Source organism: Lolium perenne, chromosome 4, assembly GCF_019359855.2.
Source record: "Lolium perenne isolate Kyuss_39 chromosome 4, Kyuss_2.0, whole genome shotgun sequence".
Classification (NCBI taxonomy): domain Eukaryota; kingdom Viridiplantae; phylum Streptophyta; class Magnoliopsida; order Poales; family Poaceae; genus Lolium; species Lolium perenne.
In genome coordinates, this window is record NC_067247.2 from 396,667,364 (window position 1) to 396,739,452 (window position 72,089).

Genomic DNA, 72,089 nt, shown 5'->3' on the forward strand with positions numbered 1-72,089 from the left:
GGAGATCACCTAAATGCTCCACTTTCGACCTCTCTCTTTCCCTCATTTCTCCACCAAATTTGTATCTGTAAAATTCCTTGTAATCCTGGTTGTATCCTTAACAGCTGGGAAGAAAAATAAACTCTTTCAGAGCAACCTATCGGGCTGGAGAAAAAAGAGAAATCGAAGGAATCTAGTGCAATAGTCAGGTCGACCCTGTCGCGTTCTTCTTCTTCCCTCCCTGGTCGATCCATGCACTGTGTGTGTGCTTAGCACGTTTGAGAAAAATGAGAGAGAGGAGAAGAGGCCGGTTGAGCCATGCATGCAAATGGTGCCCTTGCCGCATCCCTCCTCAACACCCCAAGCCAAAATAGTGGCAGCCGTTGCTCCTGCACACCACCCTCGCCCTAGCCTGCATGTTGCTGGCCCCGTCTTTCCGCTGGCGATCTGTCGAGCACCTGGCAGACGACAAGACGCGTCGTCAACCTTCCTCGCTTCCCACAGCACACGACCACTCCTCCGCTGTCTCTTGGTCGTCGCAGACCAGAAGACACCACGCCACCGCCTCCCTCTCCCTATCACTTCCTGCCACTCTCTCACCCACGCACGGACAGCCGCAGCCCTGCGCGACCGCACCTTGCCGCTGTCATATCATCGAGCGGCATGCAGGCGGACGCGACCTCTCCCTGCCTGCCGATTCCCTTGCATCCCCGACGCTAGCATCGCTCCAAGACGATCTCCACGACTCAGACACGCAGCGAAGCCTCGCCTCTAGCTATTGTCGTTTCACTCCTGTCCCTGGGTGCCGCCCATTCTGGCCAGTACCCGTCGAGCGGCAGCAGGGCACCGTGCCCGCACCATCTCCCCGGCCTCCCGAGCCCTTTTAGTCGCACGCCCCTTCCTCTCCAGTCCACACCCTCTCTCACCTCTTCACTGCAACCGTCCGAGGAGCAGAATACCGCGCCCAGCCGTCTCTTCCTCACCGGAGAAGAAAACGAGCCGAACCGGCCGCCGTGTGCATGTCGCCGAGCACGTCACTGCCAGCACTTCTCCGCCTTCCCTCTCTGTCCCTTCGTCCATGTCCTGGACCTAACCCATCCCCTATCCTTGCGCAGGGAAACGCTGGGAGGCCCCGCGTGACGAGCTCCGCGGCTGGCCGTTCTCGACTTCGTCCGCACCTACGCCGCGCACGCCACGGACCATGTCGACGCCTGGAGAACGTCCCTGCATGCACGCGTCGCCTTCCATGACGCCTGAGGCTCCGCCGCTCCGTGCCGTCCCTCTGGAGTCGCCCAAGCCCGACCGAAGCGCCCAGGCAGGCCTCCGCTCGACCACGCCGTTGCCGCCACGTCTCCGCCCTCCCCCTTGCACTCCCTCTCAGTCCTCTCCGTCTCGGCACCTTCTCGTACCCTAACACGGCCCTTACCTTCTCTTCCAGGGAACCCACGGGAAGTCCGCCGCCATCACGGTTCCGTCGGTCCCGACGACATGGTGCTCGCCATGGCCCCCGTGGACTTCCGCGAGCTCGCATGCAGACCACGCCGTCGGAGGAGACCGCGGCGAAGCTCCTCTGCTCCTTTGCGCCGTCGCCCTAGCCTCCCTGCCTGACCCTCGGTGAGCCCCTGCTGCGCTGCCGTTGTTTGTGCCGCGATCGCGCCGCACGTCTCTGGTCGCCATTGATGCTCGCTTCGCAAGCCGTTGGATTTTGATCCGGCGCTCGCATGCGGCCCATGGCCACGCATGGCCAGGATCTGGCGGACCCCGCCGGGCCCCGCTGGGCCGTTTGAACGGCGCCATCTCCCTCGCATTCCCAGCACCGTTGGGCTGACCCGCGTTGAATCCATCGCCAGTTAGGGTTTCAGCCCAATACTCTTTTCTGTTTAAATCTGAAATTGCCTCCAATAAATGGATCAGTAGGTTTTCTAATTCCATTTATTCCTAGATGAACCAAATTGGGTGATTCAAATTTATAGAAGCTCGTGAACTAAATCTGAACCACAAACAATTGCATGCATGTGCTGTTTGGTTGTATATCTGTGTAGAAAAATCATGTTCTAGAATGTTGCAGTATAAGTATTTAATTTGGTGTGAGACTAGTAATGATCCTATCTGCATGAGGTCAATTTTGATGTGTTGTAGATGTAATTTCCCATCTTTTGGAACTGGTCCCACTTGCAGAAGTTTTGTGGACTTTGTCTGGTTAACAAATTAAATTTGGTCCAGAGAGCTCTTCAGTGATTTTTAAATTGCAAACTACAATGGATTTTGTAACAAATCCAAGTGCTTCTGGTAGCTACCATGTTAGAGTGCATTTGAGTCCAGGGAAATATTTTTTGAGTTATAATTAATATCTGGGAATTTTATAACCAAAACAGGGTACCTTTTAGTATAAAAATTGTGTAAATTATTTTATAAGTCAGAAAAATACCAAACCAACTTTGGTAGATCACATTTTTCAGTACCTATCTAGTGATATGTTTGTTACTGGTTGGATATGCTCTGATGACTGTATGCCTTGAAAATGGTTGGCTCTAGTTTCTGCATTATAAAGTCAAGCTTTACTCTCTGTGATTTTACCAAATTTTGGTGTGCATTTTTATCGAGTGGTTTGTTAATATGGTGTTGTTGCTTATTTTACCCATAGGAAAATTGTGTTGTTTTTGTTTAAAATGTTTTATACTAAATTTTGGCACCAGACCCTACTGGTGGTTTCCACAAGTTATTGGCCTCCTGAGCTTGTGTAGATTATGTTTTGATGAGAGATAAAACCCTTTTGAGCAAATAGATGTTTGCTAAGATCTTTTCTAGTGAAAATAGAAATAGTCCTTTTATAAATAAATTGACCATTCTTGCTCTGGGTGTTGTTTGTTTGAAATGTTAATAGTCCATGATTGAGTGGTTTGCTACTATTTGTGTGTGAGTGGTTGATTCCATGGTTGGGTATTGATTGCCTTCTCTTTTATTTTGCGACGTTAGAATGCGAGTACTATCGGAAAGGAAGGAGAGGATCATGGTGAGGACTTCGAAGAGGAAGGAAGAGCAGATGGTTCGTGAAGATGAAGTCCAGGGACAAATAGCCAACCAAGGCAAGTCACCTCTTGATGCACCTCTGATCCTATATATCTTATTCTTGCATTATTACAGGTTTTATAAAAGTGCATGTCTTCTATTTATTTGCCGGTGGTTAGTGCCACCCGGAGTTTTATTATTCCACCCTTAGGGTGCAGCCCTCGTCGGTACCTACTGAACACATATCTATTTGCGATATGGTGCTTATCACCATGTCATCCTTGTCGCCATTTTTCGAAGAAGAACTGGACTATAGGTTGGGAGACCTGGAAAAATGATTATGAAAAATGTTTTTTCTAAAATGAAGTTTTCGAAAACCTTGGAATGGGGTAGCCCTGCCCAAGTGTGGGTTTTTAAAAGGAAGAAATTTTATGGAAGGAAGATTTGCTGGAGGCAAGTGGAGAAAAGAAAATGTTTTCGAAAACTTTAGCGCCTAAGTACTCACCCGGACTGAAAAACAGTGCAACCACATTACCCCAAAGTGGGCACGGGGCGTAGCGTAGTAGTTTGTCTCGCCTTAGTTTGGGTCCTGCAAGTGTAGTGGCAGTCCGACCATGGACGCTTCGACCGGGGTTCTTCCCATGAGAAGGGACGCAACCCATTTGCCTTTTCAGGTACGCGGGGTACAACTTATGAGCTCCCATTGAAAGATGCCTAACTGGTTGAGTGGCATTCCGGAGGGTCGGGTGTCGGGGACTTTGCAACTCCTGGGTAAACGGCATCCCGGACTCTGGTGTTGGGAGGTACAACTCATTCGGCATGTCTTAGGCTAAGGCGAGCAGGCGAAAAACTATGATCGAGTATTTGTCGTGGCATAGCTTATTATGCAGGGATGATGCCCACACGATGAATATCCGGATCTTGTGGGGAAAGTGTACAACCTCTGCAGAGTGAAAACTATTCGAATAGCCGTGTCCGCGGTTATGGACGGTTGGAAAGGCTGCTGCTTAGCACTAAAGAGTTTTGGTTTACAAAAATGTTTTCTCAAATATTGTTTTGGGAAAGTGATGCCAGTGGGACTGGTGGAAAATGTACCTGGGAGGTACGGTGGAAAGTTGGAAAAGTTTTGATGGCCATATGAGATGGCCGGAAAAGAAATTGGGTCACCCTTACCTATTAGTCTGCAAATAAACTTGTTTTTAAAAAAAGGTTTTCAACAAAGATATAGATGTCATATTCTCGAGAGAAACCATCTCTCACTCCCTGTCGCCCTAGAATAGTTCCTGCTCCTTGCTACTGCCAAATTGCATATCCTTTACTTCTCTCTAAGGTGGTTTGCGAGTACAATTCATAATGTACTCATGGCTTTGTCCCTGGCTATTTACTTGGCCAGACTTGGTGGAATTCGACAGATGAAGAAGGAGTTGACGACGTCTATGCGAGCTAGGAACGTCTTCCCAGTCAGTTGCCTGTAGGGTTATGGCATGACTTGGCCCATGCGAAGACTTTCGTCTGAAGTATTTCCGCTGTGTGATTGTTGATCTCCTGCCATTGCGGCTCTTATGTAAGTATTGGTCATGTGACCTGTTGTAATCTTTTTATTCGGTACTGTTGTTGATCGCCAAAACCCACCGGCGGGCAGCGGCCTATCAACACGGTAGAGCCGGGAAGAGCCTAGAGCTGCGGCTGGCTGAGACCCCTCCGAGCGACGGCCCGCAATGCTCTTCTGGTCACACGCGGCGATGCGAAGTGCAAGGGCGTGCCACCTGACCTATACCTGGTCAGGAAGGTGATGGGGATGCCTCGCTTAGTTCCTGCATGGCATACACGTAAACATTAAATCAGAGCCTCGATCGGCTCTCAGGCTATCCTGTGAATCGGCTCAAAGAGCCGATCCACCCATGATCCGTACGGGGTGCACGAATACCTGGTGATCCTGCTTGATCAAGATAAAGCTAATGAGATCTACGACGATTTAGGGTTTTCACCGCATAATCGGATCATCCTACTCCAGGTTGGGCCTCGCGGCCACGCACGGTGCTCGTAAGCCGATCCTAAACAAGGCCACACAACCAACGTGACGTTGATCATCGGAACATCCTGTTTAGGACTTGCGAACGCCACCCTACGTGCCGCTGGATCCTCCCCCCCTTCGTAAGGCCTAACTATTGCAGATATTAAACTAATCCTTGCGGAGCAAGGAGCAATCGTAACGGATCAGATCTACTAGATGATGAACAAGCAGGTGCCGCCCCACGCTGAGATAGGCGTGAGGGCGGCTAGACATGCGAGGGTTGCACTACGTAAGCATGTTTATACGAAGAGCTATGCTAACCCTAACACATCTATGATAACTACGTTGCCCGCCATCAAAGACGCTTCAGTACGGGCAACGCATGAACAACGTGGGGCTGGTGCTGCCTAGATCGCAAGATGCGATCTAGGCAGCATGTCGCTTATCTGATTGAAACCCTCGAGACGAAGGAGTTGGCGATGCGCCGAGATTGGTTTGTTTTTGGGGTGAACGTTGTGTTGTTGTTTATTCCATAAACCCTAGATACATATTTATAGTCCAGCGGACTTTCTAACGTGGGAATATCCCACCGTGCGCGATACAAATTCTAAACCTTGATCTAAGATATGACCTACTATAATTAAAGATACACGGGCAAACTAGCCCAAATTCTCCGTGCAAGGCCGCTTCAGAGATCTTCCACGTGTAGTCCTCTAAGCCCATCTCTCTTATGGCCCACCTCTGGATTTGTCCAAAATCTGGTGATAACACATGCCCCCCTGGTTTTGGAAATAATTTTTCCAAAATCATTGTATTTTCCTCTCGAAGGGTCATGTCGTGGCAGGACAGAGCCATTTGCAGCTTCCGTCATCATTATGCCCTGTCCTTTCAGCTTCTGCAAAATTTGACAGCTCTGACATTACCCCTTCGGAAACTGTGATGGCAGTAATTCCCACCAGGTTTCTCATTATTTAACCGTGCCGACTAAATAGTCATCTTTATCCTCTTCCTCTGTTCCAGCCATCGGCACTCCAAAAACAACCCTTCTGCGCACCATGTCCTCTTCTTCCTCTGCCTCGTCGGGACTTTCCTTCGAGTCTTCTTCTCCCGAGCCGATACCAGCACCGAGCCCACAAGAAGTTTATGCGGCCAACATCCATCGCGCCATTGAGGCCGGGGAGGAGTCAGACCATGACTTCTCCATCTGGTCCGAGGACGACCAATCCTCGACGGACGGGGAGAGCGACCTCCGCTTCCTCGCCAACGGGGAATCGGAAGAGAAGAGCGACGACGATCGCTTCTCTGGGATGACTTCACCTCCCCGAGGTGAAGGAGGAGGGAGAGGAAGAGGAGGACGACGACGACAGCCTCTCTCTGACGCGCCGCCAGCCAAGCGCCATTGCCCCTGGTCAGGGAATCTCAGTGATTATGATAGCGACGACGATGACGACGACGTGGAGGACGAGGACAACGAAGGTCCTGCCGGCGGCTGCTACAGCAGCGACGACGAGCTCGCCGGGAGCGGCTGACAGCCGCCGACGATGGTGACGACGAGGGCGATGACGGCCCGTAGAATAGGACCTCTAGAATAGGATCAGCAACAGTAGATGGGGCAATGTATCCCCTTAGTACTCCCTTTTGAGAGCAATCAGCTCTTCTATGTAAGAAATCTGGTTTGTCGTTGAAGAACTCCTCCCCAATCTTAATTCTGCCGATTTCTTCTGAGTTTGATTGAGCCGATTCTCTCTTCTGCCGACCCCACCGATCGTCACTTAGCCAATGGCCAACAGGCCGATGACAACACACCGGTAACTTAATGCCCCATCCCTTTGAGTTCTGGCGGACAACTAGGCAAATCGATGTTCTCACGAGGGAACCAGAATTACTGCCGAAAACGACTTGATCCCGAAGTCGATACCATTGTGTTTTCAGCCTGATGAAATCTCAATCGGCTTCTTAAGAACGGCAAATTCTGCGCCATCAGTTGCCCCCCGAGCCTTTATCAAAGCGAGCATATCAGTGGACTAACCAAATGTGTCGTCATCGGTTTCCAAGTCATGACGCGGAACCAGCCGATCTCAGCAAAATCGGCTCTCCAGAGCAGAGAACCTTCAGGGTGAGCTGCCCCCCGAGCTTCTTCGATCCACTTTCGCGCTTTGCAAGTCAGATCGGCTCCTCCCCTGTGGTGAATCTGATGCAACCCATCCTTAACCTGATCTGCACATTGCTCGCAAAGAGGAAACCAAAGGTTCTTGAATCGAAGTTATCAAGTCACTCAGTTGAGGAGCTCTTCCATTAGAGTCGATGGCCACGTATCTGCATCGGCTAAACTTTGGTGTTGTTTTTTTTTTTTTTTGTTTGGCCGATTTTTCTTAATCGGCCCCAATGTTCCACCACACGCATGTCCGCACATGTTTATCCGCACATGTTCATCTGACTATATGCCCCCGAGCCGAATACGCCAAATGATTGCAGATATCGGCTTTACAGGTAAGCCAGGCACTTGCACTTGTACGTCGTCTTCGCAAAGATTCATGCTGACTTCCATCTGCCGACGCGGCCGCTGCCCAGTAGATCGTTGCTGACCATAAACAGAATATGTGCAGAAGATAATTTTGGCCGATTGCGGGAATCGGCCTCCACATTGCTCGCTCGATGAAGGTTTTGTAATGTTCCTCCATAAAATTTTTGGGGCCGATCACAAGGATCAGCCTCGCACGGTTTGCTCATTGGTTTAATCTTGCTACTTGGTTAGGCTGGATAAAACCAACCCAACCTCTGACTTGATGCGCCTGCTGTCATCCACCTTGAGAGCATCGTATAATCGTGGAGCATTAAGCTCTGTCGGCAAGACGAGCACCATGTTTGTGCCAGCCGATGTTTCATCACCGGCTTTCTTTTGCTTGGGACGCCACTCCATCCTCCGTGGACGACCCTCTTCATTCAGGGCTCGCTGAACTTTTGCAGCCAGATCAGGCCGTGCCTTCCTCAGCGTATGCAAGTATAACCTTTCGGCTTCCTCCAGGCCGCGCAACCGCTGAACCCTGCGTTTACGTGAACGGCTGAGTCCGTCGAGGCACCACCTTGGACGGTGGTACTGTCTTCTTCTTCTTCTAGTCCCTCGTCTTCCGAATCCTCAAGATCTGCCCAACGAGGTGACTCAGCGCGTTTGCTTGGTGGTGGGAGAGGCCCTAAGCGCTCAAACACGGACACGTTGGCTGCCTCCTTCTTCTTCTTGTTGCATTACGGGCAATTGCCGATTGTGGGCAATCGGCTCATTCCTGAATCCCAGCAGTTGTCCGAAGAAAGGGCAATCCCAGTGTCTGGCGTTGTCTTCTTGCTCCCTTGGCCTGTCCGTGGCACGGCGCTCGTGCTCCTCCTCATCGCGATCCTGCCGACGATGTCTTCTGGCTTCTCTAGCCAGACGATCTCCTTCATCATCATAGTTGGACCGTCGGCGTTGGTCATACTGACTCACATATTTGTTGAGGAGGTGATCAGAGAGAGGTCGCTGATATCTTATGTTCTTCACTTCTCCCTCTGTGACGTAGCGCTTGCCATCATGATGTAGCCGATAGCGATGAGCTGCCTCTTCGGTGTCCTTGCTATGAGAGCAGCTGCCCTCATCTCCATCTTTGCCAGAGTGGTTCCCAGGCCCTACCATGTTGACGCTGAACGTGGGACCTGGCTGGCAGCCCTCGGGGTAGATGACTTCTACCATATTAACGGCGGGGAAGGGCTGGGTGTCTACCTTCATGGCGTATTGGTTGAAAATTAAACGCCCCTTCTCTATCGCCGCTTGGATGTGCTGACGCCACACCCTGCAGTCGTTGGTGGCATGGGAAAGCGAGTTGTGGAATTTGCGGTACGGCTTTCCGTTTAGCTCTTGCGCCGTAGGGAACTTGAGACCTTCAGGAATCGTCAATTGTTTCTCCTTAAGCGGAGGTCGAAGATTTGTTCAGTCTTGGTCACGTCAAAATCAAATCCCCTGGGCGGCCCTGGTGGTTTTACCCATTTGCAGGATACGGGAGTTCCTCCCCGAGTCCACTCAGCCACCGCTATTTCTTGGTCTCCCGCAGGCACTTCACCTTCCTCTGTATCGACCATGACTACTGCACGCTTGAACTTGTCTTGGTACAGGTCTGGGTGGCGCTGTTCATATGCTGATAGTTTCTGAACCATGTGCGCCAGCGAGGGATAATCTGCTTGGGAGGCCATGTCCTTGAGCTGTGTTGCAAGGCCAGCTACCGCCAGTTCGACTGCTTCCTTTTCAGTTATACGAACCGAATAACATCGGTTCCTAAGATTCCTGAAGCGCTGGATGTACTCTGTCACCGTTTCTCCGCGCTTCTGACGTAGTTGTGCTAGATCGGCAATGCTAGACTCGGAAGCTTCTGAATGGTATTGCGTATGGAACTGTTCTTCCAATTGCTTCCAAGACTGGATGGAGTTTGCCGGCAAAGAGGTATACCATCCAAAAGCCGATCTGTGAGGGACCGTGAAAAGAGCCTCACGCGTAGCTGATCCGACACTGAAGCCGGTCCTAGTTGCGCCAAATATCGGCCGATGTGCTCGATGGAGCTGGAGCCATCCGATCCACTGAATTTGGAGAAGTCAGGGAGCCGATATTTAGGTGGCAGCGGGATCATCTCGTACTCGTCGGGGTACGGCTTGGAATAGCCGATTGCCCTCCTTTTCGGCATAATGCCGAACTGGTCTCTCAGTATGGTACTGATCTGATCCACCGTATCGGCTGCAGGAGATGTATTCGAAGATTCGCCGGGGTGGCGTACTTAGCCAGCCATGTTTGCTTTTCCAGCTACGAGCCAAGCTGCAGGAGCTGGGCTCGGGAGTTTCGTCGGGGTGGCGTACTTAGTTAGCCACGTACGCTTCTCAAGCTCATTGCCGACGTTCCTCCTGTTTGCGCCGGAGTCCCCGACGTTGTGGCCTGGTTTGAGAGTGGCCGATTGCCACAATCTGGCACATACGTGCATGCATATCCTTGAGGGATCTCCTTGGGCGCCTCGGCCAAGAACTGGTAGTCACTAGGGTCACCACCGATCTTGTAAACGACGAATGCCGGTGTAGCCGCACTTCGGCTGGTGCTGCCAACGCGTATGGCAGCGGTGGACGGGACCGGAGTGGCAACTCTCCTTGGTGCGTCCCGAGAGCTGGTCTGACGGCGAGTACCGGTGGCTCATGATCTCTGGATCACGCGCAGAGCGAGACGCTCCAACACGTTGACCAAGTTTTCGAGTGGCGGTGTAGCGAGTGAGCCACCAAGTAGTTGATCTCCTGCCGAAGGGCCCCTGGTGCGTTCCTCCGACGGGCGGAGAGATCTATCCCATCGAGTGCACCTTGTGGTGAGAACCCCTTCCATACTGATGCCATGGGTACGGGTTCTACGAAAAGAGCCGATGAGGTCGGCTTCGAGGGTGGCCTTGATCTCGTCATGTTTCTTCTTGAGCTCAGGCAGCTCCTCGTAGGTGACCGGCGTGCAGCGTCCGCCGCCATCTCGGATGTAGATGGCGATGTGGTTGATGTAGATGATTGTCCCACCGGGCGTGCCGAAATGTGTTGATCGCCAAAACCCACCGGCGGGCAGCGGCCTATCAACACGGTAGAGCCGGGAAGAGCCTAGAGCTGCGGCTGGCCGAGACCCCTCGAGCGACGGCCCGCAATGCTCTTCTGGTCACACGCGGCGATGCGAAGTGCAAGGGCGTGCCACCCGACCTATACCTGGTCGGGAAGGTGATGGGGATGCCTCGCTTAGTTCCTGCATGGCATACACGTAAACATTAAATCGAGCCTCGATCGGCTCTCGGGCTATCTCGTGAATCGGCTCAAAGAGCCGATCCACCCATGATCCGTACGGGGTGCACGAATACTGGTGATCCAGCATGATCAAGATAAAGCTAATGAGATCTACGACGATTTAGGGTTTTCACCGCATAATCGGATCATCCTACTCCAGGTTGGGCCTCGCGGCCACGCACGGTGCTCGTAAGCCGATCCTAAACAAGGCCACACAACCAACGTGACGTTGATCATCGGAACATCCTGTTTAGGACTTGCGAACGCCACCCTACGTGCCGCTGGATCCTCCCCCCCTTCGTAAGGCCTAACTATTGCAGATATTAAACTAATCCTTGCGGAGCACGGAGCAATCGTAACGGATCAGATCTACTAGATGATGAACAAGCAGGTGCCGCCCCCACGCCCGAGATAGGCGTGAGGGCGGCTAGACATGCGAGGGTTGCACTACGTAAGCATGTTTATACGAAGAGCTATGCTAACCCTAACACATCTATGATAACTACGTTGCCCGCCATCAAAGACGCTTCAGTACGGGCAACGCATGAACAACGTGGGGCTGGTGCTGCCTAGATCGCAAGATGCGATCTAGGCGACATGTCGCTTATCTGATTGAAACCCTCGAGACGAAGGAGTTGGCGATGCGCCGAGATTGGTTTGTTTTTGGGGTGAACGTTGTGTTGTTGTTTATTCCATAAACCCTAGATACATATTTATAGTCCAGCGGACTTTCTAACGTGGGAATATCCCACCGTGCGCGATACAAATTCTAAACCTTGATCTAAGATATGACCTACTATAATTAAAGATACACGGGCAAACTAGCCCAAATTCTCCGTGCAAGGCCGCTTCAGAGATCTTCCACGTGTAGTCCTCTAAGCCCATCTCTCTTATGGCCCACCTCTGGATTTGTCCAAAATCTGGTGATAACAACTGTAATGGATGATGTATTTGTTACCAGTTCGGTTATGCTTTCACGACACACTGATCATGGGATCGTGAATGTGTATGCATAACGGGTGTTTCGGACAGCTAGTCCGGGGCCCCACAGAGCTGGTATCAGAGCCAGGTTGACTGTAGGAGACCTTAGTTAGCATGGACGTCAGTTAGGAAAATACTACTTTGGTAAAACTATTTACGAAACTTATTTTCCTAAGTAATCAGAAGCTTAGCTTCTATCTTTCTTACCTCTTCAAAAACTTCTCATTCTTACCTCGCTCTCTGATTTCTAAAGACTTTGGAAAATTCTTACTCTACTAGCTCATCCTCTTCCAAAAATAGATGTTGGACGATGCCCCCACTCAGACTCGGAGATTCAAATTCGAAGATGGATCAATCCTTCAGGAAGTCTCAAGTATCTCTGGCTGCAGCTATTGAAGATGGACGTCGACTTAGCAGTACGCATATAGGGATAATAAGAGCATGTCTTTGGTTGTCACCAAAGTCTGTCAAGAAGTTGACCTTGTTCCTCCTTGGACTTTCACTTTTGCAGTCGTCAAGGATCAAGTCCTCAGCTTCTTGACTAGTAATTTTTAGGTTCTTCATGAGAAACTATCATCCATGGAGCTCCTCAGCAATTACCCTTCCGAACTGAGACCAGAAGATCCTATGCATCACTCGCCCCCAACTCAACACCGACGGCTCGACATCAGGTCTACTTTCACCACCAACTGCTACAAGAATCATTGTTGAAGTCAATATCAGCAAAATGAAGACGTCGGCATCTCTGACCAACCCAAGCCTATAGGATGGATAGGACAAATTCAATTGTTTCAATTGAGCTACCCTACGTATTAGGTATCCTTGGGTACTTGAAATACCTCGTGTGGTTTTCATGATTGCTTGTGGTTTTCTAAATTTGCTGCATGAGTGCTTGTGATTGCTTGTTGTGTGTGTGTGTGCTTGTTTTAGCCTTTGGGACTGGAAAAAAACCTTTTTGTCTAGTAACCCTTTCTAGGAAACCCACCTCAGATGTTTTCCTCGCATCAGCTCAAAATTATGGTAGAAATTCTAAACAGTATGTTTGCAAAGTTAACGGGAAACTCTAACACTAACTTGAGTAACGGCTAGAGGCCACCATGTTTTCCCGAAATGCCCATCTTCAGTGCGGCATTCAACTCAAGACACCCTGCGATGCCAACAAAGAAGAAGCCAGTACCTTCAAGATCGACCGCAACTCCACGAGAATATGAAGCCGTACTAATTTTGACTAACCCTAGAGGATAATCGCGCTAACCTTGAGTTTATCTTCTTAAAACCCACCCTCTCACGCACCTTCTAACCAGCTAAGTGAGCTATAGCATCGAAGCCAAGTTACTCTACAAGGTCCATCTGGTCCTCATCAAGTAGAGCCTTTACCGACAACTCAAGACTCAAGATTTGGTGTACTTTAATGAACACCAACCCTAATGTTGAAGACTGTTTTCGACGACTGTTGTTGCTGCTTTATGTGAAGACCCACCAGGAGTTCAGCTGACTTACTAACTTAAGGAGCGCCTTACAAAGTAGTAAACACCGTGTGTGCCTCTTGAAGCTATGGACTGCACTTCGCCTTGAGATTCTTCAACTCAAGATGGGAGATCGATGACTTCTTCAAAAGCGCCCGACGGGACCCCATGGTAGTCTTCCACTAAAATTTGAAGCTAACCCTAAAACTTTTGACCCTTCGAAAGCACCGATAAGATACTCTAACTCTCCAAGGAGTGTGGACCCCTTGAAGATTGTTAGGAAGCTACAGATCTAACACCGCCATAGAGAAGTCAACCTCTTCACGAAGCTCGCCCTCGGCGGAAATCTGTCGTGTCTCTCAGAAGCTGAAGCTGTGACCTTTTCGACAACGACACGTCTACCTGAAGATGGAGACTAACTTAATTTAACTTCTAACAACTTCTCTAGTACTACGCTTAGTAATCTCGGAACGAGATTATTTTAAGGGTGGAAGGTCTGTAACACCCTAACTTTTGCAAACTTGTTTCTTTGTCCAGAGTGCAAAAATTAGGGGGAACAAAAACTTTTTGTCTAAACCTCCTACAACAATGTGTATTGCTTATTTGTGATGTTTTGTGTGTTATGCATGTTTTTCCTAAGTTGATTGCCGAACAATTTTGAGAACAAACATAATTCATGTTCCTTGGTGATCATGTCATTCAAAATATTACTATCTACTTGACAAAAGCTTTATCTTGGCTATTTCTCTTATTTCCGGTAATTTTACATTTTTTTCAAAATAATGAGCCAAGATTTAATTAGACGCAAAGGTTTTCCAAACTAAGTATTTATAAAACCTATAGGGATCTACAAGTTTGTATGATCTCACTATCTTGAAAAACTTTGTTTTATAAACTTTTACACATGGATTTCGATTTAAAAAAAAGGCTATAGAAATTAGAAGATGTTTGTGCCTCCACTAATTTTCTTTTGTTTCTTTTTGCTAGAAAATCTTGCCCCAAAGCTTTATTCCCCTATTAAGGAACTTTCTCAAACCTTACCATGACATGGTCATTATTGAGCCCTTGTTCAACAATTTCTTCTTGATTTGTTTGATAGATGTTCTATTGTCATTGTTGATAGTATGTGTTGGTTTAACCTATGTGTGGCTCTCCTTGATCTTGATGGAGTCATTTGTGGTATCTTGCTTTTTTGCCGTGCTTGTTTGATCTTGCTTGTTTGTGTAGCTGCCTAGCAATATAACTCTAACACATTTATACCCAGTGTCATGAAAACAATGTGATGCCATGATCATCTTTCCCTTACACCTTAAACTCAATTCCTTTCTTAGCTTTGATAAACATTGCTTTATTATTATTATATTATTATTTTTAAAAAATCATACTCTTCTCTAGGTTTTCTAAAACTAGTTCCAAAATAGTTTCCCAATATTATTTTCAAAAGAAAATATGGATGATCGTGAATATCATCACAAACAATAAAATAAAATGAAGTGCTGACCTAGGGTCAAGACAAGTAGCATTGTGCAGCTACTACAAAACCGTAACCATAGCACCACTCTGAAAAATCTTCTGAAATCTGAAGCTGTTGAAAACTACTGCAGGCAGCGATCTCTGGAGATCACCTAAATGCTCCACTTTCGACCTCTCTCTTTCCCTCATTTCTCCACCAAATTTGTATCTGTAAAATTCCTTGTAATCCTGGTTGTATCCTTAACAGCTGGGAAGAAAAATAAACTCTTTCAGAGCAACCTATCGGGCTGGAGAAAAAAGAGAAATCGAAGGAATCTAGTGCAATAGTCAGGTCGACCCTGTCGCGTTCTTCTTCTTCCCTCCCTGGTCGATCCATGCACTGTGTGTGTGCTTAGCACGTTTGAGAAAAATGAGAGAGAGGAGAAGAGGCCGGTTGAGCCATGCATGCAAATGGTGCCCTTGCCGCATCCCTCCTCAACACCCCAAGCCAAAATAGTGGCAGCCGTTGCTCCTGCACACCACCCTCGCCCTAGCCTGCATGTTGCTGGCCCCGTCTTTCCGCTGGCGATCTGTCGAGCACCTGGCAGACGACAAGACGCGTCGTCAACCTTCCTCGCTTCCCACAGCACACGACCACTCCTCCGCTGTCTCTTGGTCGTCGCAGACCAGAAGACACCACGCCACCGCCTCCCTCTCCCTATCACTTCCTGCCACTCTCTCACCCACGCACGGACAGCCGCAGCCCTGCGCGACCGCACCTTGCCGCTGTCATATCATCGAGCGGCATGCAGGCGGACGCGACCTCTCCCTGCCTGCCGATTCCCTTGCATCCCCGACGCTAGCATCGCTCCAAGACGATCTCCACGACTCAGACACGCAGCGAAGCCTCGCCTCTAGCTATTGTCGTTTCACTCCTGTCCCTGGGTGCCGCCCATTCTGGCCAGTACCCGTCGAGCGGCAGCAGGGCACCGTGCCCGCACCATCTCCCCGGCCTCCCGAGCCCTTTTAGTCGCACGCCCCTTCCTCTCCAGTCCACACCCTCTCTCACCTCTTCACTGCAACCGTCCGAGGAGCAGAATACCGCGCCCAGCCGTCTCTTCCTCACCGGAGAAGAAAACGAGCCGAACCGGCCGCCGTGTGCATGTCGCCGAGCACGTCACTGCCAGCACTTCTCCGCCTTCCCTCTCTGTCCCTTCGTCCATGTCCTGGACCTAACCCATCCCCTATCCTTGCGCAGGGAAACGCTGGGAGGCCCCGCGTGACGAGCTCCGCGGCCGGCCGTTCTCGACTTCGTCCGCACCTACGCCGCGCACGCCACGGACCATGTCGACGCCTGGAGAACGTCCCTGCATGCACGCGTCGCCTTCCATGACGCCTGAGGCTCCGCCGCTCCGTGCCGTCCCTCTGGAGTCGCCCAAGCCCGACCGAAGCGCCCAGGCAGGCCTCCGCTCGACCACGCCGTTGCCGCCACGTCTCCGCCCTCCCCCTTGCACTCCCTCTCAGTCCTCTCCGTCTCGGCACCTTCTCAGTACCCTAACACGGCCCTTACCTTCTCTTCCAGGAACCCACGGGAAGTCCGCCGCCATCACGGTTCCGTCGGTCCCGACGACATGGTGCTCGCCATGGCCCCCGTGGACTTCCGCGAGCTCGCATGCAGACCACGCCGTCGGAGGAGACCGCGGCGAAGCTCCTCTGCTCCTTTGCGCCGTCGCCCTAGCCTCCCTGCCTGACCCTCGGTGAGCCCCTGCTGCGCTGCCGTTGTTTGTGCCGCGATCGCGCCGCACGTCTCTGGTCGCCATTGATGCTCGCTTCGCAAGCCGTTGGATTTTGATCCGGCGCTCGCATGCGGCCCATGGCCACGCATGGCCAGGATCTGGCGGACCCCGCCGGGCCCCGCCCCAGGCCGTTTGAACGGCGCCATCTCCCTCGCATTCCCAGCACCGTTGGGCTGACCCGCGTTGAATCCATCGCCAGTTAGGGTTTCAGCCCAATACTCTTTTCTGTTTAAATCTGAAATTGCCTCCAATAAATGGATCAGTAGGTTTTCTAATTCCATTTATTCCTAGATGAACCAAATTGGGTGATTCAAATTTATAGAAGCTCGTGAACTAAATCTGAACCACAAACAATTGCATGCATGTGCTGTTTGGTTGTATATCTGTGTAGAAAAATCATGTTCTAGAATGTTGCAGTATAAGTATTTAATTTGGTGTGAGACTAGTAATGATCCTATCTGCATGAGGTCAATTTTGATGTGTTGTAGATGTAATTTCCCATCTTTTGGAACTGGTCCCACTTGCAGAAGTTTTGTGGACTTTGTCTGGTTAACAAATTAAATTTGGTCCAGAGAGCTCTTCAGTGATTTTTAAATTGCAAACTACAATGGATTTTGTAACAAATCCAAGTGCTTCTGGTAGCTACCATGTTAGAGTGCATTTGAGTCCAGGGAAATATTTTTTTTGAGTTATAATTAATATCTGGGAATTTTATAACCAAAACAGGGTACCTTTTAGTATAAAAATTGTGTAAATTATTTTATAAGTCAGAAAAATACCAAACCAACTTTGGTAGATCACATTTTTCAGTACCTATCTAGTGATATGTTTGTTACTGGTTGGATATGCTCTGATGACTGTATGCCTTGAAAATGGTTGGCTCTAGTTTCTGCATTATAAAGTCAAGCTTTACTCTCTGTGATTTTACCAAATTTTGGTGTGCATTTTTATCGAGTGGTTTGTTAATATGGTGTTGTTGCTTATTTTACCCATAGGAAAATTGTGTTGTTTTTGTTTAAAATGTTTTATACTAAATTTTGGCACCAGACCCTACTGGTGGTTTCCACAAGTTATTGGCCTCCTGAGCTTGTGTAGATTATGTTTTGATGAGAGATAAAACCCTTTTGAGCAAATAGATGTTTGCTAAGATCTTTTCTAGTGAAAATAGAAATAGTCCTTTTATAAATAAATTGACCATTCTTGCTCTGGGTGTTGTTTGTTTGAAATGTTAATAGTCCATGATTGAGTGGTTTGCTACTATTTGTGTGTGAGTGGTTGATTCCATGGTTGGGTATTGATTGCCTTCTCTTTTATTTTGCGACGTTAGAATGCGAGTACTATCGGAAAGGAAGGAGAGGATCATGGTGAGGACTTCGAAGAGGAAGGAAGAGCAGATGGTTCGTGAAGATGAAGTCCAGGGACAAATAGCCAACCAAGGCAAGTCACCTCTTGATGCACCTCTGATCCTATATATCTTATTCTTGCATTATTACAGGTTTTATAAAAGTGCATGTCTTCTATTTATTTGCCGGTGGTTAGTGCCACCCGGAGTTTTATTATTCCACCCTTAGGGTGCAGCCCTCGTCCGGTACCCTACTGAACACATATCTATTTGCGATATGGTGCTTATCACCATGTCATCCTTGTCGCCATTTTTCGAAGAAGAACTGGACTATAGGTTGGGAGACCTGGAAAAATGATTATGAAAAATGTTTTTTCTAAAATGAAGTTTTCGAAAACCTTGGAATGGGGTAGCCCTGCCCAAGTGTGGGTTTTTAAAAGGAAGAAATTTTATGGAAGGAAGATTTGCTGGAGGCAAGTGGAGAAAAGAAAATGTTTTCGAAAACTTTAGCGCCTAAGTACTCACCCGGACTGAAAAACAGTGCAACCACATTACCCCAAAGTGGGCACGGGGCGTAGCGTAGTAGTTTGTCTCGCCTTAGTTTGGGTCCTGCAAGTGTAGTGGCAGTCCGACCATGGACGCTTCGACCGGGGTTCTTCCCATGAGAAGGGACGCAACCCATTTGCCTTTTCAGGTACGCGGGGTACAACTTATGAGCTCCCATTGAAAGATGCCTAACTGGTTGAGTGGCATTCCGGAGGGTCGGGTGTCGGGGACTTTGCAACTCCTGGGTAAACGGCATCCCGGACTCTGGTGTTGGGAGGTACAACTCATTCGGCATGTCTTAGGCTAAGGCGAGCAGGCGAAAAACTATGATCGAGTATTTGTCGTGGCATAGCTTATTATGCAGGGATGATGCCCACACGATGAATATCCGGATCTTGTGGGGAAAGTGTACAACCTCTGCAGAGTGAAAACTATTCGAATAGCCGTGTCCGCGGTTATGGACGGTTGGAAAGGCTGCTGCTTAGCACTAAAGAGTTTTGGTTTACAAAAATGTTTTCTCAAATATTGTTTTGGGAAAGTGATGCCAGTGGGACTGGTGGAAAATGTACCTGGGAGGTACGGTGGAAAGTTGGAAAAGTTTTGATGGCCATATGAGATGGCCGGAAAAGAAATTGGGTCACCCTTACCTATTAGTCTGCAAATAAACTTGTTTTTAAAAAAAGGTTTTCAACAAAGATATAGATGTCATATTCTCGAGAGAAACCATCTCTCACTCCCTGTCGCCCTAGAATAGTTCCTGCTCCTTGCTACTGCCAAATTGCATATCCTTTACTTCTCTCTAAGGTGGTTTGCGAGTACAATTCATAATGTACTCATGGCTTTGTCCCTGGCTATTTACTTGGCCAGACTTGGTGGAATTCGACAGATGAAGAAGGAGTTGACGACGTCTATGCGAGCTAGGAACGTCTTCCCAGTCAGTTGCCTGTAGGGTTATGGCATGACTTGGCCCATGCGAAGACTTTCGTCTGAAGTATTTCCGCTGTGTGATTGTTGATCTCCTGCCATTGCGGCTCTTATGTAAGTATTGGTCATGTGACCTGTTGTAATCTTTTTATTCGGTACTGTTGTTGATCGCCAAAACCCACCGGCGGGCAGCGGCCTATCAACACGGTAGAGCCGGGAAGAGCCTAGAGCTGCGGCTGGCTGAGACCCCTCCGAGCGACGGCCCGCAATGCTCTTCTGGTCACACGCGGCGATGCGAAGTGCAAGGGCGTGCCACCTGACCTATACCTGGTCGGGAAGGTGATGGGGATGCCTCGCTTAGTTCCCTGCATGGCATACACGTAAACATTAAATCAGAGCCTCGATCGGCTCTCAGGCTATCCTGTGAATCGGCTCAAAGAGCCGATCCACCCATGATCCGTACGGGGTGCACGAATACCTGGTGATCCTGCTTGATCAAGATAAAGCTAATGAGATCTACGACGATTTAGGGTTTTCACCGCATAATCGGATCATCCTACTCCAGGTTGGGCCTCGCGGCCACGCACGGTGCTCGTAAGCCGATCCTAAACAAGGCCACACAACCAACGTGACGTTGATCATCGGAACATCCTGTTTAGGACTTGCGAACGCCACCCTACGTGCCGCTGGATCCTCCCCCCCTTCGTAAGGCCTAACTATTGCAGATATTAAACTAATCCTTGCGGAGCAAGGAGCAATCGTAACGGATCAGATCTACTAGATGATGAACAAGCAGGTGCCGCCCCACGCTGAGATAGGCGTGAGGGCGGCTAGACATGCGAGGGTTGCACTACGTAAGCATGTTTATACGAAGAGCTATGCTAACCCTAACACATCTATGATAACTACGTTGCCCGCCATCAAAGACGCTTCAAGACGGGCAACGCATGAACAACGTGGGGCTGGTCTTGCCTAGATCGCAAGATGCGATCTAGGCAGCATGTCGCTATCTGATTGAAACCCTCGAGACGAAGGAGTTGGCGATGCGCCGAGATTGGTTTGTTTTTGGGGTGAACGTTGTGTTGTTGTTTATTCCATAAACCCTAGATACATATTTATAGTCCAGCGGACTTTCTAACGTGGGAATATCCCACCGTGCGCGATACAAATTCTAAACCTTGATCTAAGATATGACCTACTATAATTAAAGATACACGGGCAAACTAGCCCAAATTCTCCGTGCAAGGCCGCATGAGAGATCTTCCACGTGTAGTGCTCTAAGCCCATCTCTCTTATGGCCCACCTGCGGATTTGTCCAAAATCTGGTGATAACACATGCCCCCTGGTTTTGGAAATAATTTTTCCAAAATCATTGTATTTTCCTCTCGAAGGGTCATGTCGTGGCGGGACAGAGCCATTTGCAGCTTCCGTCATCATTATGCCTGTCCTTTCAAACCTTCGCAAAATTTGACAGCTCTGACATTACCCCTTCGGAAACTGTGATGGCAGTAATTCCCACCAGGTTTCTCATTATTTAACCGTGCCGACTAAATAGTCATCTTTATCCTCTTCCTCTGTTCCAGCCATCGGCACTCCAAAAACAACCCTTCTGCGCACCATGTCCTCTTCTTCCTCTGCCTCGTCGGGACTTTCCTTCGAGTCTTCTTCTCCCGAGCCGATACCAGCACCGAGCCCACAAGAAGTTTATGCGGCCAACATCCATCGCGCCATTGAGGCCGGGGAGGAGTCAGACCATGACTTCTCCATCTGGTCCGAGGACGACCAATCCTCGACGGACGGGGAGAGCGACCTCCGCTTCCTCGCCAACGGGGAATCGGAAGAGAAGAGCGACGACGATCGCTTCTCCTGGGATGACTTCACCTCCCCCGAGGTGAAGGAGGAGGGAGAGGAAGAGGAGGACGACGACGACAGCCTCTCCGACGCGCCGCCAGCCAAGCGCCATTGCCCCTGGTCAGGGAATCTCAGTGATTATGATAGCGACGACGATGACGACGACGTGGAGGACGAGGACAACGAAGGTCCTGCCGGCGGCTGCTACAGCAGCGACGACGAGCTCGCCGGGAGCAGCGCTGACAGCGCTGACGATGGTGACGACGAGGGCAGTGACGGCCCGTAGAATAGGACCTCTAGAATAGGATCAGCAACAGTAGATGGGGCAATGTATCCCCTTAGTACTCCCTTTTGAGAGCAATCAGCTCTTCTATGTAAGAAATCTGGTTTGTCGTTGAAGAACTCCTCCCCAATCTTAATTCTGCCGATTTCTTCTGAGTTTGATTGAGCCGATTCTCTCTTCTGCCGACCCCACCGATCGTCACTTAGCCAATGGCCAACAGGCCGATGACAACACACCGGTAACTTAATGCCCCATCCCTTTGAGTTCTGGCGGACAACTAGGCAAATCGATGTTCTCACGAGGGAACCAGAATTACTGCCGAAAACGACTTGATCCCGAAGTCGATACCATTGTGTTTTCAGCCTGATGAAATCTCAATCGGCTTCTTAAGAACGGCAAATTCTGCGCCATCAGTTGCCCCCCGAGCCTTTATCAAAGCGAGCATATCAGTGGACTAACCAAATGTGTCGTCATCGGTTTCCAAGTCATGACGCGGAACCAGCCGATCTCAGCAAAATCGGCTCTCCAGAGCGAGAGAACCTTCAGGGTGAGCTGCCCCCCGAGCTTCTTCAGTCCACTTTCGCGCTTTGCAAGTCAGATCGGCTCCTCCCCTGTGGTGAATCTGATGCAACCCATCCTTAACCTGATCTGCACATTGCTCGCAAAGAGGAAACCAAAGGTTCTTGAATCGAAGTTATCAAGTCACTCAGTTGAGGAGCTCTTCCATTAGAGTCGATGGCCACGTATCTGCATCGGCTAAACTTTGGTGTTGTTTTTTTTTTTGTTTTTGTTTGGCCGATTTTTCTTAATCGGCCCCCAATGTTCCACCACACGCATGTCTGCACATGTTTATCCGCACATGTTCATCTGACTATATGCCCCCCGAGCCGAATCTGCCAAATGATTGCAGATATCGGCTTTACGGTAAGCCAGGAGCCTTGCACTTGTACGTCGTCTTCGCAAAGATTCATGCTGACTTCCATCTGCCGACGCGGCCGCTGCCCGATAGATCGTTGCGACCATAAACAGAATATGTGCAGAAGATAATTTTGGCCGATTGCGGGAATCGGCCTCCACATTGCTCGCTCGATGAAGGTTTTGTAATGTTCCTCCATAAAATTTTTGGGGCCGATCACAAGGATCAGCCTCGCACGGTTTGCTCATTGGTTTAATCTTGCTACTTGGTTAGGCTGGATAAAACCAACCCAACCTCTGACTTGATGCGCCTGTCATCCATCTTGAGAGCATCGTATAATCGTGGAGCATTAAGCTCTGTCGGCAAGACGAGCACCATGTTTGTGCCAGCCGATGTTTCATCACCGGCTTTCTTTTGCTTGGGACGCCACTCCATCCTCCGTGGACGACCCTCTTCATTCAGGGCTCGCTGAACTTTTGCAGCCAGATCAGGCCGTGCCTTCCTCGGGCGTATGCAAGTATAACCTTTCGGCTTCCTCCGGGCCGCGCAACCGCTGAACCCTGCGTTTACGTGAACGGCTGAGTCCGTCAGGGCACCACCTTGGACGGTGGTACTGTCTTCTTCTTCTTCTAGTCCCTCGTCTTACCGAATCCTCAAGATCTGCCCAACGAGGTGACTCGGCGCGTTTGCTTGGTGGTGGGAGAGGCCCTAAGCGCTCAAACACAGACACGTTGGCTGCCTCCTTCTTCTTCTTGTTGCATTACGGGCAATTGCCGATTGTGGGCAATCGGCTCATTCCTGAATCCCAGCGATGTACGAAGAAAGGGCAATCCCGGTGTACGGCGTTGTCTTCTTGCTCCCTTGGCCTGTCCGTGGCACGGCGCTCGTGCTCCTCCTCATCGCGATCCTGCCGACGATGTCTTACGGCTTCTCTAGCCGCACGATCTCCTTCATCATCATAGTTGGACCGTCGGCGTTGGTCATACTGACTCACATATTTGTTGAGGAGGTGATCAGAGAGAGGTCGCTGATATCTTATGTTCTTCACTTCTCCCTCTGTGACGTAGCGCTTGCCATCATGATGGAGCCGATCGCGTGGAGCGGCCTCTTCTGTGTCCTTGCTATGAGAGCAGCTGCCCTCATCTCCATCTTTGCCAGAGTGGTTCCCAGGCCCTACCATGTTGACGCTGAACGTGGGACCTGGCTGGCAGCCCTCGGGGTAGATGACTTCTACCATATTAACGGCGGGGAAGGGCTGGGTGTCTACCTTCATGGCGTATTGGTTGAAAATTAAACGCCCCTTCTCTATCGCCGCTTGGATGTGCTGACGCCACACCACTGCGGTCGTTGGTGGCATGGGAAAGCGAGTTGTGGAATTTGCGGTACGGCTTTCCGTTTAGCTCTTGCGCCGTAGGGAACTTGAGACCTTCAGGAATCGTCAAGCTGTTTCTCCTTAAGCGGAGGTCGAAGATTTGTTCAGTCTTGGTCACGTCAAAATCAAATCCCCTGGGCGGCCCTGGTGGTTTTACCCATTTGCAGGATACGGGAGTTCCTCCCCGAGTCCACTCAGCCACCGCTATTTCTTGGTCTCCCGCAGGCACTTCACCTTCCTCTGTATCGACCATGACTACTGCACGCTTGAACTTGTCTTGGTACAGGTCTGGGTGGCGCTGTTCATATGCTGATAGTTTCTGAACCATGTGCGCCAGCGAGGGATAATCTGCTTGGGAGGCCATGTCCTTGAGCTGTGTTGCAAGGCCAGCTACCGCCAGTTCGGCTTCCTTTTCGATTATACGAACCGAATAACATCGGTTCCTAAGATTCTGAAGCGCTGGATGTACTCTGTCACCGTTTCTCCGCGCTTCGACGTAGTTGTGCTAGATCGGCAATGCTAGACTCGGAAGCTTCTGAATGGTATTGCGTATGGAACTGTTCTTCCAATTGCTTCCAAGACTGGATGGAGTTTGCCGGCAAAGAGGTATACCATCCAAAAGCCGATCCTGTGAGGGACTGTGAAAAGAGCCTCACGCGTAGCTGATCCGACACTGAAGCCGGTCCTAGTTGCGCCAAATATCGGCCGATGTGCTCGATGGAGCTGGAGCCATCCGATCCACTGAATTTGGAGAAGTCAGGGAGCCGATATTTAGGTGGCATGGGATCATCTCGTACTCGTCGGGGTACGGCTTGGAATAGCCGATTGCCCTCCTTTTCGGCATAATGCCGAACTGGTCTCTCAAGATGGTACCGATCTGATCCACCGCATCGGCTGCAGGAGATGTATTACGAAGATTCGCCGGGGTGGCGTACTTAGCCAGCCATGTTTGCTTTTCCAGCTCTGAGCCAACTGCAGGAGCTGGGCTCGGGAGTTTCGTCGGGGTGGCGTACTTAGTTAGCCACGTCTGCTTCTCAAGCTCTGTTGCCGACGTTCCTCCTGTTTGCGCCGGAGTCCCTGACGTTGTGGCCTGGTTTGAGAGTGGCCAGTTGCCACAATCTGGCACATACGTGCATGCATATCCTTGAGGGATCTCCTTGGGCGCCTCAGCCAAGAACTGGTAGTCACTAGGGTCACCACCGATCTTGTAAACGACGAATGCCGGTGTAGCCGGCACTTCAGCTGGTGCTGCCAACGCGTATGGCAGCGGTGGACGGGACTGGAGTGGCAACTCTCCTTGGTGCGTCCCGAGAGCTGGTCCTGACGGCGAGTACTGGTGGCTCATGATCTCCTGGATCACGCGCAGAGCGAGACGCTCCAACACGTTGACCAAGTTTTCAGAGTGGCGGTGTAGCGAGTGAGCCACCAAGTAGTTGATCTCCTGCCGAAGGGCCCTGGTGCGTTCCTCCGACGGGGCAGAGAGATCTATCCCATCGAGTGCACCTTGTGGTGAGAACCCCTTCCATCTGATGCCATGGGTACGGGTTCTCTGAAAAGAGCCGATGAGGTCGGCTTCGAGGGTGGCCTTGATCTCGTCATGTTTCTTCTTGACACTGGTGGAAAAACAGGCTTCGGGTGAGCCCCATAAGTCGCGATGCTGCAGGATCCGCGACAAATGGTACCTTTAGTCGCGGTTCGGGAGGAGAACCGCGACCAAAGGCCTGGGCCCAGGGCGCTCGGTGGCCAGCCGGTGCACGTGGGGGGTCTTTAGTCGCGGTTGGCCAGGCCAACCGCGACTAAGTGCCGAAGGCCTTTAGTCGCGGTTGGCCAGGCCAACCGGGACTAAAGCCCCTCCCCTATATATACCCATCCAGCAGCCAACACTTAGCCATTTGGTGCCATTCTCTTCACAAGCTCACAAGTGGGTGTTAGGTTTGCTTTTGGTTCCTCTTATGCACATAAGGTGTTTGATGAAATGCCCCAAGAGCATGAAACAAACATGATATGAAGTGTTGGAGCCACACTTGAGCTTTCTCATTTATTTTTTCCTCCTCGATCGCGGTTAGCAACTTGAACCTTTGATGTGTCGTTGATAAAATGTGCATGTGTGTGTAGTTCATTGTTTAATTTATATTGTTTGTAGCTAGTTAGTTTAACAAATGCATGATGGTTAATTATATATTTTATATTATAATAATGCAGATGAATCGACAATGGATGTACGGTAACCGACTCTCCGGCGAGTTCGGTGCGGGTTTGAAAGATTTCCTCGTAGTGGCTAATGCGAACAAGCGGGAGGGTTTTGTTATCTGTCCATGTGTTAAATGTAAGAATCGGAAGGGTTACTCTTCCTCAAGAGATGTTCACATGCACCTGCTTCGGCACGGTTTCATGCCAAGCTATAATTGTTGGACCAAGCATGGAGAAAGAGGGGTTATAATGGAAGAAGATGAAGAAGGGGATGATTTCATCGATGAAAGCTATCTTGCTCATTTCGGTGATACTTTCATGGAGGATGCTGAAGGTGAAGGGGAAGGTGAAGGGGAAGGTGAAGAAGAGGCACGTGATGATCCCGTTGATGATCTTGGTCGGACCATTGCTGATGCACGGAGACGCTGCGAAACTGAAAAGAGAGGGAGAATTTGGATCGCATGTTAGAGGATCACAGAAGGCGCTGTACCCGGATGCGATGATGGTCTGAAAAAGCTGGGCTGCACACTGGATTTGCTGAGATGGAAGGCACAGGCAGGTGTAGCTGACTCGGCATTTGAAAACTTGCTGAAAATGTTGAAGAATATGTTTCCAAAGAATAACGAGTTGCCCGCCACTACGTACGAAGCAAAGAAGGTTGTCTGCCCTCTAGGTTTAGAGGTTACGAAGATACATGCATGCATCAACGTTGCATCCTCTACCGCGGTGAATACGAGAATTTGAATGAATGCCCAGTATGCATCGCATTGCGTTATAAGATCGAGGCGATGACCCTGGTGACGATGTTGAGGGCCGAAACCCGGAAGAGGGTTCCCGCCAAGGTGATGTGGTATGCTCCTATAATACCACGGTTGAAACGTCTGTTCGGGAACAAAGAGCATGCCAAGTTGTTGCGATGGCACAAAGAGGACCGTAAGTCGGACGGGGAGTTGAGACACCCCGCAGATGGAACGCAATGGAGAAAGATCGACGAGAGAGTTCAAAGATTTTGCAATGACGCAAGGAACATAAGATTTGGTCTAAGTACGGATGGCATGAATCCTTTTGGCGAGCAGAGCTCCAGCCATAGTACACGGCCCGTGACTCTATGCATCTACAACCTTCCTCCTTGGTTGTGCATGAAGCGGAAGTTCATTATGATGCCAGTGCTCATCCAAGGTCCGAAGCAACCCGGCAACGACATCGATGTGTACCTAAGGCCATTAGTTGATGAACTTTTACAGCTGTGGGGCAGACCTGGTGTCCGTGTGTGGGATGAGCACAAAGAAGAGGAATTTGACCTACGAGCGTTGCTTTTCGTAACCATCAACGATTGGCCTGCTCTTAGTAACATTTCGGGACTGTCAAATAAGGGATACAATGCATGCACGCACCGCTTACATGAGACTGAAAGTGTACATTTGCCAAATTGTAAGAAGAACGTGTACCTTGGGCATCGTCGATTTCTTCCGAAAGGTCATCCAAGAAGAAAGAAAGGCAAGCATTACAACGGCAAGGCAGGATCACCGGCCGAAGCTGCGGAACACACCGGTGCTGAGGTATTTGATATGGTCAAGGGTTTGAAAGTCATCTTTGGAAAGGGTCCTGGCGGACAATCGGTTCCGAAGGGAGCTGACGGGCACGTAGCCATGTGGAAGAAGAAATCTATATTCTGGGAGCTAGAATATTGGAAAGTCCTAGAAGTCCGCTCTGCAATCGACGTGATGCACGTTACGAAGAATATTTGCGTGAACATCCTAAGCTTCTTGGGCGTGTATGGGAAGTCAAATGATACAAAGGAAGCACGGCAGGACCAGCAAAGTTTGAAAGACCACGATGACCGGCATCCGGAACGGTTTCAAGGTCGTGCCAGCTACGCTACGACCAAAGAAGAGAAGGTCATCTTTTTTGAATGCCTGAGCAAGATGAAGGTCCCGTCAGGATTCTCGTCCAATATAAAGGGAATAATAAACATGGCGGAGAAAAAGTTCCAAAACCTGAAGTCTCACGATCGCCACGTGATTATGACGCAATTGCTTCCGATTGCTTTGAGGGGCTCCTGCCGGAAAATGTTCGATCGCCCATTGTGAAGCTATGTGCATTCCTCAATGCAATCTCTCGAAGGTAATCAATCCAGAAGTTCTACCACGATTCTGAACGATGTGATCCAATGTCTTGTCGATTTCGAGTTGGTGTTCCCGCCATCCTTCTTCAATATTATGACGCACCTCCTGGTTCACCTAGTCGATGAGATTTCCATTCTCGGTCTGTATTTCTACACAATATGTTCCCCTTCGAGAGGTTCATGGGAGTATTAAAGAAATATGTTCGTAACCGTGCTAGGCCAGAAGGAAGCATCGCCAAGGGCTATGGAAATGAGGAGGTAATTGAGTTTTGTGTTGACTTTGTTCCTGACCTTAAGCCGATTGGTCTTCCTCAATCGCGGCACGAGGGGAGACTAAGTGGAAAAGGCACGATCGGAAGGAAATCAATGATATGAATGGACGGCAATTCTCTCGATCGAAGCACACCACACAGTTCTGACCAATTCCAGCTTGGTTGCTCCGTACTTTGAGAAACACAAGAATATTTTACGCTCGGACAACCCTGGGAAGCCTGAATCCTGGATTAGGAAGGCCCACATGGAGACTTTCGGCAGTTGGTTGAGAAAACATTTAATGAGTGACAATAAGGTTGTAGATCAGCTGTACATGTTGGCCAAGACACCATCTTCGACTATAACGACTTTCCAAGGGTACGAGATAAATGGGAATACATTTTACACGATCGCCCAAGATAAAAAGAGCACCAACCAAAACAGTGGTGTCCGCTTTGATGCAAAGAACCGAGAATGGGCAAAAGGTCACATATTATGGTTACATAGAGGAGATATGGGAACTTGACTATGGACCCTCCTTTAGGGTCCCTTTGTTCCGGTGCAAATGGTTCAAGCTAACGGGAGGTGGGGTAAAGGTGGACCAGCAATACGGAATGACAATGGTGGATTTCAACAATCTTGGTTATCTTGACGAACCATTCGTCCTAGCGAAAGATGTCGCTCAGGTTTTCTATGTGAAGGACATGAGTAGCAAATCGAGGAAACGGAAAGATAAGAAAACGATCGGTACATCATGCGATGATTCAAAGCGCCACATTGTTCTTTCAGGGAAAAGAAACATCGTGGGAGTGGAGGACAAGACAGACATGTCGAAGATTATAATATGTTTGCTGAAATTCCGCCCTTCAAAGTGAACACCGACCCAAGCATTAAGTTAAATGATGAGGATGCTCCATGGATACGGCACAATCGTAAGCAAGCGGGGACACAAGGGAAGAAATGATGTGTAATAATTTATTGTACCAAACTTTGTTGAATGAATCATGTGAATTATATTACCCGTGATGTGTTTGGTGTCCATTTTCGAATGATTCAATTGACTCGAGATAGCACTGATGATACATGAAATTTGGAGTGACTAAGTCATACTCCTGCATGCATACATGAAATTTGGAGTGACTAAGTCATACTCCTTCATACAGGAAATTTGGAGTGACTAAGTCATACTCCTGCATACATGAAATTTGGAGTGATTTAGTCATACTCCTGCCTAGGCGTATAATATGCATACTCGTAGTCTTCATAGCCGCCGCAGTTGTCTTGGTAGTCGTCGCCTTCTAAGTTGCCGGCATCGTCGTGCTTTCGTCGTCGCTGTCGTCGGGCGGCGCTCGTGGCTCAAACTGAGGGTAGCGCAGGCGGGGGATATCGCCGGCCGTGATGTAGTCCATGACGCTCTGCAGAGTCCGGCCGTACCACCATAGCCTGAGGGCAAGGGTAGTTCGAGGCGCAAAGCTCCTCCACTGCCGGTAGGTTAGAGTGGGTGCGGTGGAAGCCATGAGAGAGTGATGAGAGATTGTAGAGATGTGATGCTGGCCAAGGCGGGCTACCTATATGTCTTGACAAATGGCGGGAAAAATGGGAGCGGGAAGACGGACGCGGGAAGAAAGAGGCGGGGAGAAAGTGGCGTGTAGAAATTGGAGGGAAAAAATTGGCGGGAAGAAAGAGGCCGAAAGAAATTGGCGGGAAACATTTGGCGGGATGAAAGAGGCGGGAAGTCAGGGAAGAAATGGCGGGAAGACGAGGAGGGAAGAGGGGTCGGCGGAAAGAGGCGGGAAGAGGGGGTTTTAAAATTTTGAATTGAATTAGTTTTATTTTTCTGAATTTTTTGATATATTATTTGTATTTTAAGATTTTGAATTGAATTAGTTTTATTTTTCTGAATTTATTGATATATTATATGTATTTTTAAAATTTTGAATTGAATTAGTTTTATTTTTATGAATTTTTTGATATATTATATGTATTTTTAAAATTTTGAATTGAATTAGTTTTATTTTTATGAATTTTTTGATATATTATATGTATTTTTAATATTTTGAAATGAATTAGTTTTATTTTTCTTAATTTTTTGATATATAATTTGTATTTTTAATATTTTGAATTGAATTAGTTTTATTTTTCTGAATTTATTGATGTATTATTTGTATTTTTAAAATTTTGAATTGAATTAGTTTTATTTTTATGAATTTTTTGATATATTATATGTATTCTAAACATTTCTGAAATGAAATAATTTTGAAAAAAGGCCTTTAGTCGCGGTTGGCCTGGCCAACCGCGACTAAAGGTCCTCTCCGCGGGAACCGCAAATTGGGGCGAAAAAAATCCTTTAGTCGCGGTTGGGGTCACCAACCGCGACTAAAGTGGGTACTTTAGTCGCGGTTGGGCTCCCCAACCGCGACTAAAGGTTGGAGCTATAAATGCCCGCGCGGCGGCGCCCGCGCCACTTCTTCTTCTCCGCGCGCCCATCGTCTTCTCCGCAGTGCTGCCCGACCGAGACGCCGTCGCCGCCCCGCCTCGACGCCGTCGCCGCCTCCGCCGCGCCTCGACGACCTCGCCGCGGCCCTCGCTGCCGCGCCCTTGCCGAACGGAGTCTCCGCCGCCGCCAAGGTAACGGCCGGCGCGCTCGATCGTCCGCGCGCGCGCGCCGAGCGCGCGAAGACCCCGCCGCGCGCCCTAGCCTCGCACCGCCGCCGTCGCCGTCCTAGCCTCGCCCGCCGCCGCCGTCGCCTGCTTTGCCGCCTCGTCGCCTCGCTTTGCCGCGCCGTCGCGCGCCCGCTGGCCGGCCGGTTCTGAGAGAAAGAGAGGAGGGAGAGAAAGAGAGAGAAGATATGAGCAGCCGGCCTTTTTTTGTTTTTTGTTTTTTGTTTTTTTAGTAAACAGATATTAACTAATAACAAAACAAAAACAAATATAAAAATAACTAAAATTTGATTTTAAAAAAATAAAAATTGACTTAAAAAGTTTGTCTAAAAAAACGAAAATTTGACTTAAAAAAAGTAAAATTTGACTTAAAAACTTGCGCGTCGCCCCGTGTGTATACGGAGGGGCGCGCGCGACCCTCTCGCGCGCTAGAGAGAAAGAGAGAGAAAGGAGGGACCGCCACCGCCACCGCCATTTCGCCACCGCCCTTTCGACACCGACCCCGCGTGTATACGGAGGGGGCGACGAGACGCCTTCGCCGCCCCCTCCGTATACGCGCGGGGTTTTTTTTTGTTTTTTTACGAGAGAGAGAAGGATCGGCACCGCCACCACCACCCCCACCACCACCACCACCCCCACCCCCACAAAAATTAGACTTAAAGATAAAAAATTTAAATTAAAAAAATTTTATTTGGGGTAGAGAGGGGGCGGCGCGGGGTTTGTGTCCTCGGCACCCCCACCGCCCTCTCGGTCACCGCCACACCGGTCTCTCGGTCACGCGGTCACTGCGTCCCCTTTCGCCACCGCCACCGGTCTCTCGGTCCACGCGGTCACTGCGTCCCCCTTTCGCCACCACCACCGTTCTCTCGGTCACGCGGTCACCGCATGCGAGGCGAGGTCGATCGTCCGCATATACACATCTAATACACGCGTCCCCCTCTCGCCTCCTCGTCGCCCTCTCTCTTTATATGTAGAAGAGATGTGATAATGCTGGCATATACACAATTAATTTGTTTTGACTACATGTTTTCAGGACTGACATATGGCGGACGATAGAGCTGACCCGATTCTGGACAACTATGATCCGGACGCTGAAGACCATATGTTCGGCATCATAAAAGGCGATATTCCATATGTGCCGACCGGAGAAGAAGAAGATGATATCTCTTCTTATCTGAACCTTGAGTGTGAAGATGAAGGGCGCCGTCAGCAAGCAGATGATGCCGAAGAAACGTCGATAAACGACGATCTTCAATTGGAAGTAGCAACCACCTCCGGCGCCGAGGTATATATATATATATACATATTGAGCGTCTGGTGATACAACTAACTGATTTGAATAAATGTGTGTGTACTAACACGCGCGACTCTCTTTCTTATTTTAGCCCTCGGCCGGATCGTCGAAAAAATCGAGTACGTCGTCAAAGCGTGGCGCAACCAAGACGATGAAAGCAGGAGAAACATGCACCATCGATGTTGTCGACGAAGAAACCGGCAGGCCGCTGGAGCCCAGCAAGAACGCCACCAAGTTTGTCAGCCAATGCGGAGCCGTTGTTAGAGACAACGTCTCGATCACCCGCCAGGAGTGGAATGAGCCAAAGAAGGCACGTGTTGGTTTCACTTTTGTCGATAAGAGAGAAAAAAAAGATTGCTTCAACAAGCTTATGGAACATTTCGTTCTACCTCCGGAATACCGCAAATACGATGAGGAGGGTAACAAGATTGCGGAAAACAAGAAGAGGCGCAAGCTAGTCAAACAGTTCGCTCTTTCTAGGATGGCCAACGCATTCCGGAAATACAAGCAAAATCTAGCCACCGGGGACCAACCTATGTGGATACTATGTTTGTGAGAGGATCCGGAGATACTGCAATGAGCGGGACCAGACGTGTGAGAACAACATCCTGAGGAATAACCTCCGGAAGACGCTTAGTCCAGAAGCTCGCTTCCGACCACTTCAAGAGGAACTAGCTGGATGGTTGGCGAGGGAAGTCATCGATCCTAAAGGAGAACACTATTACGATGACGTAGAACTTTATATGCACCAGAATTTGTAACTAACTTGTTCAAAATTGTATATGGTCATCCGATATTGAATATATATTGTATATGGTCATCCGATATTGAATATATATTGTATATTCCTCTTGAATTCTTTTTGGTTCTAATTTCAAATTTGTTTGAAATTGTACATTCATATGCATGTATGTATACAGTACCGTAGAATATGTGAAACTCCTTCAAAATTAAAACCCAAAAGAAATAAAATAATACAAATTAAAAAGAAACCAGATTTAGGGGGAGGGGGGCTAAAACCCTAAACCCTGCGGAGGCCTTTAGTCGCGGTTGGCCTAAATATGTGAAACTCCTTCAGAATTAAAACCCAAAAGAAATAAAATAATACAAATTAAAAAGAAACCAGATTTAGGGGGAGGGGGGCTAAAACCCTAAACCCTGCGGAGGCCTTTAGTCGCGGCTGGCCAGAAGAACCGCGACTAAAGGTCCTCCGCCCGGGCGCTCGCCTGCGGCCCACGTGGACGGGCCTTTAGTCGCGGTTCGTAAGGAACCGCGACTAAAGGGGGGGGCCTTTAGTCGCGCAGCTTTGGTCGCGGTTGCGCCACCGCGACTAATGGCAGTTGCCAACCGCGACCAAAGCCCTTTTTTCCACCAGTGTGAGCTCAGCAGGCAGCTCCTCGTAGGTGACTGGCGTGCCGTCCGCCGCCATCTCAGATGTAGATGGCGATGTGGTTGATGTAGATGATTGTCCCACCGGGCGTGCCAGAATGTGTTGATCGCCAAAACCCACCGGCGGGCAGCGGCCTATCAACACGGTAGAGCCGGGAAGAGCCTAGAGCTGCGGCTGGCTGAGACCCCTCCGAGCGACGGCCCGCAATGCTCTTCTGGTCACACGCGGCGATGCGAAGTGCAAGGGCGTGCCACCTGACCTATACCTGGTCAGGAAGGTGATGGGGATGCCTCGCTTAGTTCCTGCATGGCATACACGTAAACATTAAATCAGAGCCTCGATCGGCTCTCAGGCTATCCTGTGAATCGGCTCAAAGAGCCGATCCACCCATGATCCGTACGGGGTGCACGAATACCTGGTGATCCTGCTTGATCAAGATAAAGCTAATGAGATCTACGACGATTTAGGGTTTTCACCGCATAATCGGATCATCCTACTCCAGGTTGGGCCTCGCGGCCACGCACGGTGCTCGTAAGCCGATCCTAAACAAGGCCACACAACCAACGTGACGTTGATCATCGGAACATCCTGTTTAGGACTTGCGAACGCCACCCTACGTGCCGCTGGATCCTCCCCCCCTTCGTAAGGCCTAACTATTGCAGATATTAAACTAATCCTTGCGGAGCAAGGAGCAATCGTAACGGATCAGATCTACTAGATGATGAACAAGCAGGGTGCCGCCCCCACGCCTGAGATAGGCGTGAGGGCGGCTAGACATGCGAGGGTTGCACTACGTAAGCATGTTTATACGAAGAGCTATGCTAACCCTAACACATCTATGATAACTACGTTGCCCGCCATCAAAGACGCTTCAGTACGGGCAACGCATGAACAACGTGGGGCTGGTGCTGCCTAGATCGCAAGATGCGATCTAGGCAGCATGTCGCTTATCTGATTGAAACCCTCGAGACGAAGGAGTTGGCGATGCGCCGAGATTGGTTTGTTTTTGGGGTGAACGTTGTGTTGTTGTTTATTCCATAAACCCTAGATACATATTTATAGTCCAGCGGACTTTCTAACGTGGGAATATCCCACCGTGCGCGATACAAATTCTAAACCTTGATCTAAGATATGACCTACTATAATTAAAGATACACGGGCAAACTAGCCCAAATTCTCCGTGCAAGGCCGCTTCAGAGATCTTCCACGTGTAGTCCTCTAAGCCCATCTCTCTTATGGCCCACCTCTGGATTTGTCCAAAATCTGGTGATAACAACTGTAATGGATGATGTATTTGTTACCAGTTCGGTTATGCTTTCACGACACACTGATCATGGGATCGTGAATGTGTATGCATAACGGGTGTTTCGGACAGCTAGTCCGGGGCCCCACAGAGCTGGTATCAGAGCCAGGTTGACTGTAGGAGACCTTAGTTAGCATGGACGTCAGTTAGGAAAATACTACTTTGGTAAAACTATTTACGAAACTTATTTTCCTAAGTAATCAGAAGCTTAGCTTCTATCTTTCTTACCTCTTCAAAAACTTCTCATTCTTACCTCGCTCTCTGATTTCTAAAGACTTTGGAAAATTCTTACTCTACTAGCTCATCCTCTTCCAAAAATAGATGTTGGACGATGCCCCCACTCAGACTCGGAGATTCAAATTCGAAGATGGATCAATCCTTCAGGAAGTCTCAAGTATCTCTGGCTGCAGCTATTGAAGATGGACGTCGACTTAGCAGTACGCATATAGGGATAATAAGAGCATGTCTTTGGTTGTCACCAAAGTCTGTCAAGAAGTTGACCTTGTTCCTCCTTGGACTTTCACTTTTGCAGTCGTCAAGGATCAAGTCCTCAGCTTCTTGACTAGTAATTTTTAGGTTCTTCATGAGAAACTATCATCCATGGAGCTCCTCAGCAATTACCCTTCCGAACTGAGACCAGAAGATCCTATGCATCACTCGCCCCCAACTCAACACCGACGGCTCGACATCAGGTCTACTTTCACCACCAACTGCTACAAGAATCATTGTTGAAGTCAATATCAGCAAAATGAAGACGTCGGCATCTCTGACCAACCCAAGCCTATAGGATGGATAGGACAAATTCAATTGTTTCAATTGAGCTACCCTACGTATTAGGTATCCTTGGGTACTTGAAATACCTCGTGTGGTTTTCATGATTGCTTGTGGTTTTCTAAATTTGCTGCATGAGTGCTTGTGATTGCTTGTTGTGTGTGTGTGTGCTTGTTTTAGCCTTTGGGACTGGAAAAAAACCTTTTTGTCTAGTAACCCTTTCTAGGAAACCCACCTCAGATGTTTTCCTCGCATCAGCTCAAAATTATGGTAGAAATTCTAAACAGTATGTTTGCAAAGTTAACGGGAAACTCTAACACTAACTTGAGTAACGGCTAGAGGCCACCATGTTTTCCCGAAATGCCCATCTTCAGTGCGGCATTCAACTCAAGACACCCTGCGATGCCAACAAAGAAGAAGCCAGTACCTTCAAGATCGACCGCAACTCCACGAGAATATGAAGCCGTACTAATTTTGACTAACCCTAGAGGATAATCGCGCTAACCTTGAGTTTATCTTCTTAAAACCCACCCTCTCACGCACCTTCTAACCAGCTAAGTGAGCTATAGCATCGAAGCCAAGTTACTCTACAAGGTCCATCTGGTCCTCATCAAGTAGAGCCTTTACCGACAACTCAAGACTCAAGATTTGGTGTACTTTAATGAACACCAACCCTAATGTTGAAGACTGTTTTCGACGACTGTTGTTGCTGCTTTATGTGAAGACCCACCAGGAGTTCAGCTGACTTACTAACTTAAGGAGCGCCTTACAAAGTAGTAAACACCGTGTGTGCCTCTTGAAGCTATGGACTGCACTTCGCCTTGAGATTCTTCAACTCAAGATGGGAGATCGATGACTTCTTCAAAAGCGCCCGACGGGACCCCATGGTAGTCTTCCACTAAAATTTGAAGCTAACCCTAAAACTTTTGACCCTTCGAAAGCACCGATAAGATACTCTAACTCTCCAAGGAGTGTGGACCCCTTGAAGATTGTTAGGAAGCTACAGATCTAACACCGCCATAGAGAAGTCAACCTCTTCACGAAGCTCGCCCTCGGCGGAAATCTGTCGTGTCTCTCAGAAGCTGAAGCTGTGACCTTTTCGACAACGACACGTCTACCTGAAGATGGAGACTAACTTAATTTAACTTCTAACAACTTCTCTAGTACTACGCTTAGTAATCTCGGAACGAGATTATTTTAAGGGTGGAAGGTCTGTAACACCCTAACTTTTGCAAACTTGTTTCTTTGTCCAGAGTGCAAAAATTAGGGGGAACAAAAACTTTTTGTCTAAACCTCCTACAACAATGTGTATTGCTTATTTGTGATGTTTTGTGTGTTATGCATGTTTTTCCTAAGTTGATTGCCGAACAATTTTGAGAACAAACATAATTCATGTTCCTTGGTGATCATGTCATTCAAAATATTACTATCTACTTGACAAAAGCTTTATCTTGGCTATTTCTCTTATTTCCGGTAATTTTACATTTTTTTCAAAATAATGAGCCAAGATTTAATTAGACGCAAAGGTTTTCCAAACTAAGTATTTATAAAACCTATAGGGATCTACAAGTTTGTATGATCTCACTATCTTGAAAAACTTTGTTTTATAAACTTTTACACATGGATTTCGATTTAAAAAAAAGGCTATAGAAATTAGAAGATGTTTGTGCCTCCACTAATTTTCTTTTGTTTCTTTTTGCTAGAAAATCTTGCCCCAAAGCTTTATTCCCCTATTAAGGAACTTTCTCAAACCTTACCATGACATGGTCATTATTGAGCCCTTGTTCAACAATTTCTTCTTGATTTGTTTGATAGATGTTCTATTGTCATTGTTGATAGTATGTGTTGGTTTAACCTATGTGTGGCTCTCCTTGATCTTGATGGAGTCATTTGTGGTATCTTGCTTTTTTGCCGTGCTTGTTTGATCTTGCTTGTTTGTGTAGCTGCCTAGCAATATAACTCTAACACATTTATACCCAGTGTCATGAAAACAATGTGATGCCATGATCATCTTTCCCTTACACCTTAAACTCAATTCCTTTCTTAGCTTTGATAAACATTGCTTTATTATTATTATATTATTATTTTTAAAAAATCATACTCTTCTCTAGGTTTTCTAAAACTAGTTCCAAAATAGTTTCCCAATATTATTTTCAAAAGAAAATATGGATGATCGTGAATATCATCACAAACAATAAAATAAAATGAAGTGCTGACCTAGGGTCAAGACAAGTAGCATTGTGCAGCTACTACAAAGAGGGAATATCCAGTGCTCCCACCCCTTCGTGTGCTACGGTTGCTACCATATAAAAAATGTATTTTATACGTGTCAAAAAATTATACGAAAAATTGTGAGTGCTCATGAAGTACGTCCCTACAACATTCTAAAATTTCATGTCTAAATTCGACATTAACACTGAGAACCAAAAAAGAGAAAATCAGCATGAATAGTGTCATTCTCTGATTTTGTCTTTTCTAACACTAGGTAGCACTATTCATCCTGATTTTCACTTTTTTGTTTCTCAGTATCCATATCAAATTTGGACATGAAATTTTGAGATGTTGTAGGGACAAACTTCATGAAAACTCAAAAAATTTCGTATAATTTTTTAATACGTAGAAAATATATTTTTTATACGGTAGCAACCGTAGCATACAAAGGAATGGGAGCACTAGATATGTTCTCCTACTACAAAACCGTAACCATAGCACCACTCTGAAAAATCTTCTGAAATCTGAAGCTGTTGAAAACTACTGCAGGCAGCGATCTCTGGAGATCACCTAAATGCTCCACTTTCGACCTCTCTCTTTCCCTCATTTCTCCACCAAATTTGTATCTGTAAAATTCCTTGTAATCCTGGTTGTATCCTTAACAGCTGGGAAGAAAAATAAACTCTTTCAGAGCAACCTATCGGGCTGGAGAAAAAAGAGAAATCGAAGGAATCTAGTGCAATAGTCAGGTCGACCCTGTCGCGTTCTTCTTCTTCCCTCCCTGGTCGATCCATGCACTGTGTGTGTGCTTAGCACGTTTGAGAAAAATGAGAGAGAGGAGAAGAGGCCGGTTGAGCCATGCATGCAAATGGTGCCCTTGCCGCATCCCTCCTCAACACCCCAAGCCAAAATAGTGGCAGCCGTTGCTCCTGCACACCACCCTCGCCCTAGCCTGCATGTTGCTGGCCCCGTCTTTCCGCTGGCGATCTGTCGAGCACCTGGCAGACGACAAGACGCGTCGTCAACCTTCCTCGCTTCCCACAGCACACGACCACTCCTCCGCTGTCTCTTGGTCGTCGCAGACCAGAAGACACCACGCCACCGCCTCCCTCTCCCTATCACTTCCTGCCACTCTCTCACCCACGCACGGACAGCCGCAGCCCTGCGCGACCGCACCTTGCCGCTGTCATATCATCGAGCGGCATGCAGGCGGACGCGACCTCTCCCTGCCTGCCGATTCCCTTGCATCCCCGACGCTAGCATCGCTCCAAGACGATCTCCACGACTCAGACACGCAGCGAAGCCTCGCCTCTAGCTATTGTCGTTTCACTCCTGTCCCTGGGTGCCGCCCATTCTGGCCAGTACCCGTCGAGCGGCAGCAGGGCACCGTGCCCGCACCATCTCCCCGGCCTCCCGAGCCCTTTTAGTCGCACGCCCCTTCCTCTCCAGTCCACACCCTCTCTCACCTCTTCACTGCAACCGTCCGAGGAGCAGAATACCGCGCCCAGCCGTCTCTTCCTCACCGGAGAAGAAAACGAGCCGAACCGGCCGCCGTGTGCATGTCGCCGAGCACGTCACTGCCAGCACTTCTCCGCCTTCCCTCTCTGTCCCTTCGTCCATGTCCTGGACCTAACCCATCCCCTATCCTTGCGCAGGGAAACGCTGGGAGGCCCCGCGTGACGAGCTCCGCGGCCGGCCGTTCTCGACTTCGTCCGCACCTACGCCGCGCACGCCACGGACCATGTCGACGCCTGGAGAACGTCCCTGCATGCACGCGTCGCCTTCCATGACGCCTGAGGCTCCGCCGCTCCGTGCCGTCCCTCTGGAGTCGCCCAAGCCCGACCGAAGCGCCCAGGCAGGCCTCCGCTCGACCACGCCGTTGCCGCCACGTCTCCGCCCTCCCCCTTGCACTCCCTCTCAGTCCTCTCCGTCTCGGCACCTTCTCAGTACCCTAACACGGCCCTTACCTTCTCTTCCAGGAACCCACGGGAAGTCCGCCGCCATCACGGTTCCGTCGGTCCCGACGACATGGTGCTCGCCATGGCCCCCGTGGACTTCCGCGAGCTCGCATGCAGACCACGCCGTCGGAGGAGACCGCGGCGAAGCTCCTCTGCTCCTTTGCGCCGTCGCCCTAGCCTCCCTGCCTGACCCTCGGTGAGCCCCTGCTGCGCTGCCGTTGTTTGTGCCGCGATCGCGCCGCACGTCTCTGGTCGCCATTGATGCTCGCTTCGCAAGCCGTTGGATTTTGATCCGGCGCTCGCATGCAGCCCATGGCCACGCATGGCCAGGATCTGGCGGACCCCGCCGGGCCCCGCCCCAGGCCGTTTGAACGGCGCCATCTCCCTCGCATTCCCAGCACCGTTGGCCTGACCCGCGTTGAATCCATCGCCAGTTAGGGTTTCAGCCCAATACTCTTTTCTGTTTAAATCTGAAATTGCCTCCAGTAAATGGATCAGTAGGTTTTCTAATTCCATTTATTCCTAGATGAACCAAATTGGGTGATTCAAATTTATAGATGCTCGTGAACTAAATCTGAACCACAAACAATTGCATGCATGTGCTGTTTGGTTGTATATCTGTGTAGAAAAATCATGTTCTAGAATGTTGCAGTATAAGTATTTAATTTGGTGTGAGACTAGTAATGATCCTATCTGCATGAGGTCAATTTTGATGTGTTGTAGATGTAATTTCCCATCTTTTGGAACTGGTCCCACTTGCAGAAGTTTTGTGGACTTTGTCTGGTTAACAAATTAAATTTGGTCCAGAGAGCTCTTCAGTGATTTTTAAATTGCAAACTACAATGGATTTTGTAACAAATCCAAGTGCTTCTGGTAGCTACCATGTTAGTCCAGGGAAATATTTTTTTTGAGTTATAATTAATATCTGGGAATTTTATAACCAAAACAGGGTACCTTTTAGTATAAAAATTGTGTAAATTATTTTATAAGTCAGAAAAATACCAAACCAACTTTGGTAGATCACATTTTTCAGTACCTATCTAGTGATATGTTTGTTACTGGTTGGATATGCTCTGATGACTGTATGCCTTGAAAATGGTTGGCTCTAGTTTCTGCATTGTAAAAATATTTAAAAGCTTATTTTTGAAAACTTCTAGTGCATGTGAGTTCCACATGTTAATATCTTGCAGTATATATGCTGCATGTATTTTTGTGAGCAACAGAAAGATTTAGGTCATTTATTTAGTTCCTAAGCCATTTCTGGTTTTATAAAAATCATATCTATTGTTTTGAAAACCCAAATTTAGTGAATCCGATTTCTGTAGCTTTATAAAGTCAAGCTTTACTCTCTGTGATTTTACCAAATTTTGGTGTGCATTTTTATAGAGTGGTTTGTTAATATGGTGTTGTTGCTTATTTTACCCATAGGAAAATTGTGTTGTTTTTGTTTAAAATGTTTTATACTAAATTTTGGCACCAGACCCTACTGGTGGTTTCCACAAGTTATTGGCCTCCTGAGCTTGTGTAGATTATGTTTTGATGAGAGATAAAACCCTTTTGAGCAAATAGATGTTTGCTAAGATCTTTTCTAGTGAAAATAGAAATAGTCCTTTTATAAATAAATTGACCATTCTTGCTCTGGGTGTTGTTTGTTTGAAATGTTAATAGTCCATGATTGAGTGGTTTGCTACTATTTGTGTGTGAGTGGTTGATTCCATGGTTGGGTATTGATTGCCTTCTCTTTTATTTTGCGACGTTAGAATGCGAGTACTATCGGAAAGGAAGGAGAGGATCATGGTGAGGACTTCGAAGAGGAAGGAAGAGCAGATGGTTCGTGAAGATGAAGTCCAGGGACAAATAGCCAACCAAGGCAAGCCACCTCTTGATGCACCTCTGATCCTATATATCTTATTCTTGCATTATTACAGGTTTTATAAAAGTGCATGTCTTCTATTTATTTGCCGGTGGTTAGTGCCACCCGGAGTTTTATTATTCCACCCTTAGGGTGCAGCCCTCGTCGGTACCTACTGAACACATATCTATTTGCGATATGGTGCTTATCACCATGTCATCCTTGTCGCCATTTTTCGAAGAAGAACTGGACTATAGGTTGGGAGACCTGGAAAAATGATTATGAAAAATGTTTTTTCTAAAATGAAGTTTTCGAAAACCTTGGAATGGGGTAGCCCTGCCCAAGTGTGGGTTTTTAAAAGGAAGAAATTTTATGGAAGGAAGATTTGCTGGAGGCAAGTGGAGAAAAGAAAATGTTTTCGAAAACTTTAGCGCCTAAGTACTCATCCGGACTGAAAAACAGTGCAACCACATTACCCCAAAGTGGGCACGGGGCGTAGCGTAGTAGTTTGTCTCGCCTTAGTTTGGGTCCTGCAAGTGTAGTGGCAGTCCGACCATGGACGCTTCGACCGGGGTTCTTCCCATGAGAAGGGACGCAACCCATTTGCCTTTTCAGGTACGCGGGGTACAACTTATGAGCTCCCATTGAAAGATGCCTAACTGGTTGAGTGGCATTCCGGAGGGTCGGGTGTCGGGGACTTTGCAACTCCTGGGTAAACGGCATCCCGGACTCTGGTGTTGGGAGGTACAACTCATTCGGCATGTCTTAGGCTAAGGCGAGTAGGCGAAAAACTATGATCGAGTATTTGTCGTGGCATAGCTTATTATGCAGGGATGATGCCCACACGATGAATATCCGGATCTTGTGGGGAAAGTGTACAACCTCTGCAGAGTGAAAACTATTCGAATAGCCGTGTCCGCGGTTATGGACGGTTGGAAAGGCTGCTGCTTAGCACTAAAGAGTTTTGGTTTACAAAAATGTTTTCTCAAATATTGTTTTGGGAAAGTGATGCCAGTGGGACTGGTGGAAAATGTACCTGGGAGGTACGGTGGAAAGTTGGAAAAGTTTTGATGGCCATATGAGATGGCCGGAAAAGAAATTGGGTCACCCTTACCTATTAGTCTGCAAATAAACTTGTTTTCAAAAAAAGGTTTTCAACAAAGATATAGATGTCATATTCTCGAGAGAAACCATCTCTCACTCCCTGTCGCCCTAGAATAGTTCCTGCTCCTTGCTACTGCCAAATTGCATATCCTTTACTTCTCTCTAAGGTGGTTTGCGAGTACAATTCATAATGTACTCATGGCTTTGTCCCTGGCTATTTACTTGGCCAGACTTGGTGGAATTCGACAGATGAAGAAGGAGTTGACGACGTCTATGCGAGCTAGGAACGTCTTCCCAGTCAGTTGCCTGTAGGGTTATGGCATGACTTGGCCCATGCGAAGACTTTCGTCTGAAGTATTTCCGCTGTGTGATTGTTGATCTCCTGCCATTGCGGCTCTTATGTAAGTATTGGTCATGTGACCTGTTGTAATCTTTTTATTCGGTACTGTAATGGATGATGTATTTGTTACCAGTTCGGTTATGCTTTCACGACACACTGATCATGGGATCGTGAATGTGTATGCATAACGGGTGTTTCGGACAGCTAGTCCGGGGCCCCACAGGGAGGGGCGAACATATCTATCGAAAGCAATACAATACCAACACATTCTTTCTTCTTTTTTGCCGTAATTCCGCCGATCTATTAGCAGTGCAAAGAAGCCAAAAGTAATAAGATTACATACAGGTTCATAGACCACCAGGGCCGTACCTGAGAATACGGAGGGCCTGAGCAAAACAAGAAATAGAGGCCCTCAACATGATCATTGGCAACTAAAATGATTTTATATATACTACTCACTCCATTTAAATAAACAATGCACCCTTGTTTTTCGTATTTTATCTTCGAAAAAATATTAATCTATATCTCTCTATTTAAAAATGATGTTTCAATTTTATGTAGATATACATGTATTTAGATGAGTTTAGTTTGCAGATACATGCAAGTTTTGATGAAGTTGAAACATATTTTTCAGGATGAAGTATATAAAAAAAATTGATATAAAACTGGTATCATTAGAAAGTATTTTCCAACACGATTCTAACAATGCTGCTTATGTATTATATGATCGTGATATTGTTGTCCTATTTATTTGGTCAAGGTTCACATTCAAATGTGGTAAAATAAATTAAAAGAAGTGCATCGTGTGAAAAAGCAATCTAAGAATTCAAAAGTGCTAATTGTTAGTCGAAACATGACATCATTGAGACAAAATATTAATATTCATTGGAAGACTAACTGAATTAGCTGCACTCGCGATGAAAGAGAAAGAGAAGATATGGGTAAGAGCAAGTACAATAAGGTACAGTCTTATTTTGTTTGTTTGGGTTGCTCATCAAGCTTATCGCTCGATACAATAAGGTACAGTCAGCGGGAGTGGTGTTTGGAACATGGGTGCATAGTGGGTGGTATCATAGAGTACTATCATAGATATGCTATATTTATTATAGTGGAGTATTGAAAATGGCATATATAGAAGGGGATATTGAGAATTGAGAGTGGCATAAACACAACTTCAATTTTTGTAATGGCATAAACACAACTTCAGTTTTTGTAATGGCATAAACACAACTTGTGAATTGAGGAGTGGCATAGAACCAATTAACACTTGTTTCAATAACAGCCATCAAAAGCCAATCGAACGCACGAGAATGGATCCAAAATTTACCATTTTAAGTTTCACGAGAAAATTTTAAACTTAAAATTCTTTGCCTAGAAGTTTTTGAAACAAAAATCCAAGAAATCTTATATGTCGGGTTATGCATTCTGGGGAGTTTCATCAGATTCAGCCATATTGTTTATCAATAAACCTCATTTTATGTTTTACAACCAACTTTAAACTTAAAATTCAAACTGTCGAGTAAAAAGAACAACATTCCAAAGAAATCTTATATATTTCTTCTGCATTCCGGGAAAGATTGGTCGGATTCAAAAAAAATAGTTTGGGAATAAACATTGTTTTAGTCTGGAAACGACTTATTGTAGAGTGATTTTTGGTTGGATACATTCATGTGTGTTCGATTGGCTTTGGATGGCTGATATTGAACCAAAGTCAACGCTGGGCTTTTGACCTGAACGTCACTGGAGCTGCGTCAAAAGTCCAGCCATGACTTTGTCTCAATAACAGCCATCAAAAGCCGATCGAACGCACGGAATGGATCCAACCAAAAATCACTCAACCGCTGGAATTTTGACACGAAAGTCATGAAGCTGTGTCCATACTTGCCCAACGAGGTTGCGTATGAATGTAAACCAACATATCTGAGCAAACAGGTCGAATATAAAACTATATAACTAAATGCCACGTTATTTGAGCCGATTTCAGCAAACCAACTGAGGTCTATTTTTTTAGGCTGGACAGTGGTTTCCTCGTTGTGTATTTTTCACTGTAATAAAAAAGAGGGAAAATGTTACTGGAGAGCAGCAACTAAAAGGATCATAGATCCCAAACAGCAAAATCTAGCTAAAAAGGTTATACCCATGATGATAAGCCATGATATGATTTCCTCTTTGCCTTACAAACAAGCAAGGTACAAGATCTTAACGAATTCGAGCAAATAGGTAAAGCGGAAAACAATGTCAAACAAACACATCGAGAGGAAAACAATATCAACCGATCGATTCGAACGAACTAACGAACTTATAAGGGCTGGGCGACGGCGACTGACTTCGATTGAGCTATAATGAATCGTACTTGCCCAGGCCTGAAGATAGCATGCATACCGTGAGGATCTACCATGACAGCGCGCTGCCGGTGCGGCTGGAGAAGAACGGCGCCACCGCGATCGCCGGGCCGACGCGGCTGATAGAAAGCGTGGGGAAGTTTTGGTGCGCGGCCTGGTTCACCGAGGGTGTGTCTAGAGAAGAACAGGGCGCCGAAGGAGGTGTCTAGAGAAGAACAAGGTGGGCTGGGTGCTGAGTTAAAGGCGAGCGTTCGAAATATTGGGCGCGCGTTCGAAAGTTTAGGTGCGCGAGGGAGGTGTCTGCTGAGTTAAAGGCGAGCGTTCGAAATTTCCCCGTCCTCTTCTTTTTTGGGCTAATCTATCTATACCTCTATTCTATCTACATGTTTTTTTATTTTTTTTCTATTCTATACATGAGTTTTTGAATTTGAATTTTTTCACTCTGTCAGCCTTCCGGCCAATGCTCATTTGAAGTAATTGAAGCTGTTGATTTGCAGCTTAGAGGTGCTATCTACCGCTCATCATACAAGGACTCTTCAGATCTAACGGCTGTGAATGCACGGATTCGTCACCCATCCTTCCCTTGGGTGGCGATGCTGAAAGCCTGAAACACTGAAACCCTCTAGATACTTCGGGATACCTCACGGCCCCACATTATTAAACAGGCCTTTTCCGACACGGGAAGTCAAAAGTTGGGGGCTCCATGTAGTACATATGAATACTCGCTAGCTGCATGGTCTAGAAGCAGACTAGAGTAAATCATCAATTCATCACATCAATTGGTGTATAATTTTTTTTAGGAGCTAAGACGCCGGCATGAACCATTTTATCAACTTGAATGCTTACTACATGACATAAGAAGACTATGTACTTTGGTTTTTCATTTTTCTGATTTTTTAAATTTTGTGCCCATTTGAATCTTGGTCAAATCCTAGGTTTGACCAAGATTAAACAAGTTTAAAACATGAAAATGAAAAGGTAATCATGGATCCTTCTTAGTCACTCTAAAATGAAGCTTTTGGGATGTTCTTGAAATTTCCATGTTTGAAACCCAAAACGACTTCTCTTCATGCTTGACTTCATAAGACAGAGTTTAGTGGTTAGGGGGTAGATACATGATTTGTCTAGTTTGCTTATGTCTAGACCTTGTTTATCAACTTTAATGCTTACTATATGACATAAGAAGACTATGTGCTTTGGTTTTTCATTTTTCTATTTTTTTGAATTTTATGCCCATATATTTGAATCTTTGTCAAATCCTAGGTTTGACCAGGATTTAAACAAGTTTAAAACATGAAAATGAAAAGGTAAGCCTGTATCCTTCTTAGTCACTCTAAAATGAAGCTTTTGGGAGGTTCTTGAAATTTCAATGTTTGAAACCCAAAACCACTTCTCTTCATGATTGACTTCATAAGACAGAGTTTAGGGTTAGGGGTAGATATATACATGATTTACGCGTTTGAATATGTCTAGACCTTGTTTATCAACTTGAATGCTTACTATATGACATAAGAAAACTATGTGCTTTCGTTTTCATTTTTCTGATTTTTTTATGCCCGTTTGAATCTTTTGGTCAAATCTTAGGTTTGACCAAGAATTAAACAAGTTTAAGACATGAAAATGAAAAGGGGAGCATGCATCCTTCTTAATTAGTCACTCTAAAATGAATTTTGTAAGAGGTTTTTGAAATTTCCATGTTTGAAACCCAAAACCACTTCTCTTCATGCTTGACTTCATAAGACAGAGTTTAGGGGTTAGGGGGTAGATACATGATTTGTCTAGGTTGAATATGTCTAGACCTTGTTTATCAACTTTAATGCTTGCTATATGACATAAGAAGACTATGTGCTTTGGTTTTTCATTTTTCTATTTTTTGAATTTTATACCCATATATTTGAATCTTTGTGAAATCCTAGTTTTGACCAGGATTTAAACAAGTTTAGAACATGAAAATGAAAAGGTAAGCCTGAATCATCCTTCTTAGTCACACTCTAAAATGAAGCTTTTGGGAGGTTCTTGGAATTCCAATGTTTGAAACCCAAAACCACTTCTCTTCATGATTAACTTCATAAGACAGAGTTTAGGGTTAGGGGTAGATATATACATGATTTTTCTGGTTTGAATATGTCTAGACCTTGTTTATCAACTTGAATGCTTACTATGTGACATAAGTAGACTATGTGCTTTGGTTTTCATTTTTCTATTTTTTATATTTTATACACATATATTTGAATCTTTGTGAAATCCTGGGTTTGACCAGGATTTAAACAAGTTTAGTACATGAAAATGAAAAAGGTAAGCCTGGATCCTTCTTAGTCACACTCTAAAATGAAGCTTTTGGGAGGTTCTTGAAATATCCATGTTTGAAACCCAAAACCACTTCTCATCATGATTGACTTCATAAGACAGAGTTTAGGGTTATGGGTAGATATATACATGATTTTCTGGTTTGAATATGTCTAGACCTTGTTTATCAACTTGAATGCTTACTATATGATACAAGAAGACTATATGCTTTTGTTTTTCATTTTTCTGATTTTTTTTTTGAAATTTATGCCCGTTTGAATCTTCTGGTCAAATCTTAGGTTTGACCAAGATTTAAACAAGTTTAAGACATGAAAATGAAAAGGGAAGCTTGCATCCTTCTTAGTCACTCTAAAATGAATTTTTAAGAGGTTTTTGAAATTTCCATGTTGGAAACCCAAAACCACTTCTCTTCATGCTTGACTTCATAATACAGAGTTTAGGGGTTAAGGGGGAGATACATGATTTGTCTAGTTTGAATATGTCTAGACCTTGTTTATCAACTTTAATGCTTACTATATGACATAAGAAGACTATGTGCTTTCGTTTTTCATTTTTCTATTTTTTTGTATTTTATACCCATATATTTGAATCTTTGTGAAATCCTAGGTTTGACTAGGATTTAAACAAGTTTAGAACATGAAAGTGAAAAGGTAAGCCTGGATCCTTCTTAGTCACACTCTAAAATGAAGCTTTTGGGAGGTTCTTGAAATTTCCATGTTTGAAACCCAAAACCACTTCTCTTCATAAGACAGAGTTTAGGGTTAGGGGTAGATATATACATGATTTTTCTGGTTTGAATATGTCTAGACCTTGTTTATCAACTTGAATGCTTACTATATGACATAAGAAGACTATATGCTTTTGTTTTTCATTTTTCTGATTTTTTTGAATTTTATGCCCGTTTGAATCTTTTGGTCAAATCTTAGGTTTGACCAAGATTTAAACAAGTTTAAGACAAGAAAAGGAAAAGGGAAGCCTGCATCATATCCTTCTTAGTCACTCTAAAATGAATTTTTAAGAGGTTTTTGAAATTTCCATGTTTGAAACCCAAAACCACTTCTCTTCATGCTTGACTTCATAAGACAGATTTTAGGTTAGGGGGTAGATACATGATTTGTATGGTTTGAATATGTCTAGACCTTGTTTATCAACTTGAATGCTTACTATATGACATAAGAAGACTATGTACTTTGGTTTTTCATTTTTATGATTTTTTTAATTTTACGCCCATTTGAATCTTTGTGAAATCCTAGGTTTGACTAGGATTTAAACAAGTTTAGAACATGAAATTGAAAAGGTAAGCCTGGATCCTTCTTACTCACTCTAAAATGAAGCTTTTTGGGATGTTCTTGAAATTTCCATGTTTGAAACCCAAAACGACTTCTCTGTACTACAGTTTGTACATACTCTCGGATAACTGGACCGTGCTTTGCACCTATGTTTAATGGATCATATGTGCCCGAGAAATGGCTCATATTAGAATAGTAGACTCATATTAGTGTTCTTGACATTCTGTAAAATTATCAGATTTTTCGAAGTTTGTTTTTTGGACAAAATTTTACCAATTTCTAGACAGAACAAAAAATGTCGGTCTTTTTATGCAAATACGCACATAAGTGGCTCAAATTAAAACAAAGATATACTCGTTTAGTTGTTTTTGATTTCCTATAAAAAATAGATTTTCCTGAGAAGTTCTAATTTTTGCCAGAATTTGAAAATTTTGGATTTCTTGTGTGCCCGAAACACACAAAAGTCGCTCCAAATTTGAACACAGGATTATTTTGGTCAATACGAAAGTATAAACTGAAATACGACTATTTATTGAACCGTTTTCATGTTGTATTGTTGAAAATGGCATAGAAGGGGGTATTGAGAATGGAGAGTGGCATAAACACAACTTCAGTTTTTGGAATGGCATAAACACAACTTGTGAACTGAGGAGTGGCATAGAACCAATTAATCCTAGAACCAATTAACCCCACCAAAAATGGGTGATGCATGTCTCCTTCACCAAAACAGCAATACCTGTCTGAAACAAGTACATGAACACAAGTACACCACCATAATAATAATACTAGGTGACTCAACGACCAAACATTGACTCGACTCAGACACAACTACTACATTGACACAAGTACTAATATAATAAAGTAAGAGTACTAGTTTGTTTACATTTCCACAGGCCAATTTTACGAACAAAATTTCGAAAATTAACCTTCAGAAACTCGGAAGCCAGGTGACACAGCAGTCATCAAGGATTGCAGCTAGTGGTCATCAAGGATTGCAGCTAGTGGTACACAGTGACCTGGTCAAGATCTACCTTGAGCCTGCTTGACGCTTCAGCTCGGAGTTGAGAGCCTTAACCTGTGACAGCTCGGCCTCTAGTTTGTCCGTCCTAACCGTGAGGTTCAGGATCAGTCCGGCGAGTTTGTCCATGGTCTCCACCTGGCCGAGGCTCCGCCGCTGGATCTCATTACTCGCAGTGAACGATTTCATGGCGATATCGTCGAGAATGCGAATCCGGATCTTCTCAGTGGCGAGCTCAGAATAAAGTCTCATGCACTCATCGGCGAGGGCGCTTCTGTCCGCCGTCTCGACGCAGAAATCGCCCATAACCATTTCTAAAATGGGCCCGATCTCGTAGCGGGGCTTCTATCAGATGGGGATGGAGCACAAAATCAGAAGTGTACCCAGAGAAGTACCAAGAAAGAGAAAATGGGAATCCCAATTTGCACGAATGTCTATACCTCGCTGATTTGAGAACTTGGCTCCGTGGAAGATGTTTCCGCAGGCAGGAGGGCTGCGGGAAAGCTAAGGCCGCCCGACCTGAATATACGATTGAGAGAAGGTAAGAAAAGGAGGGGATGATAAGTTGTGAAAGACATAGAAAGATGCGCAAGAACGGAGGATCGCCTGAAGGTGGCAGTCGCGGGCTGCGACGCCCTTGAAGACTCTTGCGCAGAAGGCACCTCGACAGCAAGACAGGACGGCATTGCTGGGATTCCTCAGGCTTCGCCGCAGCCGCACGAGCCCTTCGTGGCGAGACTTGCTCCCGGTCATGGTGGCGAAGTAGTATTCCAAGAGGTAAACAAAGTGGTGAACCGAGGAAGACGGCAAGAGCAAAGGTTAGTCCTTAAATTTGGCCTCCCTGTCTCCTCGGCACATCGCGAGTAGTAATACTTATCTGGTCAAAGAGCAAACTTCGAGGCAGAGACTTGGTGGGCCATTCATCTCCAACTATACTTCCTCCGATCCGAATGATACCAAATTTTTGAATGACAAATCACCCAAAACAGTATTCCAAGAGTATATGTAAGCTTTCATTTTGGAGTGACTAAGAAGGATGCATGCTTACCTTTTCATTTTCATGTTATAAACTTGTTTAAATATTGGTTAAACCTATGATTTGACCAAGATCAAATGGGCATAAAAATTCAGAAAAAAATCAAAAAAATGAAAATCAAAGCACATAGTATTATTATGTCATATAGTAAGCATTCAAGTTGATAAACAAGGTCTAAACAACAAACCAGACAAATCATGTATCTACCCCCAACCCTAAACTCTGTCTTATGAAGTCAAGCATGAAGAGAAGTGGTTTTGGGTTTCAAACATGGAAATTTCAAAAAACTCCCAAAAGCTTCTCATTTTAGAGTGACTAAGAAGGATTCATGCGCACCTTTTCATTTTCATGTTTTAAACTTGTTCAAATCTTGGTCAAACTTAGGATTTGACCAAGATTCAAATGGGCATAAAAATTGGGAGGAAGGGTATGAATTACAATTCAAAAAAAACAAGGTAACTTAAATACTTGGATGACTCATATTAGTGTTCTTGACATTCTGTAAAATTATCAGATTTTTCGAAGAAGTTTGATTTTTTGGACAAAATTTTACCAATTTCTAGACGTAAGAAAATGTTAGCCTTTTTTTGCAAATCTGCACATAAATGGCTCAAATTAAAATAGTATACTCGTTTCGGTGTTTTTGATTTCCTATAAAAAAATTAGATTTTTCTGAGAAGTTCTAATTTTCGCGAATTTGAAAATTTTGGATTTCTTGTGTGCAGAAACACCCAAAAGTCGCTCCAAATCTGAACACGGTTTATTTTGGTCAATACGAAAGTATAAACTGAAATACGACTATTTATTGAACCGTTTTCATGTTGTATTGTTGAAAATGGCATAGAAGGGGTATTGAGAATTGAGAGTGGCATAAACACAACTTCAGTTTTTGGAATGGCATAAACACAACTTGTGAATTGAGGAGTGGCATAGAACCAATTAACCCTAGAACCAATTAACCCCACCAAAAATGGATGATGCATGTCTCCTTCACCAAAACAACAATACCTGTCTGAAACAAGTACATGAACACAAGTACACCACCATAATAATAATACTAGGTGACTCAACGACTCAACATTGACTCGACTCGAGACACAACTTGATATAGTAAGCACTCAAGTTGATAAACAAAGTCTAGACATATTCAAACCAGAAAAATCATGTATCTCTACCCCTAACCCTAAACTTTGTCTTAATTATGAAGTCAAGCACGAAGAGAAGTCGTTTTGGGTTTCAAACATGGACATTTCAAAAACCCTCCCAAAAGCTTCATTGTGGTGTGACGTACTAAGAAGGATACATGCTTACATTTTAAACAACCCCCTAAAAGCTTCATTATAGAGTGACTAAGAAGGATCCGATCAGCGGGCTTACCTTTTATTTTCTTGTTTTAAACTTGTTCAAATCTCGTTCAAACCTAGGATTTGACAAAGATTCAAATGTGCATGAAAATTCAAAAAAATTATAAAAATTAAAAACCAAATTAAAGCACATAGTGTTCTTATGTCATATAGTAAGCATTAAAGTTGATAAACAAGGTCTAGACACATATTCAAACAATACAAATCATGTATCTATACCCCTAACCCCGCCTAAACTCTATCTTATGAAGTCAACAACATGAAGAGAAGTGGTTTTGGGTTTCAAACATGGAAATTTCAAAAACCTCCCAAAAGCTTCATTTTAGAGTGACTAATATATATAAGAAGGATCCATGCCTGCTTACCACCTTTTCATTTTCATATTTTAAACTTGTTTAAATCCGTGTCAAATTAAACCAAGGATTTGACCAAAAGATTCAAATGGGCATAAAATTTAAAAAAAACCAAAAAAATGAAAAACAAAAGCATATAGTCTTCTTATGTCATATACTAAGCATTCAAGTTGATAAACAAGGTTTGGACATGCATATTCAAACCTAGGCAAATCATGTATCTATCCCCTAGCCCCTAAACTATATCTTATGAAGTCAAGCATGAATAGAAGTGGTTTTGGGTTTCAAACATGAAAATTTCAAGAACATCCCAAAAACTTCATTTTAGAGTGACTAAGAAGGATACAGGCTTCCCCTTTTCATTTTCATGTTTTATACTTGTTTAAATCTTGGTCAAACCTAGGATTTGACAAAGATTCAAATGTGCATCAAAATAAAAAATCAGAAAAATTAAAAACCAAAGCACATAGTTTTCTTATGTCATATAGTTAGCATTAAAGTTGATACAAGGTCTAGATATATTCAAACAAGAAAAATCATGTATCTACCCCTAACCCTAAACTCTGTCTTATGTAGTCAAGCATGAAGAGAAGTGGTTTTGGGTTTCAAACTTGGAAATTTCAAGAACCCCCCAAAAGCTTCATTTTAGAGTGACTAAAGGATCCAGGTCGGGCTTACCTTTTATTTCATGTTTTAAAATTGTTCAAATCTTGGTCAAACCGTACCTAGGATTTGATCAAGATTCAAAAATGGGCATACAATTTCAAAAAAAATGGAAAACCAAAGCATATAGCCTTCTTATGTCATATAGTACGTAAGCACTCAAGTTCATAAACAAGGTCTAGACATATTCAAACCAGAAAAATCATGTTTCTACCCCTAGCCCTAAACTTTGTCTTATGAAGTCAAGCACGAAGAGAAGTCGTTTTGGATTTCAAACATGGAAATTTCAAAAACCTTCCCAAAAGCTTCATTTTGGAGTGACTAATTAAGAAGGATACATGCTTACCTTTTCATTTTCATGTTTTAAACTTGTTTAAATATTGGTTAAGCCTAGGATTTGACCAAGATCAAATGGGCATAAAAATTCAGAAAAAATCAAAAAAAAAAATGAAAACCAAAGCACATAGTATTATTATGTCATATAGTAAGCATTCAAGTTGATAAACAAGGTCTAAACAACAAACTAGACAAATCATGTATCTACCCCCTAACCCTAAATTAACCCTGTCTTATGAAGTCAAGCATGAAGAGAAGTGGTTTTGGGTTTCAAACATGGAAATTTCAAAAAACTCCCAAAAGCTTCTCATTTTAGAGTGACTAAGAAGGATTCAGGCTTACCTTTTCATTTTCATGTTTTAAACTTGTTCAAATCTTGGTCAAACTTAGGATTTGACCAAGATTCAAATGGGCATAAAAATTGGGAGGAAGGGTATGAATTACAATTCAAAAAAACAAGGTAACTTAAATACTTGGATGCCCCAAAGATGTGTGGAAGCCCAAAACAATGGCAAAACATGTGCGCACGCTGCATCCAATTCAAGTAGAACACATAGTAGGCATCGATAGTTTGACCTAAATTTGAAATCAAAGAGAAGGTGGTTAGAAAAAATCGAAATTGGCAAACCAAAGCATGAAATCATAAATTTGTGATGCACTATAGCTATGAAAAGTATCAAACAATGCATACCAAAATGATTTTTTAGAGGAATACTAGTTCAACTTATTTTAGTTTTATATTAGTAGCCCAAAATCGAAGTAGTAGTTGGATATTTTTGAACTTGATCTGTAGTAGTGGGCAAAACCCTAGTTTAACATATTTAATCATAGATTCGTAGGTCGATTTTTCTACTTTTTTATTATTACTATGCAGCACATGTGTGTTTGCCCGTCGAGTGAAACTCGGAGGAAGAGGGATCACTCGGAAGGAGAGAAGAAGGGAGAGAATTATGGTGTCTCCCCTTTTTCGTGTGATGATGTTGACTTTTGTGCAGGGTTTGTCAGTGAGCAGGAGCGAGCGAGCGAGCGAGCGAGTCGAGCGAGGCCGAGAATGAGAGAGATTTTTTTTTTGTGAGAGGGACAACCGAAGGATCCAGAAGGACCCACATACTTCCGATACGCATCCTGATGCGTCTTCTCTTGACAAAGAAAATGGCTGGGAGTTTGCGTACCTATTGCACGTGACTTGTGCTCACTGAAGTGTGGGACCTCACGCATGGGCACCACACGTAAGTGATGACACTGTTGATGTAAAAACTCGGTTGATTATTATACTACTACATTTATACAAAGTTTCCTATGGATTCAAGGGTACGAAAGCCAAGTTAAATCATTTACATGACATTATTTTTTCCATGAAGCCAAGTTAACTCATTTATCAATTGGTACATTTTGGAGTGAATAAGAAGGATCCAGGCTTACTTTTTCAATTTCATGTTTTAAACATGTTTAAATCTTGGTCAAACCTATGACTTGACCAAGATTCAAATGGGCATAAAAATTCAAAAAAAATAAAAAAAACAAAAAACAAAAGCACGCCGTCTTCCTATGTCATATAGTAAGCATTCAAGGTGATAAACAAGGTCTGGCATATTCAAACCACAAAAATCATGTATCTACCCCTAACCCTAAACAAGGATCCAGGCTTACCCTTTTCATTTTCATGTTTTAAACTTGTTCAAATCTTGGTCAAACTTAGGATTTGACGACGATTCAAATGGGCGTAAAAATACTTAGAAAAATCATGTACATATCTACCCCAAACCCTAAACTCTATCTTACGAAGCCAAGCATGAAGAGAAGTGGTTTTGGGTTTCAAACATGGAAATTTCAAAAACCTCCCAAAAGCTTCATTTTAGAGTGACTAAGAAGGATCCATGCTTACCTTTTATTTTCATGTTTTAAACATGTTCAAATCTTGGTCAAACCGTACGTACCTAGGATTTGACCAAGATTCAAATGGGCATAAAAATTCAAAAAAAAAAATGAAAAACCAAAGCACATAGCCTAGCTTCTTATATATGCCATATAGTAAGCACTCAAGTTGATAAACAAAGTCTAGACATATTCAAACCAGGAAAATCATGTATCTACCCCTAACCCTAAACTTTGTCTTAATTATGAAGTCAAGCACGAAGAGAAGTCGTTTTGGGTTTCAAACATGGACATTTCAAAAACCCTCCCAAAAGCTTCATTGTGGTGTGACGTACTAAGAAGGATACATGCTTACATTTTCAACAACCCCCCTAAAAGCTTCATTATAGAGTGACTAAGAAGGATCCAGAATGGAGGGCTTACATTATATTTTCATGTTATAAACTTTTTCAAATCTCGGTCAAACCTAGGATTTGACCAAGATTCAAAATGTGCATCAAAATTCAAAAAAAATATAAAAATTAAAAACCAAATTAAAGCACATAGTGTTCTTATGTCATATAGTAAGCATTAAAGTTGATAAACAAGGTCTAGACACATATTCAAACAAGACAAATCATGTATCTATACCCCTAACCCCTAAACTCTATCTTATGAAGTCAACAACATGAAGAGAAGTGGTTTTGGGTTTCAAACATGGAAATTTCAAAAACCTCCCAAAAGCTTCATTTTAGAGTGACTAATATATATAAGAAGGATCCATGCCTGCTTACCACCTTTTCATTTTCATATTTTAAACTTGTTTAAATCCGTGTCAAATTAAACCAAGGATTTGACCAAAAGATTCAAATGGGCATAAAATTTAAAAAAAAATCAGAAAAATGAAAAACAAAAGCATATAGTCTTCTTATGTCATATACTAAGCATTCAAGTTGATAATTAAACAAGGTTTGGACATGCATATTCAAACCTAGGCAAATCATGTATCTATCCCCTAGCCCCTAAACTATATCTTATGAAGTCAAGCATGAAGAGAAGTGGTTTTGGGTTTCAAACATGAAAATTTCAAGAACATCCCAAAAACTTCATTTTAGAGTGACTAAGAAGGATACAGGCTTCCCCTTTTCATTTTCATGTTTTATACTTGTTTAAATCTTGGTCAAACCTAGGATTTGACAAAGATTCAAATGTGCATCAAAATAAAAAATCAGAAAAATTAAAAACCAAAGCACATAGTTTTCTTATGTCATATAGTTAGCATTAAAGTTGATATAAACAAGGTCTAGATATATTCAAACAAGAAAAATCATGTATCTACCCCTAACCCTAAACTCTGTCTTATGTAGTCAAGCATGAAGAGAAGTGGTTTTGGGTTTCAAACTTGGAAATTTCAAGAACCCCCAAAAGCTTCATTTTAGAGTGACTAAAGGATCCAGGTCGGGCTTACCTTTTATTTTCATGTTTTAAAATTGTTCAAATCTTGGTCAAACCGTACCTAGGATTTGATCAAGATTCAAAAATGGGCATACAATTTCAAAAAAAATGAAAAACCAAAGCATATAGCCTTCTTATGTCATATAGTACGTAAGCACTCAAGTTCATAAACAAGGTCTAGACATATTCAAACCAGAAAAATCATGTTTCTACCCCTAGCCCCAAACTTTGTCTTATGAAGTCAAGCACGAAGAGAAGTCGTTTTGGATTTCAAACATGGAAATTTCAAAAACCTTCCCAAAAGCTTCATTTTGGAGTGACTAATTAAGAAGGATACATGCTTACCTTTTCATTTTCATGTTTTAAACTTGTTTAAATATTGCTTAAGCCTAGGATTTGACCAAGATCAAATGGGCATAAAAATTCAGAAAAAATCAAAAAAAAAAGAAAACCAAAGCACATAGTATTATTATGTCATATAGTAAGCATTTAAGTTGATAAACAAGGTCTAAACAACAAACTAGACAAATCATGTATCTACCCCCTAACCCTAAATTAACCCTGTCTTATGAAGTCAAGCATGAAGAGAAGTGGTTTTGGGTTTCAAACATGGAAATTTCAAAAAACTCCCAAAAGCTTCTCATTTTAGAGTGACTAAGAAGGATTCAGGCTTACCTTTTCATTTTCATGTTTTAAACTTGTTCAAATCTTGGTCAAACTTAGGATTTGACCAAGATTCAAATGGGCATAAAAATTGGGAGGAAGGGTATGAATTACAATTCAAAAAAACAAGGTAACTTAAATACTTGGATGCCCCAAAGATGTGTGGAAGCCCAAAACAATGGCAAAACATGTGCGCACGCTGCATCCAATTCAAGTAGAACACATAGTAGGCATCGATAGTTTGACCTAAATTTGAAATCAAAGAGAAGGTGGTTAGAAAAAATCGAAATTGGCAAAGCAAAGCATGAAATCATAAATTTGTGATGCACTATAGCTATGAAAAGTATCAAACAATGCATACCAAAATGATTTTTTAGAGGAATACTAGTTCAACTTATTTTAGTTTTATATTAGTAGCCCAAAATCGAAGTAGTAGTTGGATATTTTTGAACTTGATCTGTAGTAGTGGGCAAATCCCTAGTTTAACATATTTAATCATAGATTCGTAGGTCGATTTTTCTACTTTTTTATTATTACTATGCAGCACATGTGTGTTTGCCCGTCGAGTGAAACTCGGAGGAAGAGGGATCACTCGGAAGGAGAGAAGAAGGGAGAGAATTATGGTGTCTCCCCTTTTTCGTGTGATAATGTTGACTTTTGTGCAGGGTTTATCAGTGAGCAGGAGCGAGCGAGCGAGCGAGTCGAGCGAGGCCGAGAATGAGAGAGATTTTTTTTTTGTGAGAGGGACAACCGAAGGATCCAGAAGGACCCACATACTTCCGATACGCATCCTGATGCGTCTTCTCTTGACAAAGAACCTGGCTGGGAGTCTCCGTACCGAGTGCACGTGACTTGTGCTCACTGAAGTGTGGGACCTCACGCATGGGCACCACACGTAAGTGACAGACCTGTTGATGTAAAAACTCGATTGATTATTATACTACTACATTTATACAAAGTTTCCTATGGATTCAAGGGTACGAAAGCCAAGTTAAATCATTTACATGACATTATTTTTACCATGAAGCCAAGTTAACTCATTTATCAATTGGTACATTTTGGAGTGACTAAGAAGGATCCAGGGTTACTTTTTCATTTTCATGTTTTAAACATGTTTAAATCTTGGTCAAACCTATGACTTGACCAAGATTCAAATGGGCATAAAAATTCAAAAAAAAACAAAAAAAAAGCACGCCGTCTTCCTATGTCATATAGTAAGCATTCAAGGTGATAAACAAGGTCTGGCATATTCAAACCACAAAAATCATGTATCTACCCCCTAACCCTAAACAAGGATCCAGGCTTACCCTTTTCATTTTCATGTTTTAAACTTGTTCAAATCTTGGTCAAACTTAGGATTTGACGACGATTCAAATGGGCGTAAAAATACTTAGAAAAATCATGTATGTATCTACCCCAAACCCTAAACTCTATCTTACGAAGCCAAGCATGAAGAGAAGTGGTTTTGGGTTTCAAACATGGAAATTTCAAAAACCTCCCAAAAGCTTCATTTTAGAGTGACTAAGAAGGATCCATGCTTACCTTTTATTTTCATGTTTTAAACATGTTCAAATCTTGGTCAAACCGTACGTACCTAGGATTTGACCAAGATTCAAATGGGCATAAAAATTCAAAAAAAAAATGAGAAACCAAAGCACATAGCCTAGCTTCTTATATATGCCATATAGTAAGCACACAAGTTGATAAACAAAGTCTAGACATATTCAAACCAGGAAAATCATGTATCTACCCCTAACCCTAAACTTTGTCTTAATTATGAAGTCAAGCACGAAGAGAAGTCGTTTTGGGTTTCAAACATGGACATTTCAAAAACCCTCCCAAAAGCTTCATTGTGGTGTGACGTACTAAGAAGGATACATGCTTACATTTTCAACAACCCCCCTAAAAGCTTCATTATAGAGTGACTAAGAAGGATCCATCAAGGCGGGCTTACCTTTTATTTTCTTGTTTTAAACTTGTTCAAATCTCGGTCAAACCTAGGATTTGACCAAGATTCAAAATGTGCATCAAAATTCAAAAAAAATTATAAAAATTAAAAACCAAATTAAAGCACATAGTGTTCTTATGTCATATAGTAAGCATTAAAGTTGATAAACAAGGTCTAGACACATATTCAAACAAGACAAATCATGTATCTATACCCCTAACCCCTAAACTCTATCTTATGAAGTCAACAACATGAAGAGAAGTGGTTTTGGGTTTCAAACATGGAAATTTCAAAAACCTCCCAAAAGCTTCATTTTAGAGTGACTAATATATATAAGAAGGATCCATGCCTGCTTACCACCTTTTCATTTTCATATTTTAAACTTGTTTAAATCCGTGTCAAATTAAACCAAGGATTTGACCAAAAGATTCAAATGGGCATAAAATTTAAAAAAAAATCAGAAAAATGAAAAACAAAAGCATATAGTCTTCTTATGTCATATACTAAGCATTCAAGTTGATAATTAAACAAGGTTTGGACATGCATATTCAAACCTAGGCAAATCATGTATCTATCCCCTAGCCCCTAAACTATATCTTATGAAGTCAAGCATGAAGAGAAGTGGTTTTGGGTTTCAAACATGAAAATTTCAAGAACATCCCAAAAACTTCATTTTAGAGTGACTAAGAAGGATACAGGCTTCCCTTTTCATTTTCATGTTTTATACTTGTTTAAATCTTGGTCAAACCTAGGATTTGACAAAGATTCAAATGTGCACCAAAATAAAAAATCAGAAAAATTAAAAACCAAAGCACATAGTTTTCTTATGTCATATAGTTAGCATTAAAGTTGATATAAACAAGGTCTAGATATATTCAAACAAGAAAAATCATGTATCTACCCCTAACCCTAAACTCTGTCTTATGTAGTCAAGCATGAAGAGAAGTGGTTTTGGGTTTCAAACTTGGAAATTTCAAGAACCCCCCAAAAGCTTCATTTTAGAGTGACTAAAGGATCCAGGTCGGGCTTACCTTTTATTTTCATGTTTTAAAATTGTTCAAATCTTGGTCAAACCGTACCTAGGATTTGATCAAGATTCAAAAATGGGCATACAATTTCAAAAAATGAAAAACCAAAGCATATAGCCTTCTTATGTCATATAGTACGTAAGCACTCAAGTTCATAAACAAGGTCTAGACATATTCAAACCAGAAAAATCATGTTTCTACCCCTAGCCCCAAACTTTGTCTTATGAAGTCAAGCACGAAGAGAAGTCGTTTTGGATTTCAAACATGGAAATTTCAAAAACCTTCCCAAAAGCTTCATTTTGGAGTGACTAATTAAGAAGGATACATGCTTACCTTTTCATTTTCATGTTTTAAACTTGTTTAAATATTGCTTAAGCCTAGGATTTGACCAAGATCAAATGGGCATAAAAATTCAGAAAAAATCAAAAAAAAAAGAAAACCAAAGCACATAGTATTATTATGTCATATAGTAAGCATTTAAGTTGATAAACAAGGTCTAAACAACAAACTAGACAAATCATGTATCTACCCCTAACCCTAAATTAACCCTGTCTTATGAAGTCAAGCATGAAGAGAAGTGGTTTTGGGTTTCAAACATGGAAATTTCAAAAAACTCCCAAAAGCTTCTCATTTTAGAGTGACTAAGAAGGATTCAGAGCTTACCTTTTCATTTTCATGTTTTAAACTTGTTCAAATCTTGGTCAAACTTAGGATTTGACCAAGATTCAAATGGGCATAAAAATTGGGAGGAAGGGTATGAATTACAATTCAAAAAACAAGGTAACTTAAATACTTGGATGCCCCAAAGATGTGTGGAAGCCCAAAACAATGGCAAAACATGTGCGCACGCTGCATCCAATTCAAGTAGAACACATAGTAGGCATCGATAGTTTGACCTAAATTTGAAATCAAAGAGAAGGTGGTTAGAAAAAATCGAAATTGGCAAAGCAAAGCATGAAATCATAAATTTGTGATGCACTATAGCTATGAAAAGTATCAAACAATGCATACCAAAATGATTTTTTAGAGAAATACTAGTTCAACTTATTTTAGTTTTATATTAGTAGCCCAAAATCGAAGTAGTAGTTGGATATTTTTGAACTTGATCTGTAGTAGTGGGCAAAACCCTAGTTTAACATATTTAATCATAGATTCGTAGGTCGATTTTTCTACTTTTTTATTATTACTATGCAGCACATGTGTGTTTGCCCGTCGAGTGAAACTCGGAGGAAGAGGGATCACTCGGAAGGAGAGAAGAAGGGAGAGATTTTTGGTGTCTCCCATTTTTGGTGTGTTGTTGTTGACTTTTGTGCTGGGTTTGTCAGTGAGCAGGAGCGAGCGAGCGAGCGAGCGAGTCGAGCGAGGCTGAGAATGAGAGAGATTTGTTTTTTTTTGTGAGAGGGACAACCGAAGGATCCAGAAGGACCCACATACTTCCGATACGCATCCTGATGCGTCTTCTCTTGACAAAGAAAATGGCTGGGAGTTTGCGTACCTATTGCACGTGACTTGTGCTCACTGAAGTGTGGGACCTCACGCATGGGCACCACACGTAAGTGACATACCTGTTGATGTAAAACCTCGGTTGATTATTATACTACTACATTTATACAAAGTTTCCTATGGATTTAAGGGTACGAAAGCCAAGTTAAATCATTTACATGACATTATTTTTTACATGAAGCCAAGTTAACTCATTTATCAATTGGTACATTTTGGAGTGACTAAGAAGGATCCAGGCTTACTTTTTCATTTTCATGTTTTAAACATGTTTAAATCTTGGTCAAACCTATGACTTGACCAAGATTCAAATGGGCATAAAAATTCAAAAAAAATCAAAAAAAAAAACAAAAAACAAAAGCACGCCGTCTTCCTATGTCATATAATAAGCATTCAAGGTGATAAACAAGGTCTGGCATATTCAAACCACAAAAATCATGTATCTACCCCCTAACCCTAAACAAGGATCCAGGCTTACCCTTTTCATTTTCATGTTTTAAACTTGTTCAAATCTTGGTCAAACTTAGGATTTGACGACGATTCAAATGGGCGTAAAAATACTTAGAAAAATCATGTACGTATCTACCCCAAACCCTAAACTCTATCTTACGAAGCCAAGCATGAAGAGAAGTGGTTTTGGGTTTCAAACATGGAAATTTCAAAAACCTCCCAAAAGCTTCATTTTAGAGTGACTAAGAAGGATCCATGCTTACCTTTTATTTTCATGTTTTAAACATGTTCAAATCTTGGTCAAACCGTACGTACCTAGGATTTGACCAAGATTCAAATGGGCATAAAAATTCAAAAAAAAATGAAAAACCAAAGCACATAGCCTAGCTTCTTATATATGTCATATAGTAAGCACTCAAGTTGATAAACAAAGTCTAGACATATTCAAACCAAGAAAATCATGTATCTACCCCTAACCCTAAACTTTGTCTTAATTATGAAGTCAAGCACGAAGAGAAGTCGTTTTGGGTTTCAAACATGGACATTTCAAAAACCCTCCCAAAAGCTTCATTGTGGTGTGACGTACTAAGAAGGATACATGCTTACATTTTCAACAACCCACACTAAAAGCTTCATTATAGAGTGAATAAGAAGGATCCAGTCTGGCGGGCTTACCTTTTATTTTCTTGTTTTAAACTTGTTCAAATCTCGGTCAAACCTAGGATTTGACCAAGATTCAAAATGTGCATCAAAATTCAAAAAAATTATAAAAATTAAAAACCAAATTAAAGCACATAGTGTTCTTATGTCATATAGTAAGCATTAAAGTTGATAAACAAGGTCTAGACACATATTCAAACAAGACAAATCAAGTATCTATACCCCTAACCCCTAAACTCTATCTTATGAAGTCAACAACATGAAGAGAAGTGGTTTTGGGTTTCAAACATGGAAATTTCAAAAACCTCCCAAAAGCTTCATTTTAGAGTGACTAATATATATAAGAAGGATCCATGCCTGCTTACCACCTTTTCATTTTCATATTTTAAACTTGTTTAAATCCGTGTCAAATTAAACCAAGGATTTGACCAAAAGATTCAAATGGGCATAAAATTTAAAAAAATCAGAAAAATGAAAAACAAAAGCATATAGTCTTCTTATGTCATATACTAAGCATTCAAGTTGATAATTAAACAAGGTTTGGACATGCATATTCAAACCTAGGCAAATCATGTATCTATCCCCTAGCCCCTAAACTATATCTTATGAAGTCAAGCATGAAGAGAAGTGGTTTTGGGTTTCAAACATGAAAATTTCAAGAACATCCCAAAAACTTCATTTTAGAGTGACTAAGAAGGATACAGGCTTCCCCTTTTCATTTTCATGTTTTATACTTGTTTAAATCTTAGTCAAACCTAGGATTTGACAAAGATTCAAATGTGCATCAAAATAAAAAATCAGAAAAATTAAAAACCAAAGCACATAGTTTTCTTATGTCATATAGTTAGCATTAAAGTTGATATAAACAAGGTCTAGATATATTCAAACAAGAAAAATCATGTATCTACCCCTAACCCTAAACTCTGTCTTATGTAGTCAAGCATGAAGAGAAGTGGTTTTGGGTTTCAAACTTGGAAATTTCAAGAACCCCCCAAAAGCTTCATTTTAGAGTGACTAAAGGATCCAGGTCGGGCTTACCTTTTATTTTCATGTTTTAAAATTGTTCAAATCTTGGTCAAACCGTACCTAGGATTTGATCAAGATTCAAAAATGGGCATACAATTTCAAAAAAATGAAAAACCAAAGCATATAGCCTTCTTATGTCATATAGTACGTAAGCACTCAAGTTCATAAACAAGGTCTAGACATATTCAAACCAGAAAAATCATGTTTCTACCCCTAGCCCCAAACTTTGTCTTATGAAGTCAAGCACGAAGAGAAGTCGTTTTGGATTTCAAACATGGAAATTTCAAAAACCTTCCCAAAAGCTTCATTTTGGAGTGACTAATTAAGAAGGATACATGCTTACCTTTTCATTTTCATGTTTTAAACTTGTTTAAATATTGCTTAAGCCTAGGATTTGACCAAGATCAAATGGGCATAAAAATTCAGAAAAAATCAAAAAAAAAAAATGAAAACCAAAGCACATAGTATTATTATGTCATATAGTAAGCATTTAAGTTGATAAACAAGGTCTAAACAATAAACTAGACAAATCATGTATCTACCCCCTAACCCTAAATTAACCCTGTCTTATGAAGTCAAGCATGAAGAGAAGTGGTTTTGGGTTTCAAACATGGAAATTTCAAAAAACTCCCAAAAGCTTCTCATTTTAGAGTGACTAAGAAGGATTCAGGCTTACCTTTTCATTTTCATGTTTTAAACTTGTTCAAATCTTGGTCAAACTTAGGATTTGACCAAGATTCAAATGGGCATAAAAATTGGGAGGAAGGGTATGAATTACAATTCAAAAAAACAAGGTAACTTAAATACTTGGATGCCCCAAAGATGTGTGGAAGCCCAAAACAATGGCAAAACATGTGCGCACGCTGCATCCAATTCAAGTAGAACACATAGTAGGCATCGATAGTTTGACCTAAATTTGAAATCAAAGAGAAGGTGGTTAGAAAAAATCGAAATTGGCAAAGCAAAGCATGAAATCATAAATTTGTGATGCACTATAGCTATGAAAAGTATCAAACAATGCATACCAAAATGATTTTTTAGAGAAATACTAGTTCAACTTATTTTAGTTTTATATTAGTAGCCCAAAATCGAAGTAGTAGTTGGATATTTTTGAACTTGATCTGTAGTAGTGGGCAAAACCCTAGTTTAACATATTTAATCATAGATTCGTAGGTCGATTTTTCTACTTTTTTATTATTACTATGCAGCACATGTGTGTTTGCCCGTCGAGTGAAACTCGGAGGAAGAGGGATCACTCGGAAGGAGAGAAGAAGGGAGAGAATTATGGTGTCTCCCCTTTTTCGTGTGATGATGTTGACTTTTGTGCAGGGTTTGTCAGTGAGCAGGAGCGAGCGAGCGAGCGAGCGAGTCGAGCGAGGCTGAGAATGAGAGAGATTTGTTTTTTTTTGTGAGAGGGACAACCGAAGGATCCAGAAGGACCCACATACTTCCGATACGCATCCTGATGCGTCTTCTCTTGACAAAGAAAATGGCTGGGAGTTTGCGTACCTATTGCACGTGACTTGTGCTCACTGAAGTGTGGGACCTCACGCATGGGCACCACACGTAAGTGACATACCTGTTGATGTAAAACCTCGGTTGATTATTATACTACTACATTTATACAAAGTTTCCTATGGATTTAAGGGTACGAAAGCCAAGTTAAATCATTTACATGACATTATTTTTTACATGAAGCCAAGTTAACTCATTTATCAATTGGTACATTTTGGAGTGACTAAGAAGGATCCAGGCTTACTTTTTCATTTTCATGTTTTAAACATGTTTAAATCTTGGTCAAACCTATGACTTGACCAAGATTCAAATGGGCATAAAAATTCAAAAAAAATCAAAAAAAAAAACAAAAAACAAAAGCACGCCGTCTTCCTATGTCATATAATAAGCATTCAAGGTGATAAACAAGGTCTGGCATATTCAAACCACAAAAATCATGTATCTACCCCCTAACCCTAAACAAGGATCCAGGCTTACCCTTTTCATTTTCATGTTTTAAACTTGTTCAAATCTTGGTCAAACTTAGGATTTGACGACGATTCAAATGGGCGTAAAAATACTTAGAAAAATCATGTACGTATCTACCCCAAACCCTAAACTCTATCTTACGAAGCCAAGCATGAAGAGAAGTGGTTTTGGGTTTCAAACATGGAAATTTCAAAAACCTCCCAAAAGCTTCATTTTAGAGTGACTAAGAAGGATCCATGCTTACCTTTTATTTTCATGTTTTAAACATGTTCAAATCTTGGTCAAACCGTACGTACCTAGGATTTGACCAAGATTCAAATGGGCATAAAAATTCAAAAAAAAATGAAAAACCAAAGCACATAGCCTAGCTTCTTATATATGTCATATAGTAAGCACTCAAGTTGATAAACAAAGTCTAGACATATTCAAACCAAGAAAATCATGTATCTACCCCTAACCCTAAACTTTGTCTTAATTATGAAGTCAAGCACGAAGAGAAGTCGTTTTGGGTTTCAAACATGGACATTTCAAAAACCCTCCCAAAAGCTTCATTGTGGTGTGACGTACTAAGAAGGATACATGCTTACATTTTCAACAACCCCCCTAAAAGCTTCATTATAGAGTGACTAAGAAGGATCCAGTCTGGCGGGCTTACCTTTTATTTTCTTGTTTTAAACTTGTTCAAATCTCGGTCAAACCTAGGATTTGACCAAGATTCAAAATGTGCATCAAAATTCAAAAAAAATTATAAAAATTAAAAACCAAATTAAAGCACATAGTGTTCTTATGTCATATAGTAAGCATTAAAGTTGATAAACAAGGTCTAGACACATATTCAAACAAGACAAATCAAGTATCTATACCCCTAACCCCTAAACTCTATCTTATGAAGTCAACAACATGAAGAGAAGTGGTTTTGGGTTTCAAACATGGAAATTTCAAAAACCTCCCAAAAGCTTCATTTTAGAGTGACTAATATATATAAGAAGGATCCATGCCTGCTTACCACCTTTTCATTTTCATATTTTAAACTTGTTTAAATCCGTGTCAAATTAAACCAAGGATTTGACCAAAAGATTCAAATGGGCATAAAATTTAAAAAAAAATCAGAAAAATGAAAAACAAAAGCATATAGTCTTCTTATGTCATATACTAAGCATTCAAGTTGATAATTAAACAAGGTTTGGACATGCATATTCAAACCTAGGCAAATCATGTATCTATCCCCTAGCCCCTAAACTATATCTTATGAAGTCAAGCATGAAGAGAAGTGGTTTTGGGTTTCAAACATGAAAATTTCAAGAACATCCCAAAAACTTCATTTTAGAGTGACTAAGAAGGATACAGGCTTCCCCTTTTCATTTTCATGTTTTATACTTGTTTAAATCTTAGTCAAACCTAGGATTTGACAAAGATTCAAATGTGCATCAAAATAAAAAATCAGAAAAATTAAAAACCAAAGCACATAGTTTTCTTATGTCATATAGTTAGCATTAAAGTTGATATAAACAAGGTCTAGATATATTCAAACAAGAAAAATCATGTATCTACCCCTAACCCTAAACTCTGTCTTATGTAGTCAAGCATGAAGAGAAGTGGTTTTGGGTTTCAAACTTGGAAATTTCAAGAACCCCCCAAAAGCTTCATTTTAGAGTGACTAAAGGATCCAGGTCGGGCTTACCTTTTATTTTCATGTTTTAAAATTGTTCAAATCTTGGTCAAACCGTACCTAGGATTTGATCAAGATTCAAAAATGGGCATACAATTTCAAAAAAATGAAAAACCAAAGCATATAGCCTTCTTATGTCATATAGTACGTAAGCACTCAAGTTCATAAACAAGGTCTAGACATATTCAAACCAGAAAAATCATGTTTCTACCCCTAGCCCCAAACTTTGTCTTATGAAGTCAAGCACGAAGAGAAGTCGTTTTGGATTTCAAACATGGAAATTTCAAAAACCTTCCCAAAAGCTTCATTTTGGAGTGACTAATTAAGAAGGATACATGCTTACCTTTTCATTTTCATGTTTTAAACTTGTTTAAATATTGGTTAAGCCTAGGATTTGACCAAGATCAAATGGGCATAAAAATTCAGAAAAAATCAAAAAAAAAATGAAAACCAAAGCACATAGTATTATTATGTCATATAGTAAGCATTCAAGTTGATAAACAAGGTCTAAACAACAAACTAGACAAATCATGTATCTACCCCCTAACCCTAAATTAACCCTGTCTTATGAAGTCAAGCATGAAGAGAAGTGGTTTTGGGTTTCAAACATGGAAATTTCAAAAAACTCCCAAAAGCTTCTCATTTTAGAGTGACTAAGAAGGATTCAGGCTTACCTTTTCATTTTCATGTTTTAAACTTGTTCAAATCTTGGTCAAACTTAGGATTTGACCAAGATTCAAATGGGCATAAAAATTGGGAGGAAGGGTATGAATTACAATTCAAAAAAACAAGGTAACTTAAATACTTGGATGCCCCAAAGATGTGTGGAAGCCCAAAACAATGGCAAAACATGTGCGCACGCTGCATCCAATTCAAGTAGAACACATAGTAGGCATCGATAGTTTGACCTAAATTTGAAATCAAAGAGAAGGTGGTTAGAAAAAATCGAAATTGGCAAACCAAAGCATGAAATCATAAATTTGTGATGCACTATAGCTATGAAAAGTATCAAACAACGCATACCAAAATGATTTTTTAGAGGAATACTAGTTCAACTTATTTTAGTTTTATATTAGTAGCCCAAAATCGAAGTAGTAGTTGGATATTTTTGAACTTGATCTGTAGTAGTGGGCAAAACCCTAGTTTAACATATTTAATCATAGATTCGTAGGTCGATTTTTCTACTTTTTTATTATTACTATGCAGCACATGTGTGTTTGCCCGTCGAGTGAAACTCGGAGGAAGAGGGATCACTCGGAAGGAGAGAAGAAGGGAGAGAATTATGGTGTCTGGCCTTTTTCGTGTGATGATGTTGACTTTTGTGCTGGGTTTGTCAGTGAGCAGGAGCGAGCGAGCGAGCGCGCGAGCGAGTCGAGCGAGGCCGAGAATGAGAGAGATTTGTTTTTTTTTTGTGAGAGGGACAACCGAAGGATCCAGAAGGACCCACATACTTCCGATACGCATCCTGATGCGTCTTCTCTTGACAAAGAAAATGGCTGGGAGTTTGCGTACCTATTGCACGTGACTTGTGCTCACTGAAGTGTGGGACCTCACGCATGGGCACCACACGTAAGTGACAGACCTGTTGATGTAAAAACTCGGTTGATTATTATACTACTACATTTATACAAAGTTTCCTATGGATTCAAGGGTACGAAAGCCAAGTTAAATCATTTACATGACATTATTTTTTCCATGAAGCCAAGTTAACTCATTTATCAATTGGTACATTTTGGAGTGACTAAGAAGGATCCAGGCTTACTTTTTCATTTTCATGTTTTAAACATGTTTAAATCTTGGTCAAACCTATGACTTGACCAAGATTCAAATGGGCATAAAAATTCAAAAAAAATAAAAATAAAAAACCAAAAAACAAAAGCACGCCGTCTTCCTATGTCATATAGTAAGCATTCAAGGTGATAAACAAGGTCTGGCATATTCAAACCACAAAAATCATGTATCTACCCCCTAACCCTAAACAAGGATCCAGGCTTACCCTTTTCATTTTCATGTTTTAAACTTGTTCAAATCTTGGTCAAACTTAGGATTTGACGAAGATTCAAATGGGCGTAAAAATACTTAGAAAAATCATGTACGTATCTACCCCAAACCCTAAACTCTATCTTACGAAGCCAAGCATGAAGAGAAGTGGTTTTGGGTTTCAAACATGGAAATTTCAAAAACCTCCCAAAAGCTTCATTTTAGAGTGACTAAGAAGGATCCATGCTTACCTTTTATTTTCATGTTTTAAACATGTTCAAATCTTGGTCAAACCGTACGTACCTAGGATTTGACCAAGATTCAAATGGGCATAAAAATTCAAAAAAAAAAATGAAAAACCAAAGCACATAGCCTAGCTTCTTATATATGCCATATAGTAAGCACTCAAGTTGATAAACAAAGTCTAGACATATTCAAACCAGGAAAATCATGTATCTACCCCTAACCCTAAACTTTGTCTTAATTATGAAGTCAAGCACGAAGAGAAGTCGTTTTGGGTTTCAAACATGGACATTTCAAAAACCCTCCCAAAAGCTTCATTGTGGTGTGACGTACTAAGAAGGATACATGCTTACATTTTCAACAACCCCCCTAAAAGCTTCATTATAGAGTGACTAAGAAGGATCCAGTCTGGCGGGCTTACCTTTTATTTTCTTGTTTTAAACTTGTTCAAATCTCGGTCAAACCTAGGATTTGACCAAGATTCAAAATGTGCATCAAAATTCAAAAAAAATTAAAAAAATTAAAAACCAAATTAAAGCACATAGTGTTCTTATGTCATATAGTAAGCATTAAAGTTGATAAACAAGGTCTAGACACATATTCAAACAAGACAAATCATGTATCTATACCCCTAACCCCTAAACTCTATCTTATGAAGTCAACAACATGAAGAGAAGTGGTTTTGGGTTTCAAACATGGAAATTTCAAAAACCTCCCAAAAGCTTCATTTTAGAGTGACTAATATATATAAGAAGGATCCATGCCTGCTTACCACCTTTTCATTTTCATATTTTAAACTTGTTTAAATCCGTGTCAAATTAAACCAAGGATTTGACCAAAAGATTCAAATGGGCATAAAATTTTAAAAAAAAATCAGAAAAATGAAAAACAAAAGCATATAGTCTTCTTATGTCATATACTAAGCATTCAAGTTGATAATTAAACAAGGTTTGTACATGCATATTCAAACCTAGGCAAATCATGTATCTATCCCCTAGCCCCTAAACTATATCTTATGAAGTCAAGCATGAAGAGAAGTGGTTTTGGGTTTCAAACATGAAAATTTCAAGAACATCCCAAAAACTTCATTTTAGAGTGACTAAGAAGGATACAGGCTTCCACTTTTCATTTTCATGTTTTATACTTGTTTAAATCTTGGTCAAACCTAGGATTTGACAAAGATTCAAATGTGCATCAAAATAAAAAATCAGAAAAATTAAAAACCAAAGCACATAGTTTTCTTATGTCATATAGTTAGCATTAAAGTTGATATAAACAAGGTCTAGATATATTCAAACAAGAAAAATCATGTATCTACCCCTAACCCTAAACTCTGTCTTATGTAGTCAAGCATGAAGAGAAGTGGTTTTGGGTTTCAAACTTGGAAATTTCAAGAACCCCCCAAAAGCTTCATTTTAGAGTGACTAAAGGATCCAGGTCGGGCTTACCTTTTATTTTCATGTTTTAAAATTGTTCAAATCTTGGTCAAACCGTACCTAGGATTTGATCAAGATTCAAAAATGGGCATACAATTTCAAAAAAAATGAAAAACCAAAGCATATAACCTTCTTATGTCATATAGTACGTAAGCACTCAAGTTCATAAACAAGGTCTAGACATATTCAAACCAGAAAAATCATGTTTCTACCCCTAGCCCCAAACTTTGTCTTATGAAGTCAAGCACGAAGAGAAGTCGTTTTGGATTTCAAACATGGAAATTTCAAAA

General features: G+C 43.2%; 2 protein-coding genes and 1 long non-coding RNA gene across 8 annotated transcripts; all 3 read left to right on the forward strand.

The window, feature by feature from the left end:
- The first annotated feature begins 1,423 nt into the window (after positions 1-1,423).
- On the forward strand, positions 1,424-4,598 carry LOC127297619 (uncharacterized). Its single transcript, XR_011744209.1, has 3 exons — positions 1,424-1,593; positions 2,956-3,065; positions 4,382-4,598. It is a non-coding gene; the product is annotated as an uncharacterized lncRNA (long non-coding RNA).
- Positions 4,599-14,734: 10,136 nt separating this feature from the next.
- On the forward strand, positions 14,735-19,476 carry LOC127297618 (uncharacterized). Of its 3 annotated transcripts, XM_071819573.1 has the most exons (5): positions 14,752-15,887; positions 15,974-16,207; positions 16,298-16,472; positions 17,839-17,948; positions 19,267-19,476. In XM_071819573.1, exons 1-5 carry the CDS (start codon positions 15,878-15,880, stop codon positions 19,287-19,289), a joined length of 552 nt encoding a protein of 183 aa, XP_071675674.1. In that variant the 5' UTR covers positions 14,752-15,877; the 3' UTR covers positions 19,290-19,476. The 3 variants fall into 3 exon arrangements, 2 of the variants coding, with proteins under 2 accessions (XP_051183893.1, XP_071675674.1); XM_051327933.2 differs by having other exon boundaries at positions 14,735-15,887; positions 15,974-16,472; XR_011744208.1 differs by having other exon boundaries at positions 14,750-16,173.
- An 18,918-nt stretch (positions 19,477-38,394) lies between these two features.
- Positions 38,395-46,421, forward strand: LOC127297617 (uncharacterized). 4 transcript variants are annotated; one of them, XR_011744211.1, is made up of 5 exons: positions 38,412-39,515; positions 39,598-39,831; positions 39,922-40,096; positions 41,661-41,770; positions 43,087-43,473. XR_011744211.1 is itself a non-coding variant. In XM_051327931.2 (5 exons), the coding sequence occupies exons 1-5, from the start codon at positions 39,502-39,504 to the stop codon at positions 43,107-43,109; spliced, it is 552 nt and encodes a 183-aa protein (XP_051183891.1). In that variant the 5' UTR covers positions 38,412-39,501; the 3' UTR covers positions 43,110-43,473. The 4 variants fall into 4 exon arrangements, 2 of the variants coding, with proteins under 2 accessions (XP_051183890.1, XP_051183891.1); XM_051327931.2 differs by having other exon boundaries at positions 38,412-39,511; XM_051327930.2 differs by lacking the exon at positions 43,087-43,473 and adding an exon at positions 46,036-46,421 and having other exon boundaries at positions 38,395-39,511; positions 39,598-40,096.
- Positions 46,422-72,089: the final 25,668 nt, after the last annotated feature.

Bases quoted from the DNA above. Each gene is read 5' to 3' on its own strand.
- LOC127297617 (XM_051327930.2), top strand. The intron at 40,097-41,660 runs GTGAGCCCCTGC...TTGCGACGTTAG, and splicing joins GCCTCCCTGCCTGACCCTCG to AATGCGAGTACTATCGGAAA.
- LOC127297618 (XM_051327933.2), top strand. The intron at 16,473-17,838 runs GTGAGCCCCTGC...TTGCGACGTTAG, and splicing joins GCCTCCCTGCCTGACCCTCG to AATGCGAGTACTATCGGAAA. The intron at 17,949-19,266 runs GCAAGTCACCTC...TTACTTGGCCAG, and splicing joins GGGACAAATAGCCAACCAAG to ACTTGGTGGAATTCGACAGA.